We start from the raw sequence: 72,089 nt of genomic DNA, 5'->3' as shown, positions 1-72,089 counted from the left end.
GGGCCGAGTATAGCGAGATATGGTTTGAGGGGGCGAGCTAGAGAAACCGAGGGAGCTTGAGGTGCGCTTGGAGACACCCGCATACAATGCCGCACCCGCACATCCAAGTAGTGCACCCACACTTCAGCAGTTTCAGAGAAAAAAAAGATAGACCACATTGGTGTGCCCGCACCATTTGACGAGAAATCTCAAGTTTTTGGCAGACAGATTAGGTGCGCCCACACTTGATATTGGTGAGACCGCATCTCTGCTTGGTGCGCCCGCACCCTTCGTTTCCGGAATGAAATATCGCGGCTTCATTAAACGATAGATTTTGTTTTAGAAAAGACTTATGCTTTATTCTAGAGATTTTAGAGAGTATTATGAGGGTTTACACTACTAGAGAGATAAACACTTGAGTTTCATAGAGATTTATTAATCATACTTTGTGATTCCGATAACTTTGAAGGTACTTTAAACTGAATTTAATTTGAAGTTTCAGTTTTCTATTTCATTCTTTTTGTGTTTGTTCTTCTTCTTAGTTATTCTTAGATTTTCATTCTCATAGTCTCATAGTCTCATAATTGTTATTTCTATTAGTTTAATTATCTCTTAATCATGTTTAGCCTTAGATTAGTTTTTTTTTTAAAATTGATTTATGTTTAATTGCTTAGAATCCATGATTAGTGAGTAGTTTCATATCTAGGGTTAGGGTGAAAGTATGGATTAGGATTTTAAATGTTTCGTTGATGTGATTGTGATGTTTTAAAGAAGTTTATGCATTGATCTTGGTGTTTTGAGACATTAGGATAGATATTGATCACATTTATGCTTTGGTATTTTGGATCAAATGTTCTTAAATCGAATTTTGACCTCTTTTATCATTTTCAAGAATCAACTTAATTTCTAGGCCAAGATATTGGGTAGAAATTAAGGGGATCTTTCATTAGGGGTTTTCCAAAATTATCGACACTCTTAATCAATCAACTAAAGACCATTCGAGAGAGGATTTAGTTGATTGATTTATTGATTACTCTTGAGGACCATTCGAGAAAGGACTCGAGTATTTTAGAGGAAAACTAAACCTTGCATAATCGTCTCCTTGCTTCACAATCGCATTAACATTCATTGTCCATTCTTATTCATACTAGTAACCTTAACTCTAGTGTCTTCCTATTTGATATTTAAACTCGTGTTATTTGCTAGTTCTTGTTATTATCTAGTCATAGTTGTTACCAAATATTTTCAAACCCCAAATACCCTTCAATTAGGTAGTCTAGACTTGATAGACTTTAATTAGTCCCTTTTTCCATGTGGGTCGACCCTTGACTTGCCTTTGCTACATTATTAGTAATTGCTTGTTAGGATTTATAAATAGTGTTTGAAAAGTGATTTTTGGTGTCTTAACAACACACTAAAAATCTCTTATCAAAATGGCGCCGTTGCCGGGGAAATTGTGCTATTAATTGAAGTTTATTTTAGTTTAGCTTGCCTAGTTGATTTTTCTATTAGTTTCTTTTTGATTGTGGTTGTTATTTGCTAATCCTCTACTTAGCTTTGTTGTATTACATGAGAAGAAGAGCTCACGGTTCACCCACTTTGCCTTTCGATCCTGAAATTGACCGTATCAACATACCTGTATAGGGGACTAAAGCCATCACAAAGATGGAACTTATTGAAAAACAACAAAAAAAACTAGTAAAAAACAAAGAAAACCAAAGTAAGGACGGTGGTACACTCAGATCTGGAGCAAACAGTCTTGCCACTGATAACCCGCTGCAACAAGGAAGTAGAACCGACAAACCTTACCGTGGAAAAGGTGGTAGGTAGAGATGACCACTGGTGCAGGCTGGTCCGTGGGCCCTAATGGGCGGGTTGAGATTTCACGACCCAAGATCGGACCGTGAAATTCATGGTTTGGGTGGGCTGGTCCACGGGTTGAAAAATCTTAGTTCACACCGGTTTTGTTACCGGTTTTCGCAGTTCTGGCGGTTCGTGGGCCGCCGGGCTGGCATGACAATTTTTTTCCAAAGTTATATAATCATTTATTATTGTTACATAAAACCTTTAATATTAATTAAAATATATACAATTATTAATATTAATGAATAATTTCATTATTTTTGAATTTGATTGAATTATAATATATGCAATTTGATTAAAATATATACAATTTGATCAAAATATTCACAATTTGTTTGAATAATTACTGGGGCTGCGTTGGACCGCTTTTGTGGACTAGGCTGGGCGGTTTTAGTAGAGACTTTCGTGGGCTGGGCTCAAAAAATCTGGCCCACGATCTATCCACCAATTTCACGGTTCGAGTTGCTTTGGATCCGGCTTTTCGCGGGCTCAGCCAACATGACCAGCGCACTGTTGGCCATCTCTAGCGGGAAGGAAGCTCGCCTATAGCTGGGAGTTGCAGCGACAGTGAACTCCCCTAGAGGAGTAAAACCTTAGGCGAAAGGAAAGTAGAGAAAAGGTGACCTTTCACACTCAGAAGTGATCAAGTTCTTAGGAGGGAATATGGGGACGTAACATTCTTTTAAAATAAAAGAGAAACATATTGAAAGTTTCAATAGGTACACCACTTGATGTATGCCCAACTTCCATTAGTGATGGCACATTAGTAAGGTTTTCTAGTGGAATGTTTTGTAAATTCAGAGGCGTATGATATGAAGAGTTCAAAAGGATAGAATAAAATGTAAAATTTTAAAAAAATGTAAGGCCTTGTTTGGTTGTATATAGGAAGTTATACTTCCTAGGAAGTTATACTTCCTAGGAAGTTATTTTTTCCATGTATTTGAAATTCCTAGGAAGTGTAAAATTGTGTTTGGTTGATAATGGGAAGTAGAACTTCCTATGGAAGCTCTCTCTACTTACCTAGGGGGACCTAGGTAAGTAACTTCCTCCATTTTGGAGGAAGTAGAACTTCCTAGGAAGTGCATATTCCCATGGTTTTGCCAACCAAACAACTTCATATACTTCTACTTCCTAGGAATTTGCACTTCCCATGATTTGTTTTGTCAACCAAACAAGGCCTAAGAGTATTGCGTAGAAGGAACATAGTCCAAAATCTTAAATTCTGCTAAGTAGTGAATAGTTTAGTAGGAGTTTTACCTTTGTAATCTTGAGATCACAAATTTGATTTCAATCAGTAACAAAGTGTCTTAAAGTCGAGATTTGTAATCTTGAGATCACAAATTTGATTTCAATCGGTAACAAAGTGTCTTAAAGTCGAGAGTCTTCTTATTCTCCCCTTACTCTATATAATGCATATCAAAATTGGACTAAATTTATCTATTAGAGATTCTGATATAACAACATCTTTCTTCTTATTAGCCATATTATAAATATAAATTTGTTGATACGAGTCAATTAAATAACAAAAGGGAGAAAAACAAGATATTGTGTAAGAATTTGTTAATAAGAGTCAACTTAATATGATTATACAATTTTATGTTATCAAAAGATCCAAAATAATATAGTTGCAATTCAAATTGCAAATGGTTGACTTGCTATCCTTGAAATTAATGCATGGTCGAACACATAGTTTTATTGAGTAGAGAGAAATGTATGACTATTCGATGCTATTCCCCTCAAACACACTTTTCATCTTTAATATAATTTTGACTATAAAAGTTATTGTCAAATACATCTTTAGGATAATTGTAATTTCCATATATTAATATTTTACTTTAAAATTATAATACCAAACATAACTTAATTTAGTGGTTAAAATTTTAGTATATAAGTTTGAAGTCATGGAATCAAATATTTAAACATGCATTTTCTAATTTTTTTATCATATGTAGGATTATATTAACTTGGTTGTGTTTAGCATTAAAAAACAATGCATCTTTACACATCCTACGACAAAGGCTAACACTTTATCTGCTACAAAAAGAAAACAACACTTTCATTTTTAAAGTCAAATTATACAAAATTTGACCACAAATTTCCACCATTAAATAATTAATAACATGATCATGTGAGATATTGAAATAAATATCAACATATAGTATTTTATAATATAATTTTTTTTGATCGATTGTTTTTTATTAATACATAATTAAAGATCTTAATTGTCTAATTTATACTTCTTCCGTTCTATAATAAATGAAACACTTACTATTTTAGAACGTTTCAAAATAAGTAAAACATACCTTAAATGAAAAAAAAAAAGTAATAAAATGACAAGAGTACCATTCACAAACTTGTTTGGTCTGCTTTTCTCTCTCCTTCTTTTAATAATGTAAAGGGTATTTATGACTTTTTGGTTTTTGAAAGTGATATTTATCAAATCTTATACCCATTTCCTATATTTCACTTATTATTAAAAAACGGAGGAGGTATATACTTCTTCCGTTTCTTTTTACTCGTTACACTTCTCATTTTACGGACTCCTAGGCAATTTTTGGAGAAGAGAGAGGTAGAGAGTAAAAGAAAAGGGACCCATGCGGGAGGAGAGAGATAGAGAGAGTTTATTGCCCAAAAAAGAAGTGTAGCAAATAATGTGAAACTTCCTATAATGAAAAGTGTAGCGAGTAAAAAGAAACATAGAAATTGTAAAGCTCAAGTTTTCAATTTTTATGTAGTAAAAGTCCAAGTTCATATTACCCAGCCCACCCCACCCCACCCCAACCCAACCCAACCCCATAACCTTTCCAGTTTCCACCCTCTTGAATCTTCTTTTCTTTCAACCTCCAACTTTTTTTTTTCTCTCCTCCCAAACCAACAAAATACCCATGTCTACAAAACCCTTACCCACCAGCACCACCCCAAACTATGGCACAATCCCCACAACCACCACAACAACAACCACTTCCTCTATCGACACATTCATCACATGCGCTACCAATCAAACTCGAACCCTAATCTCATACCGCCGTCCATGGCGAGAATTCCTCTCTCTCTCCTCCTTCTCCCTCCCCACCTCCTACACAACCGCCATGTCTCGCACACGCCGCAACCTCAATTACTTCCGCTTCAACTACTCCTTAATCATCCTCATCATCCTTTTCCTCAGCCTTTTATGGCACCCCTTTTCCATGATCGTCTTCTTAGCTGTTTTCATTCTCTGGGTTTTCCTCTATCTATCGAGAGACGACCCAATTGTCGTATTTCATCGATCAATTGATGATCGATATGTTCTTCTTGCATTAAGCCTATTAACTGTTTTGGCGTTGGTTTTAACCAGCGTTGCGACTAATGTGCTGGTTTCGCTTGCGATTGGGGTTGGGGTTGTGGGTTTACACGCTGCGTTGCGGAGTGTTGATGATTTGTTTTTGGATGAAGATGAAGTTATTGCTGATGGTGGGGTTGTTTCTAGCTTTGAAGGTCAGCCTTTGAGACCCACGTTTGCTAGAGTTGTTTGATTTTTTTTACTAGATTTTTTTTTGTCAAGTGTAAATTTGATGGGTTTTTGTTAGTTTGTTTTTTTTATTTTGTTGTACACTGGGAAATTTTATCAGCAATTAGGAGAAAATAATTGGAGTTATTATTATGAATGAAGTCTGAATTTGATTTGTGGACATTTACAAAAATATGTCTGTTTATCTGCTAGTTTTGATTTTGAACAACTGGTTGAATTGAATGGTTTTGGGCATTTGTTGCTCATTGAAGTTGACAATGTTTGCTGTTAGATTGGGTTGATTTCTGTTGATAGTTTATAAATTCAGCTGATTGTGCACAGTGATGTTGGCAGAACATGAGCCCATTTTAATATACGTTTACCATATGGATGTTCTTTGGAAGCTTGTGTGATCTGTAATTATTATCCAAATGTAGCTTAAGCTTATCCTAATTCGTTTACTAGTGATGACATGACAATTAATATAATCCCAATTTGGGTTTTGTGATTTTATAAGCAAAGGCCATAATTCATAATTGAGTTTTGAGCTTGCAAAAAGTGTTGGCTTCCAATGATGGATGAAACTGAGTCAATTACTCCCAAAAAGAAAGAATTTGTGAGGTCTTTTAAGGTGGTTTACTGAGATAGTTTAAGATCATGATGAATTGATGATAGGTTAGTCGCGGTGATTACTAATCTAACCTTCCTTTGAGATTGTACTAAAAGTTATTGTATCAACTAAGGTTCTGTTCAACTTATTTTGTTTTGTCTTATAAGATCTTTTAAAATCTTATCTTATATTTTTCTGAAATGAGTGAAGATAAGTTAATCTGATCTTATAAGATCTTATAAGATCTTATATAAGTTAAAATAAGTTGAATAAAACGGATCATCGGATTATAATGGAATTGACACTTGCCAATTGATTTTAATCATTTTACCAACTCGGCCACATTGATGAAGAACTATGATTATGATTTGTGACAAGAAATGTACAGAATTGCCAGAATGGTAGAAACTTTGAGTAAATGATTAGTGGAAACACCAAGTAATAGAAGACAAAGAGGCAGAGAACAAGCAACTAGAGTTTAGTGTATCAGATGAAGCCACAAATGGAAATACAAACTACTGAGGGGGCGTTTGGTTCGTTGAGAGGAAAGAGAAAGGGTTTGAGAAAGGGTTACAAGAGGAATGATAGGATTTCCCTTTGATTAAAAATGTTGTTTGGTTAGGAACATCAAAGAAATTGGAAAATTATTATTATTATTAAAATAATAATAATAATAGATAATAATAAATAATAACAAATAATAATAATTATAAATAATAATCATAAATATGAAAATAAATAAATAATAATAATAAATAGTAATATTAATAATAATAAATAATAATAATTATTATTATTAAATAATAATAATAAATAATAAATAATAAATAATAATATTAATAATAATAAAAATAAAAATAAAAATAAAAATAAAAATAAAAATAAAATTAATAATAATAATAATAATAATAATAATAATAATAATTTCATGGTAGAGGGATATGGGGTAATCCCAAACCTTGGGGGGTGGTGGAGAATCAATCTAAGGGAAAGGAGGGTAATCCTAATAAGAAAAAGGGGTAAAGGGTTTGAAAAAACACACTAACCAAACACTCACAAAAGGAAACAAGGAACTCAATTCCCTTTCCCTTTCTTGAAACCCTCCAACCAAACGGCCCCTGATTAGTATAGGTCCTACACCCTACTTGTGAGTTATGATATGATAAAGAAGCTAAAAATTTCCTAGGCCAAAACTTTGGAAAAGATAAAAATGTTATATGTTGAGAGTGGGATTTGAACCCACGCCCTTTCGGACCAGAACCTTAATCTGGCGCCTTAGACCAACTCGGCCATCTCAACGTTGATGCTATAGTTGTAAACTTTATCTTTAAATAATTAGTCACTAAGTATTTTTTTATGAGTATCTTTGGCCACGTTGGTCACACAGTCACACTCATATGTCACAACACATTATTTATGACCAAGGCAAATCTTTAGTTTATTATTTTATTTTCTTAAACTTTGGAATAAGGAGGATATATTCATAGGAATACTAGTTTTTATAAAATCCATGAAACGGATACGAGTTAGGTTTGAGAAAGACTGTTAGAACCACAAGTCTACGATCGATAAAACTCATTCACTCATTATTCTAGTTCTATAACTCTTCATGCCTGCAATAAGTATAGATTCTTCTCGTGAGGAGGGTATCTCACAATTTTAGGTTGATGATTTTTCTTGAATGATTAGCGGTAAAGTACATCATATATACAAGTTACAACTCTAATGTAGGAAGTAAACTCAACTATTAATGTAAGCAAATAACCCAATATACTAACCAAGTTAAATTTGGCTTAGTGTTTGAATTATTTCTTTAATTTTAACATCACGGTTGGTGGTTTATTTCCCATTAGAGGTACTTTGAGGGCAGGGATTTTCCTTACCTTACCCCCTTACTCTCAAAGCGTACAGTCCGCTAATGCGGACTAGGTAGATTTGTGCGAGGTTGCGGTCCAGTAGGACACTTCCTCTTACAAATCCAAAAAAAAAAACCAATACACATGATATTACATTGAAAATATTATTTAAAATAAGTTAACCTTTGCACGGTCTTCTCATTTTAAGTTTACCTTTTGATTATTCTTGATTGAGTTAGGCTTGTATGTCAGTTTTTTTCTATTGAGTTTTAAGTTGTTTGTGACTTGTTTAGTAGGTTAATTATGATACATGTTACAATGTCCCACCCCCAACCACGCCTGATTTAGAAAAAGGAACATTGTAACACGTATCATAAGTAACCTACTAAACAAGTCACAAAGAGGTTAAAGCTCAATAGAAGAAAACAGACATACAAACCTAACTATATATCAGGGGTAATCAAAAGATAGACTGAAAATGGGAAGATCGCGCAAAGATTGATTTATTTAAAATAATTTTTCTATTACATTATATACAAAAATAGCCTTAATAGTATCTTGGAAAAGTATGTTTTTTTTTAAGATACAACACCAATATGGACGAGTAGCCTCCCACTTCATCTTATTCTATTTCCTCTACTTGGGCTTGCCCATCAATGTAGGAATTGGAAAGATTGCCTAGTATTGATGATGCTCTATAAGTTTGACACATTCCCAAAAGACATCCAATAGAACTGTGGCACGTGGTTAGTATTGAGCAACCAGTAATTTTTTTATGTGTTTGGATAAGAAAAAGAACTGGTGAGGTAGAGGAAAAATTGGAGAGCAAGAAGAGTTGGACAAACCAGCAATGTGGAGTATATATGAATTAGAGAGGTAGGTAACGATGTTAGTGGAAAGCGAGATGAAGGAAACAAAATGAGGTGGAAGAAGGTGAAAGGGAGAGAGGAAATATGAGCAAGCTTAGCATCCTTAGCAATGTGGATGGTGGGGGAGAAAAACCAGCAACTACATGCCAATTGCCAACCACGCTAATTGATAAGAATTTCCCCTAGTTCATAAATGTTGTGAACTATTTTTGTTCATTTTAACTTTTATCAGTTGGATCATGTATAGAATACAAAATCAATAACGAACATCTTAATATAGTTGATACTTCAATACAATATACCTCATCTGTTCTATTTTAAATGAAACGTTTACTTTTTCATTTTTTTTTTTATTTTTTTTTTGATTGGGAAATTAAGTCAGCCCAAGGGCTAACCTCTACCAAGACTACTAGCCTTGTAGGAACTATCAGCACATTGGCTGGTAAAACATGCAAAGCATGCTAAGGAAATACCCCAACATAATGTTGAGGGTAAGGATCGAACCCCTGACCTCAAAGATCAGAGGGGAGTGCTCTACCACATGAGCTAGCTTCTCATCCTTGAAACGTTTACTTTTTCATGTCACCCAATACGCTTCTTTAATCATTAATATCTTTAGTTTGGCACACGTAAAAAAATATAAAAAGATTATAATTTGATAATATGCATCGAGACGAATCTAATGAGACTACACTTGACAATATTTTTCTTTATATAATGGCGATAAATTGGAGTCAAAATTGATCAATTAATAGTGTCATTTTACCCAATATTCCATTTAAAACATAATAGAAGAACTATATTTATTGCTGAATATATAATCAAAGAAAGTTATCGTGAAACAAAAAAGTTCTTAACATCCATAAATTAGTAGGACATTCTCTTTCCCTTTACAATTTTTCTTTTTGTGACAAAAGCTTCGTAGAACAAGAAAGAAGGACATTAACTTATAGAGGAAGGGAAGTTCCTATATATATCAGCTAAGTCATGCGAATGCTGAACTTGAGACCTTGGAACTTTTATGATTAGACAACGTTGAAGAGTGGAGCAAAGTTGCTGAATATCAGATATAGTCTAAGTTATGCAAGTAGGGATTGCTATGGCACCATTTAACATTTGAACCAACATTGAGGAGTCAGTTTGAAGTTGTACTGTAGTGTAGTTCTTTCTAGTTATCCATTGGAGAGCTTTATAACACGCTAAAACCTCCGCGTTAAGAGCAGAAGAACTCAATAGGGTTCTAGTTATGCTGACCAGATTCTTTCGTTAAAATCTCCGAGTTCAGGCACCAAGTAATACCAGCATGGGAAGTACTCTTGTTCCAAGAACCATCACATTGCAAAGTATAGGAGATCGAACCCTATTGAGCTCTACCACTTTTTGATAGAGTATAGATATATTCTTGGGGTCTCAACCATCAGCTTAAGCTTACTTTTGGTTGAGTTGGTCCTTTAAGCTGATGGTTGAGACCCCAGATATATGTATACTCTATTAATTTCAGCTACAAGGAAACCTGGGGGATGCTAAAGGTTATGTTTAGGAGGATGAAGAAATCTAAGATCGTTAGGTTGAGAAGAAAATTTGTCATGTTGAGCCACAGAAACTGTAAGCAACACTTTGATTTGCATTCTTCAGTTGCTATCTCCTCTGAAGAGGTGATTATTTCTTGCTAGCCAAATACCTCAGAGACTAGCAAGGACATTAAGATTTTCCTTACAAGTATTTGATAGTTTGAAAATATACATTGAGGTAAGTCAAACATATTAAAACTAGTCCTATATGCACGACATGCGTGCGTCGACAATATTATGTACGAATAGATATATATTTTTTAATCTAAAATTATTTTGGTAGTGATTTAAATTATTGAGTTTTTTTGTAGATGTTATTATCTTTTTGAACTAAAGGTGACCGATTTTTAACTGTTAGAAAATTTTGGTCCAGATTTAATAATTCTTTGTCAGCGCCTTTAGTATAGTTCCTTAACGATTGTAAATGTTAATAAACCATATTGTTTGAACTTTGTAAATACGAAGTATTATGTTGTCAGAATATATCACTAACTTTTTTAATATTGAAGATTCTAATTAATTTCGTGAATTGATTGTGTCAATCTTTTTTTTTGAAGGGAAAAGCGTAGTGCATTAAGAACGGGACAAATTGTCCATCAGTACATAAGGAGCAACAACACTGGGACAATGATTCACCCAACATTGTTCAGAACCAAACGGCACTACCTTTGCAAGGTGGTGGGCAACAAAATTCCCCTCCCTTTTAACATGAGAAAAACTAGCAAAGTCTAGATCAGCAACAACAGAAAGAATATCATCAAGAATAGCATCTAAGTCGGAACAATAGATGGTTGCCCTCGAGAGGCGGGAGATGAGAACTTGAGCATCAGACTCGAACACCACCTTCGTGAGGCCTTGTCTTCTGGCCCAGCTAGCTGCGAAAAGAAGAGCCTTTGCTTCGGCAATATCCGGAGCCACCAGGCTTTGAGACGTTTCATTGCCGAAAAGAGGACTGACCCAGAACTATCACGAGCAATGGCGCTAATGCCAACCCAGCCTTCCTCGCTAAGCGATGCATCAGAGTTTATTTTCACTACTCCCGAGCTCGGCGCACACCAAGTTCTTGGACTAGGCTCTAAACTCGTCCGCGGGCCTACATAAATCTTGCCTGAATATGCACAAAAATCCTCCACTTGCCTATGAATTCGCTGAGCCACAATGCCGAGAGGGGTAACCACCTCATCAAAGACAAACTTGTTCCTTTCAAACCAAAGGTTCCACGCCAAGTAACATCCTTTTTGGACCATCTTCATATCCATATCACTCCAGCCAACTAACACTTCTAGAAGATCCTTACCTTCAAACCCAAAATCATATCTCCACACCCACTATCAAGCCAAAGCTGCCGTATTCTTGGACAGAAAAAGAGAGCATGATGGGCGGTTTCATCCACTCGGACACACCACGGACAAGAACCATCACTAGTAATGTGGCGATACCTTAAAGTCGCGCGCACCGGTAGAGAGTTGGTGCAAACTCGCCACAAGAAATGCCGGACTTTTGGAGCCACGTTCCATCCCCAGATGTTCACCCATACTCCATGAAAATCATCGAGATTGCCACCCTTTCCTAGCATATAGGCTGTTTTCACTGTGTACTTCCCATCTTTAGAATAAGCCCACATAAACTCATCCCTTCCACCACGAATGCTAAGAGGGATAGCCAGAATACATCTTTTATCTCTATCATTAAAGTGTCGTTCTACCACATCAATTCTCCACTCCATCCTCTCATGGTCGATCAAGTCCCCTACGACGTTTAATTCCTCCGTCACAACACTCTCTATAAACCGGCCCCTCTCATCACCAACCCATGGATCACTCCAAATGTCAATATTCCTCCCATGGCCCACACGATACATCACCCCTTCTTTCACCAAACTCTTAGGACTCCAGATGCTTCTCCATGAAAAACTATTTGAATGACCCAATGTAACAGCCCGCTGCTAATCATAACTATTAATCATCATATCAGCGGAAGCACATGAACTAAGTATAGCGGAGGCTGTTACCTGCTGGAATCCGAGCAAAATACATTACATAGTTTAAATACAATAATTTGTGGAAATCCATTACAACACCATAATATCACAAATCACAATTAGAAATCATTAACAAGTATTATGTTCGAAGCACCCGACTCTGCCATAGCGTAATCACATCACAAGGTCCTAAAGTTGCCTGATTACAAAGCTCGGAATCCCTGCACAAATCAAGAGTCTTCCCCCACCAGGACAGGTTCAAAGAACAAATTCAGCTTACGCCGGTATATAATTCATTCCTAGAAAAGAGTGTGGTGGCTGAAAATAAAGGAGGTCTACTCTGTATTTTACTCAAATATTACCAAGCAGTAATTGATAGAGACTCATAAAATAAGGTTGCGATATATTAAGAAGGCAAAGAAAGTCATTTTAACGGTTATCAACACATACATACTTTCGGAAACGAGTCCCTTCGATAATTAATTAGAAACATGTTTTTTTTCTGATCCGTGTAGAAATCTTAAAACTAACTTGCACAAGTTTATAAAACCACAAGTACTTTGAAACACATTTCTCAATCTCACTGATTCATTTTGTTGAATGGAGTTTGTTTATGGAAGAGAACACACAATGAGGCATACACTAGGTACTGACCTCCACACATTTCGGGGTTCGCACCCCTGATTTTCAGCGCTTGCAAGCTAGGACATGTCCCCCACACAGTTTACACATAGTCTCTTTCCCTTGAAAACAAATTCAAATACATATTTCTAAATCACAGCTCTTCTAAATCAAACTTTATGGAATCCAACCATTTCCAATACAAACACATTTCTAAATCACACACACTTGCTAATTCACATCTTTGAAATCTAGTTTATCTTAACAAATCGCTTGAGAACTAGAATAGTAGCTCAATGGCCTGAGGTTAGTGGTAATATGGTATGAGGTGCGAAGGACAATTTATTGAAATTCTTACACAAAAGATTTTTGTTAAAGTCGAAACCGTGAACCAAATGCAAGGTATGTGGCTTCATTTATCGAATATTCACATAATATGTTGAAGAAGTTCAAAATACATCTTAGTCGCTGCCAATTTAACATTTAAATTGAATAAAATGCCCTCAATGGCTAGAAGGTTTATAAAATCGAAGACGATGTTCAAAAACGTTGTATTTCAGCTTAATTGAATATTTTTCGAAAAGGACTAACATATTAATAATTCAAATCTCGTTAGCACACGCTATATTTATAGTTGAACTACTGTAAAATATCATTTTGTCTCAAATACAATTGGTCGTAAATTTATCTTGAAGATTAAAGTAAGTTGTATACCCAGTTCGTGGGTTTTAAACGGTTTTCGAAGAAAATACATTATAAATTCTTAAACACTCAATATCATTAAATTATTTTGATAAGTACCACATCCTTACGGTCATATTTCAAATCATGAATTCCTAGAATTTGAAATGCATAATTTAATTGTGATTTATAACATAATTTGAATAGAAAAACAAGGTGTCCTTAATCACATTTGTAATAAAACCACTTAATAATTTTAATACAAATCTTTGGTTAATAAAACCTCACATGCAACCTCATTAAAGAACCATACCTACTGCCTATTCAACCCAAATAAAGAAAATCACAAACTCACAACCACAAAACATAATCTCACAAAAGTTTCTTCACAAAATCGATTATTTTGACACCGAACTCATAAAAATGCTAAAAATCATATCTATAATCAATTTCTTAAACATGCATCAACTTAATTAGATTAAACATCAAAATACACAAGAAAACATAATCCCAACTAGCCAAATTCGTGCTCATCATTTATCTCCAAAAGTTCCATAATAATCGAAAATTCTTAATTCTAAAATGGAGTGAATTTGTGTACCTTAAACTCCAAAGCTTATAACTTGATTAAATCCTTCTCTTCAACCTGATTTCTTTGTATCCTTAGCATCCTCAAATATGCATTAACATTTACACAAAGTTTCATAAGAATCCCTCTAAGATAAGTGACTTAATTAACCCAAAAATTGACAAAACTTACTGTTTTCCTTAGTGAAGAAGATGACCCGGTTTCTCCTATTTCCTTTGCCCTTATGCACGAATTAATGCTTTCCCATTATGCTCTTGTATGTGTAGAACAATAATCAAGCCTTGCATGCAAAAAAATTTCAAGAAAAAATGGAAGAAATTCAAGAGGAGCAAAGCTCCCTCAATCTCGCTGATCCTAGCGAGTAGGAAAGGGGTGGAGAGGTTCTTCTGGGTAACAAAATTTTGAAAGGATTTGGAGTTAGATTTTTATTCAGGATCCTATTTGTATGTGAGGAAGGTTATGAGGTTTTTATTTCGTGGCTCCACTCTCCTAGTAAGGGTGTTTTGGTCCTTTTTATCCCAAGTGGTCAAACAACAATATTCTGAACTTCTCTTCTTGTTCTAATCATCCTTAAATATATAACCATTCTTCTTAATAGTGATTTTGGGACCCAACTTGATCCACCACTTCCTCTACATGAGATTAGATCCCCTTAGATACTCAAACTTAAGCACAAGTATCTTGTAAATTAGGTTCTTCCAGTATTAAACTTCTATCATAAGTACATGAGCACTTTTGCCTTAACTTTTTTCCACTCGTATATCTAGTAATTTCCATATAAATATTAATCACGAGTAACACATAACTAATGAATGAAGGTTCTCAAAACTCCATTACACAAATTTTGGTAACTAATAAATCACACACTTATAATTATATACAACTACGCAAATGTAACACAATAGAATACTAGTTTCTTAAAGAGCTTTTATATAAGAAACCTTTATCAAGTATATTTTTTTTAAAGTATCCTTAATCAACACACTAATCACATACATCAAACTTAATCTTTCAAATTTTTACTTCTTTTTTAATCTTTCCGAATTAAGTCGGGTTGTTACACCCAAACTAGCAGAGAGAACATCGCAATTAGGATAATATTTCGCTTTCATAACACGGCTAAGGAGGGAGTCATGGAAATGAATGAGACGCCAAACTTGTCGACCGAAAAGAGCATCATTAAACACCGCAAGATCTTTAAAACCCATACCTCCCATACACTTTGGTTTACACAGTTTCTCCCAACTCAACCAATGCATCCCTCTCGCTTCCCCCTTACCGCCCCACCAAAACCGAGCCATAGCTGAACTAATAGCCTGCGTGATAGCCACGGGAAACTTATACACCCCCATAAGATATGTCGGGATCGCCTGAATCACCACCTTTATTAACACTTTCTTCCCCGCTCTAGACAACAATTTCTCCTTGCATCCCCCCAATTTCTTCCACACTCTATCAAGAAGGCTACGGAACACCATTTTCTTAGAACGACCACTCACAGTAGGAATTCCCAAGTACTTTTGATGCTTGTCAACTAGCTTCATCTGGAGAAGATTTATCAATTCCTCTTTTCGCTCCCTGCTAACTCCTCTACTAAACGACACTTCCGACTTTTCATAGTTAATTTTCTTCCCGGATGCTTTTTCATACTGGTTGAGAAAATCAACTATTATCAAGCATTCCTGTCAGGTGACCCGAGTAAAGAGTAAACTGTCATCTGCAAAAAGAAGGTGAGAGATCTCAGGACCATTTCTTCTAGCCTTCGCACCATGCAGAACTCGGGAATCAACCTTCTGCTGAATCATCTGAGAAAAGGCATCAGCAACCAAAATGAACAGGAAGGGAGAGAGGGGGTATCCCTGCCGAAGTCCCCTAGCAGGAACCATTGAACCACATACCCTCCCATTAATGATGAAAGAGTATGAAACCGTAGAGACACATTGCATCACCAAGTTAACCCATCTGCCATCGAACCCCATGGTGAGAAGGAGCTTTCTCAAAAAACCTCATTCAACTCGATCGTAGGCCTTACTCATATCAAGCTTCATAGACATTATACCTGTTCTGCTATTGTTGCGTTGTTTCATAGAATGAAACAATTCCAGTGCAATCAGAGAGTTGCCCGTAATCAGACGATCAGGGACAAAAGCACTTTGATTCTCCGTTACAATGTCAGGTAAAATATTTTTTAAACGCATCACCAGGGCCTTAGAAGCTATCTTATACAAAATATTACACAGACTAATAGGCCTAAACTCAGATACAACAGTAGGAGACTTCACTTTGGGAATAAGAGCAATATTAGTACAATTAACATCATCAGGAAACAATTGATAATGTAAAATATTACTCACAGATGTATAAACCTCATCTCCAAAAATATGCCAGAATCTTTGGTAAAAAATAGCGTGCATACCGTCAGGCCCAGGGGCCTTGCAGGGGTGCATTTGGTTCAGGGCCGAAAAGATTTTCTCCTTGGTATAGGGGCGCAGAAGCTTGTCATTATAGGCTGCAGTGATAGAAGGCCTAACATATTTCATAACGTCGTCAAAATGAGCCGTGGTTGGATTAACCGAGATGAAAATATTCCAAAAATAATCACCCACTTCCGCTTCAATATCCTCCACTTCAGTTCTCCACTGCCCCTCTTCATTCAAAATACCTTTTATAAAATTTCGTTGCTTCCATTGAGAAGCCTTGTGATGGAAATATTTCGTATTACGATCACCATCCTTTACTTCAGAAACACGAGATCTTAGGTACCAGTAGGCTTCTTGCTTAGCATGCAAGTCATCAAGTTGCTGTTCCAATTTTGCACATTCCTCACAGGTAGCCGTAGAGGTAGGAAGACCTTGCGCCTCATGAAGCGCTTTTTCCGCCTTTTCAATCTGCTTAGGTAAATTTCCATATCTTCCCTTGCTCCAAATTAGCAGCTCCCTAGCCATCTGCTCCAATTTAACCTGGATCGGCTCCCCCTCCGCCTCCTCCCATGCTTTTTTCACAACCCCTTCACAACCCTCGTCTAGTAACCAACAGGTCTCGAACTTAAAGTTTATTCTCCTCCTCCCCAACATGACCCCTTTCGCTTTCGAGTCCCTAAGAAGTATCGCCGCGTGATCAGATTTATACCTAACGAGGTGTTTAATATGAGCTTCCGGAAAATGCAGTTTCCAATCATGAGTCACAAGAAAACGGTCTAGCCGCTCTCTAATACGTGTTTCCGGACTATTACCTCTCTCCCAAGTATACCACTGACCAACGCTTCTCAAATTTCCAAGCCCACACACAGCAAGTAAATCACGAAACCCAACCATTTCTCTCCGATTTCTATTCGAGCCACTCTCCTTCTCTCCATAATCGAGTATTTCATTGAAATCCCCACCAATTATAGTAGGTAATAAAGAGGTGTTATGACAAAGGTCTTGCAGTAGAGACCATGTTTTATGCTTGTTAGATTCCTCCGGCCAACCATAGATACCAATGAACCGCCAATGAAAATCACCTTTACTAACAACATCTCCGCATATATGATTTTGAGAGAAGGAAATCATATTAAAGGAAATGGTCTCCTGGTTCCACATTAAACACAGACCTCCAGATAAACCCACACTCGAGACACCCACGACATTGGTGTAGCCAACCCGATCCTTCAACTTCTCTACAACGACTTTTTTAATCTTCGTTTCCGACAAGAACATGATGTCGGGGGCGTAAGATGTATACCATCTCTTCAATTGACGAACTGTCCAAGGGTTGCCCAAACCCTGACAATTCCAGCACAAAACATTCATAATGCCGGGCGGAGTTGGTCAACACCAACCTCCGCCTCGACAGTTACCAAACCACCGCCAGGATAACAAACAGGATCATTTTTTAGTTTTTTCGGATTCTGCAATACTGTATCAGTCTCATCATTTACCAGCATCATGTCAAGTAGCTTCCTTTTTTCCCACAAAGAATAATCAATCACAGAAGAAGGAATTGGGCCTTCAGATTCATTAATTTCCATAGGGACCACACGTGACTTAACTTTATGCTTCCTTATTTTAGTATGCACTGGTTTTGAGGGAGCACTAAAAGCAAATAAAGGTGGGGTAGGATTCACCTCTAAAGTAGACATACTTGGTAATGCAGACTCCACAAAAGTGGGCACTCCATCAATCTTGGGAGACATAGATTCCAACTCAGCAGTATGAACATGGATAGGATCATCCTCGGCCCTAACAACCAGATCCTTAGCTTTGTTGCAAATAATGGCAGTCTCTTCCTGGGGTGTTTAATTTGGAGACCCGCGCCAGCAGACCCGATAAAAGGCGAAAGGGGTGCTTCCGGCACAGGCAGGGAACCGGACCCCGTCATCCGACCCATTGCAGAAAGAGAACTAGAGGACTTAGCTCCCTCTTTCCCACTCCTTGGACTGTCAAAATCAATAGCCTTAGCACCACGAAGGAATGCCCTAGCTTCTTCCTCCATTTTCAGGCGACCCTTTCGCGGCGAAGCTCGTAACCACGAACCCCACTGCTTTTCACACTCCTTCTCATCATCTTGGGGCAGCAAACAATCCCTTTCTATGTGACCAATAATCCCAACAAACGTAGCAGAACGTCGGCAAACGTTCGTATTTGATCTCCACCATTGTCGAGGTCCCGTTCTTTAAAGAGATACGTTGAACTCTTCGCAAAGGAAGAGTAACATCAATCAAAACCCGAACCCTAACCGACTTATCCCACCTAACTCCATCATGCTCCACCTCCAGAACCTCCTCCAAACTTTCCCCTATCACTCGCACATGGCGCTCCGACCGACTCCCCAAAGGTAGGTTATAGAGTGGAACCCAGAAAGGACAATACTTTGGAGTTATGTTTGAAGGTTGCTGATCCCCCTTAATTTCATTCAAAAGGACGAGATTTTGATCAAAGGTCCATGGCCGACCCGCCATGACTTTTGCTTTATCCCGCGAGTTCGCAAACTGCACTACAAAAAGGCCATTCTCGATCACCCGAAATAATGCGCCATTAGATATAGACCAAATCTGATTAAGGGTGCGCTTCAGGGCATCAAAGTTATATGAGCGAACAGTCAATACTTTCCCCACCAAAGATAGGGCAAGATCTCGGTTATTGTCATCATCCAAATCTCCATCGAGGACTAACAATTTATCCTCCGCTTCGGTAATTCGCATACTAGAAACCTTAAGTGAAATTTCTTCCGCCATAATGGCAAGTTTCAATCCCAAGAAGGGATTAAAACCTCGAACAATCGAGAAGAAACAATGGACGACCAAGACTGGAACACTCAAACCCTAGTTCGCCCTAGGGAGAGACTTTTTTTTTGTCAATCTAGTCAAGTTATGAATGGTGACTGCATATTCTATTTTTGAGTTATTCCATATGGCAAGTTGCATTGATTCTCATTTTTAAATATATTATATTTTAAGTTATTAGAGGGTATTCTAGTCATTTTAAATGGGGACACCACACCTCCTCCCTTGGCTTATATAATAGAGATTGTTTTAAAAAAGTCAACCTTTTGCACAGTCTTTCCATTTTAAGTCTACCTTTTGATCATCCCTGATTGAGTTAGATTTGTATGTTTGTTTTCTTCTATTGAGTTTTAACCTGTTTGTGACTTATTTAGTAGGTTACTTATGTTAAGTTTTATATTAAAACACATTTTAGTTAAACAAAATGAGAAGAAAACGCAAAGGTTGTCAGTATAATCTTTTATTGGTACCAATCTACCCTGACATTCGTATTAATGTACCAAACTACAATGATCATCTACAATAAAATATGTTAAACTTAAATAAATATTCAATCCTAGACTTGAGAGTTTATAGTCCGACCAAATAATAATTTTAGATAAACCTTAAATTTTAATATCACTTTAATAAAACTGCCAACACTTGTGAAAACCATGCTTGTTGAACTAAGTGCGGAATTCACAATAAGAGCTATGCTCAACATACAATTGAAAGAACCTCAATAACAAACATTGGTTAATGGACATCTACAATTACACACGAAATTTCAATAAGCTAAGCTTTTCTAATAAAAAAAAAAACTTGACGCTAAACTAGCACCACAATTTTTAGGGATTAGAATTGAACCCTCCAAAAACAGATATACATCATCTTGCACAACAAAGAATATATGGTGTTCAGAGTATTCAAGATCTTTGTTTCTTTCATTCTATGAAGTATTAGAACACTCAACCAACAACAACAAAAACAACAACAAAAAAAAAGTCAAAAACCAAAAAATTACCAAAAAATACAACCGGAATTTTTCTTTCCTTTCGGGCTTGCCAAAAAATACAACCGAAATTACCAAAAAATACAAACAGAGTCTCCAAAATTACCCACTCATGGAAACCAGATTAAAGTAAAAAAATTCAACAACCGAAGAAATTGACAAATTCCATCCTAAACCTAGAAAATAAATCTACCACAATCTTGAAGCGTGAAAAAAAAAATCAAAATACCTGACGCCTTTGAGAGATACTGAAAATGCGGAATTTCGAAGTGCGAGTAGAGAGAGAAGCGTCGGGAAAAAGCGACGATTTTGAATTTTGAATTTGTCGACTAAAAATTGCGGGGATGGGAGAAAAATCTACAAGAAGCGGAAGGAAAAATATTGAGAAGAAACATCAACAAATTAGAAAAATTTACTGATCCATAATTACGAATTTCAAGAAATGGCCAAAAAAAATTAACTTATAGACAAGCAAGCCATTTGGTACAAAATAAAAATTAAAATTGCCTAAGCTTATTAGAAATTAACGAAGATTAGAAGATGGTGTGAGATTTTTTTCCTCAGATTTTCGAGAGCTTTCGGCCAATTTAGTTCGATTCCAAAACCCTAACCACGATTTTTGCGAGCCTTCAACAATTTTTTTTGATGTTCCAAAACCCTAAACACGATTTTAGCGAGCCTTCAACAATTTTTTTAATGTTCGAAAACCCTAAAAACCTTGAAATGGACTTTTGTTTTGAGAGAGAAGATGAAGGGGGAGAGAAAGAGTTAAGTGAAGTGAGAGAAAGTTAGAAGCGTAATGAGGAAGGAGAAAGGAGAGTTTTATTTTATTTCTAGTTGCTTCCAATCCCACATGCGCGTGTAAATGTGTAATGTTAAAATTTTCACTCCCTTGCGTTAGACTTGAAATGACCAATAAGCCCCTGTTTGAGTTCGTTAAAAGACTCAAATAGTTGGATGCCTAACCAAGCTCCATGATGTACAATATGTAATCGCAATTCCTTTATGGACAGAACTTTTGTCCTATTCTCCTATTCTGTAGGTGCTTTCTCAATTTCTTGTCCGACAACATAATTAGATCAGAAAAAATGGCAAAAAGGAAAAAGAAAGGCAGAATAAAATGATTTTCTTTGCTCTTAAAAACTAATGAATTCTCAATCTAAAAACGACCTTCCAACAACATGTAATTCACTTATGCGCTGCAAATCAAGAGCTAACCACCAACTGACAATACACCAAATTCTGTAGTTGGAATATCTATATAACAAACACTACTTGGTGAAGAACGGTCAACTCTACAAATTTCAGAAAACATATGCTCTGAATTCTGAAATCATGGGAAGTATGTAAAAGAAGGTCTCCATTGAGATTGCACCTTTAGAAAAATACGCCCTCAGATCAGGTCACTAATCTCTTATTCCTCCTCTAGATTGATGGAATCCCCAAACTTGCCATACAAAATTTTCTTCAATGCATCCATTTGTGAAACTATAGAAACTTTCTCTTCTTCGAGTTTCTCCAAATTTTTGGCAGTCGCTTCTTTCATCTCCTCTAGCCGAGTTTCTACTTCTTCTGTTGGCACGTGAGCAAATACCTCGCCTATTTGAAAGCGTACTACATCCTCATCACTTAATATCAGCTCGTTGCCTGCATCCTCCAAATTCTCACATTTATCCTGAGAAGACAGAAGTAATTAAGGTGAGGTATCTAGCATGTGAAATCATGGAGACTTTAACTTACTGTCAACATGGAAACGAAAGCAGAGATATCAAGTGCAATAAACTGCTCAAATGATCACAATGTCCAAGTTGAGGTTGCTGGTAGGTTTTCCCCTTTGAGCAACAATCATGTTTTGGTTCGCAACCTAGTGAGTCATCACAGATACTCACGTGTACAAAAGTTGACATAACAGAGATGTGAGTGCCACATAACTTCCATTAGGAAATAGAGGTCAAAACCTTCTACACCCGGCACCCTTTGTTTTGGAATGAAATTTGGAATCCCCCCATCCAAAGGCCAATATGATAATATAAAGTCATGAACTTGGAGTCTCACACAATATACACATGGTGAAATCCAAATTAGCACCTGGAACCTTATGCATCATCAAAAATAGCATTTCCATATCTTCCAAACAGAATTGTACCAAGTTGCATTAGGCAAGTATGATTAAATGCTACTTGAAAGTGAACATTCTTCGATATACCTAGAGCAGGTTTGGTTTGAGATTCTCAAAATGTTCCAAAACGAAATCACGAAACTAATTCCGCTACATGTTTGTTACGAGAGGTGAATGATGGTTTTCACTTCCTTGAAATTAACTATATCCACCAAATTGTTACTAGCTCAAGCCTATAGTCTTATATTACCCTCCTCAACCCACACTTATAAGTGTTTCTTTTCTATAGTGGAACCAAACAACTAAAGAAGTAACCACTCCGTTCTATTTGATTTCATTCCCTTTCACAAGTTGAACCAAACATGCACCTACTGTCTTTGGATTATTAAAATGTCACATGCCTTGAAACTTCACCTAGCAGCAGGGGGGGGGGGGGTGGGGGGAGGGTATCTGTCCTTTTTGAAAATCTTTGGCTTTTCGACAATACTGTGTAAAGAAGCAGAAAATGGTTTTAACACCTCACCAGTCATCCCCACACCACCCACCCTCACACAGACCCCACACCTCAGGCCCTAGTCGACAGCAAAAAGAAGGAAACAGAACCAATAATAGATCTAAACAAGCGCAGTGGGAAACTGTGAACTGCAACTTGCATAAAACTTTTGAGTCTATATAACCACACAACATCGTAGTCATCATAAATAAGTCAATACCAAGTTAGCTTGAGAGCTTGGTAAGCACATCTGATGCAGTAATGTTGAGAATACTCAATTCATAGTACGACAGTTAGGAAGCAAAAGTGCAAATCTATAGGTAAGCCATCCTCTTAGATTGAGCAAAATACCCAAAATGTGGTATTCCATCACATTATATGCGCATTGCAGCCTTATAGATATAAATCAACCATCACATTGTCTAGGCAAAACAAGCTGTAATTTTTCATTGCTGGGTTTGTGTGGCCCAAATTCCTCTATGGCCCAAATTATTTTTTGCACATTCAAGGATCAATCTCAAATTTCTTTGCATGAAGGTCGGTTCTCTCACAGATTGGATTTGATCATCCTAAGAAATCTTCTAACTGCACAACTTAATCTAGAAATCTCCAGCAAAATCATGGATATGAAGAGGATAAATCTACATGGCGTTTCATGGGATCAATTCTTTTTGGTGTTAGTGAACCAACTAAAGCACCTATTAGAGTTGAGTTCTATTTTGGGAATCCACAAGGCGCTACACACCAACAAAATCATAGGTTATCCTCCAAGGCTCCGATCCTCAAGTATTTCTTAAAGAGATCGTCTACAGACTACAATATAAGTTATAAAGAGCAAAATTCTCAGTACACAGCATGACAAAGAAGAATCAAGAGAGAGATTAGGGAAAGAGAAATGGAGATAATTTGTGATTAATTGCTCAACCTCTTACAGACCATTCTTACTCTAGATATAGCTACAGCAGCACTAGAAGACAAATAAGAATAACAGCTACTCACTATCATGGTAGAGTACAATAATCAGAGAAAGGAATAAAGGACAAGTGACATCAGCACAGTACATACGGTGACTCACAGAAAAGGACAAACTACTCATTAGATAATCATTAGAGTAAAAGGTAGCTTAATATTTCCCTATATTTCTCTTTACTCCCCCTCAAGCTTGTGGGTGAAACATAGGTGCAACTCCAAGCTTGGATAACAAGTGTTGAAGTTGTTTGACTGGTAGGATCTTGGTCAGAACATCAGCAACTTGCTCCCCTGAATTAACATGCTCAGTGGTGATAGTTCCTGAGTGAATCTTGTCCCCGATGAAGTGCTTGTCAACCTCCACATGCTTAGTACGTTCATGTAGGACTGGATTGGCTGCAATGGATAATGTTGCCTGATTATCACATCTGATGATAGTAGGTGGAAGGTGAGAGAGGCCAAGGTTCTTTAGGAGAGTAGATAACCATGTGACTTCACAACATGTGAGAGTCATGGCTTGCCTCAGCTGTGGATCTAGCAACCACACTTTGTTTCTTAGCTTTCCAGGAAATAGGGGAAATGCCTAGTAGCACACAGAAGCCAGAGGTTGACCTTCTAGAGGTGGGACAGCTATGATTGTGAGCTGGGCTGCTAAAGGTGAGGCCTGAGATGTGGTACTAGCCAAGTACCTAAGTAGCCTCTTGGCTGCTTGCATATGAGATGTATATGGTTGGTGCATATATTGACTGAGTAGCTGAACACTGAAAGAGATATCTGGTCTTGTGATTGTTAAGTAAATAAGCTCGCCTATCAACCTTTGATAGATACTAGGATTAGGTAGCACATCACCCTGGTTGGCAGTAAGTTTCAAATGGCTATCCATAGGCAGCTGTAATGGCTTCACATTGGTTGACATACTTTTTTGGGAGATAAAGAACCCATCTGAGTTTCTATTAATCTCCTGCCCCATAAAATACCTAAGAATGCCCAAGTCTTTCATGTGAAAGCTAATACTGAGCATATCTTTCAAGAGTTGAATGATGTGTTCATTGTTGCCACAAATTAGCAGATCATCTACATAGATTGGGACCAAAGATATGCTGCTGTTATAATGTTTGGTAAACAGACTATAGTCAGCCTTAGATTGCACAAAGCCAAAAGAAATGAGGGTGCATGACAGCTTGGAGAACCACTGTCTAGGTGCTTGTTTCAGTCCATATGAGGAGTTTTTTAACTTGCACACTTTCTTAGCATCAGTTGAGGGTTGATGACCAATTACAATCCTACTTCCCAAGTGTATGTAACCTTGGGGAAGTTTCATATACACATGCTCAAACAAGTCACCATGCAAGAAGGCATTGGTTACATCCATTTGGTATGTAAGCCAATCCTTCATTGCTGCCCAGCCAATAAGGCTCTTACAGTTGTCATCTTTGCCACAAGGGCAAAGGTCTCAAAGTAATCCTCCCCATAATTCTGTTTGCAGCCTAGAATCACTAGCCTAGATTTCAACCTCTCAACAACTCCATTAGGGTGATATTTTGTTTTGTACAGCCATTTGTTGCCTATGGCTGTTTTACCAACAGGCAAATCTACCACTTCCCATGTATCATTCAACTCCAAAGCTTCTAGTTCAACATTCATTGAAGCTACCCAATCAGAATGCTGCACTGGATCCTTGAATGTTTGGGGTTCAGTGTGTGAAATACTGGTCATGAAGCACTAAAATTCATGTGTTACAGTAGCACGGGCTAGGTTGGATATAGGGTGGGTTTTTGTGGGGTCTAGGTTGGGTATTTGAGTGACATAATCTCTTAGTTGAGTTCTGGTAGACCTCCTAGGAGGTGGGGGAGCTTGTATAGGTAAGGTGTGAGCAGTAGGTGAAGCATGTGGGGAGGGTGAGACATAATGTCTTGGGGGGGATGAGGGTGAGACATAATGTCTTGGGGGGGATGAGGGTGAGACATAATGTCTTGGGGGATGAGGGTGGTTCAAAAGTTTCAGAAGTGTCAGGAGGGGGCATGTTGTTTACAACATCATCATTATCACCAAGATATTGAAGAACATATCATCAATGTATGATCTTGTAGTGAGTTGAGGGTTAGGAATTGGGAGAGGCTGCATATAAGAAGTGTTGGAGTTGGGTGTGAAAGGGAAGATATGTTCATGGAATGTCACATCTGGAGAAACAAATTGCAGCATGGTTAATAGGTTCAAAAGTTTGTAACCTTTCTGAGTGGGTGGGTACCCTAGAAACACACAAAGTACACCCCTGTACCCCTAGCTTGGAATTTGTCATGTGTGGTACTAGGACTCTTAGGTGATTGTAGTTGGGAGGTTTGTTGTGTAAACATTCATAGGGGGTTTTGTTTTTCAAAATAGGTGTAGGGAGCCTATTAATAACATGTGCAACACTCATCACACAATCTCCCCAGTACTAGAGAGGCAAGCTTGCCTAAAATCTCATAGCTCTAGCAATCTCCGGTATATGCCTATGCTTTCTTTCTACTCTGGCATTTTGTTGGGGCCTTTTGACACAAGAGGTCTGATGTATCATGCCATGAGTAGCAAAGAATTTTTTGCAAGGTTCATCATCAAATTCTAAGGCATTGTCAGACCTTAGGAACTTGATTTTTTTTTCTGAAAATGAGTTTCAACATATTGCTTAAAAACAACCAAAGTTTCTGGGGATTCGGATTTGTATTCTAGGAGATACACCCAAGTTGATCTACTGAAATCATCAACTATGGTCAGGAAGTACCCGTACTTTCCTCTTGTGCATTCTTTTCTTTATAGGGGCCCAAAATGTCAATGTGAATGAGATCAAAGGGGGAAGATGCATGTGAATCACTAGGTTCAAAGGGAAGTTTGGTAAATTTGGATAAAGAGCAGGTTATGCACAGGGGTGTGTTGGCTTTTATGTGAGGTTTAACACAGTCAAACAGTTGTAACCTAGGCAAGGAAGCATGACCTAGCATGTGATGCCGGTGAGGTTACAGTACCAGTTGAGTGGAAACAACTTGGTGAGGGATTTTTTAGGATACCAAGTTTCTCACAGTTCACTCTGGATAACAGATGGTGTTAACAAGGTAGTATAAGCCTTTTCTAGCATTGACAACTCCTTTGAGATGCTTAGATTCAGCATCAATGATCACACAGAATTTAGGAAAGAATTGCACTTCATAGTGACAATCTCTCAGAAGTTTTTCAACAGACAATAGGCTATGCTAGAAGTTAGGCACACAGAAAACCTTTTGCAATGTCAGGGCTTGTATGACTTGTACATCCCCCATATGTGTGATAACTGCAGTATCACTAGTTGGAAATTTGATGGGAGAAAGATTAGTCACTTGATGAACCTTGATCAGTTTGTCAAGATGTGGAGTCATATGATCTGAAGCTCCAGAATCTGTGATCCACTCTTGTTCATTACCCAGGGCATTGTGGCATATAATCATAGAAGTGGCTATCTAGTTCATCATCAGTCTCAGGCCTTGCTTGATTGATTTGACAAGCCTGGTATCATTTTCATCAACTGCTCCAGTTGCTGTGGGGAGAACACAGCAGCATTAGAGGAGCTGTGAGCTTCATGTGGATCTAGGTCTGCCACCCGGTTTACTTTTGTTCCACTTTGACCAAGGTTGGTTCCCACTAGGTTTGATGTTTGTTTTCCCAAAATTAGGATGGCCTTTAGGAAATCCCACCACATACCAGCACTTGTCACTGTAGTGACCTTTTCCTCCACACTCCTTGCACACCACAGCTTTGTCATAACCTGAGTATCCTTTGCTAAACATGGCAGACACCTCTAACTCATGTTTATGTGTACTCAACAATTGCCTTTGAGATTCTTCTTGTTGGATGATTGAACTTGCAGTTTCAACAGAAGGTAAGGGATACCTCATGAGAAGTTGGCTTCTCATGGGTCCATAGGCTTCATCCAATCCATTTAAAAATTGGAAAAGCTTGGATTCTCCCTTTTGTTTTTCAACAGGGGTTAAAAAAACTTTTACTTCATCTGTCATAGTGACTATGGTAGGCAACATGTTCATAGAGTCCAACTCTTCCCATATCACATTCAAGGCAGTGAAATAATCATATACTAAAGATGAGTTTTGTTTTAGGCTATATAAATCGTTGTTCAGTTTATATTTCCTAGATCCATTACTCAAGGCAAATCTAGTTTCTAGGTGTTTCCACACATCAGCAGTAGTAGTGAAAAACAAAACAGATTTCTTTATGCTAGTACTCAGATTTGCATGAAGCCAAGCAATTAACATATTGTTGCATGAGTCCGGTTGCATCTTCAGTTGATCTTGCAATTGTTCCAGTCACAAAGCCAAGTTTTTTCTTGGATGTGAGGATGATTTCCATCTGCCTACGCCAGGATCTGTAATCCTCTGGTCCTTGTAGTTTTTCTATCTGAATGGATGTGGTTCCATCAGATGGGAGAAGAAATAAAGGGTTTTGCATATCAGCAAACGTGAGTTTTGCCATAGTTAAGAAGATGACAGAAAAGAATAGAGAATGAAGAAGGAACAGAATAAAGAGAAAGGTTAGAACTTTTACTGTTCTTTTTTACAAGAAGGATGCTGATTATTTCAGCTTAAGCAACTTGGCTGAAAATTTAAGATTTTCTTCTTCAGTGATTCAGTGAATGCGTCCACCTCTGATACCATAAAGAGCAAAATTCTCAATACACAACATGAACAAAGAAGAATGAGAGAGATTAGGGAAAGAGAAATGGAGATAATTTGTGATTAATTGCTCAACCTCTTACAGACCATTCTTACTCTAGATATAGCTACAATAGCACTAGAAGACAAATAAGAATAACAGCTACTCACTGTCATGGCAGAGTACAATAATCAGAGAAAGGAATAAAGGACAAGTGACATCAGCACAGTACATATGGTGACTCACATAAAAGGACAAACTAATCATTAGATAATCATTAGAGTAAAAGGTAGCTTAATATTTCCCTATATTTCTCTTTAAGTTACCTCCACTTCGGAGATAATTGTTGGCATCTTTTAGGAGAATGTTGACTCTCTAAGAAATCGAGAGATTGGATCCTTTTGTACACACAACCAGTGTTCCATTCAATTACTTCTTTGTGAGTTTTTACTGAATAGTCAGAGTTGTAATTTCATTACCTAAATTATTTTAAGGTTCTTATATTCTCATGTTTTTAATATACTGGATTGTTGGGTGCTGTTATCCATCGATTTTTGCTTCTTGAGGATTTTCCCGCATTATATTTGTGTGTCCATTCATATTACTTTTCTTGCCGTAATTTTAACTCTTATCTTTTATTTCTCAATCTCTACATGTTTGCTTGCGCTCATGGTCATAACCATAACATTCACCTATCACATTATGTAGTCATATGTTTACCTCGAAGGCTTGGTCTCCGACAAATCGTCCATCGAGTAGATTTAAATCTATAAGTTTTCAAACTAAAACCAGTCTGAGTAAATCATTCTACTTCTATCAAGATTAATTGTTCCCAAAAAGATCTAGCCATCAATTAGAAACTTATGCACCTTTTAATCCATCAGATTCATCCTCGCCTGATCTTAAAGTTGAAATTTGATGACAAAATCAAATGTTCAATTTTCCACATTGTGTTATTACACTTTATAGTGTTAATTACATAACTAAAAGTGACTAATCTTTCAAACCCTAGATCAAAATCCAAGTTCCCTACTTTAATGAGCTCGGCATTGACAGGTGCACCCTCATCTTCTCACACCATCGAATTACATCAATTAACAAACCCACAAAACATCAAGATTATTCCATGAAAATCAAAAACAATCAATCATCATTCAACCAATTATAAACCAGAAAACATTAATCAAATTAAATACCCACCACCCAGTAATATTAATTCCAATTATCAAAAACCTATATACAAAATTAACCCAATAAACTAAAAAAAAAGGGAGAAATTAAAGACTAAGTAAGAGAGAAATACCTTGGCGAATTTAATCTCATCTTCAAGCTCATGAAATCGATTATTAAGTTTACTAAACTTGTTAATATTCTGCTGATCTTCCCAAGTGACTTGGGTCTCTGATCCTGAACCCTGTAAAATGCAAATTATAAGCAAAAATCAGACACGAATTAATCACCCAGAGATAAAGGTGAATAAAAATTAAGAATGAATTTGAAGATATTGAGCAGGTAGATTCACCTGTTGCATGTTTTGATGAAAAGTTGAAAACTTGGAAAACTTTGGAGTGCGCAAGAGTAGGTTGAGATGAAGATGCGTAAAAACTACCAAGAGGAGATTTCAACTTCAAGGCGTGAATTAGTCCGAACCCTGGGTTCGAAAGTTTTAGCCTGCCCATGAATCGTTACCTTTTATTTTTATTTTATTTTTCGATAGAACCTCATTTTGCTATAGTTGAAACACATTTTCATTCTCCTCTTTCTAGCAATTATTTTTTGGAATTTTTTTTAAAAATAAATTAACCTTTTGCGGACTTTTCATTTTAAGTTTACCTTTTGATTATGCTTGATTGAGTTAGTTTGCATGCTGTTTTTTTTTTCTATTGAGTTTTTACTTATTTGTGACTTGTTTAGTAGGTTATTTATGATACATGTTACGATGTGATTGGTTCTTTTTTTTGTGTTTTTTCATATCTTTAATTTTAATTATGATTTTTCCATAAATATTAAAAAGAGATTTTTTCTTCTTCACCTCCCCACAAGCCCTGTGCATCCCCAACACCCACCCCACCCCACCCCCTCCCCTGCCCCTCCATTCCCACCAGCGGCATCCCCCAGCCCACTCCCTCCACCCCTCCCCTCCCTCCCCTCCCTCCCCCTTCTTGTTGTATTTCCACCAGCAGCACCCCGCCCCTCCTCTGTCCCTGTTGTGTTCCTACCAACAGCACCCCAACCCCCCCCCTTCCCTCCCCCAACTACATTCCTACCCCCACCCCTGAAGCCCCTACCTCAACCCACACAAGCTTCCACCTGCCCACTCCCACCCTCACCCCCACCTTCGACCTTCCCCTCTCATCTCCCTTCTTCTTCAGCACAATTCCCCTCCAAATTCGATATAATCTCCGCTTGTCAAATTCTTCGATGATCTGCGTGAATTTCTTCGCGAATCTCCACCAATCGTCGGCCCATTCTGGCTTTTCCGGGCCAATATCTTACCTCGAAACTTCTCTCTAATGGCAATTATGGTGTCGCTGACACGATTTTTTGAATAATGATATCGGGCGATTTCGGGGGTTGTATGGGGGGTGATTTTGAATGTTTGGGTGAGGTTTGATAGTGGAAGGGTGCTTTTGGGTTGATGAAGCGTGGTGCTTAGGTGGTTTTGGTGGTGGCTAAGGGTTTTGGTGGTGATTTCTAGCTAGTGGGTGGCTGGATTATGTTCGGTTGGTTGTGGGCAAGAATAATAATGGGGAAGTAGTGAGAGGGGAGGAAAGGTGGGGTGGCTGGTGCCTGGTCTCGGCGACACTGTGACGGTGAAGGCAGCAAGGGGAATGACGGGCAGAGAAGCGTACATAAGTGTAGTGGTGGTGTGTATGGGGTCGCGAAGAGGAGAGGGAGTGGAGTGAGGGTGAGAGTTCGCGGGGTAGATGGGTTGGTTGTTGGGTGGTTTGGTGTGGTGGTGTCGGCAGCACTTGCCAGAGGGGTGCGGTGGTAGTTAAAAAGGGGGCGTGGTGGCGTGGTGGATGGTGGCGTGTTGGGTGAAGAAAATAAGAAGTAAAAGAATAAAAAGTAAATTAAAATGTAAAATAAAACAAAAAACCTGTTGTTTAGGTTGCAAGTATTTTGACTCATTCGAAAAAAATAGTCCTACAAGCTTAACTCATTCAGGAATAATCAAAAGGTAGACTTAGGGGAAGACCGTTCGAAGGTTGACTTATTTAAAATAATTTTCCCTTTTTTTTTGTGACGACCTATATTAATATTGGTCATTGTTGAGGAGATTTAATCTCTATTATGTAAGGAAAAGGAATAGGGAGTTGTGTCCATCTAAAAAGACCATAATGCTCTATCATTATTTTGTTTTAGAGCAAATTAATCACATTATTTTCAATTTATATTATATATTTCAATTAATGTTAATGTCAAAGTGAGTTGCAAAGAAAATTTGTCATGTGAAAAAAAGAAAATTTAGCACCATTTTGTATATTTAAATTTCAATTATAATTGAAAGAACATACATATGAAATATTCTGTCATTAATCAATGACACACATCTCTACATGTATCACATCAAACAACGACCAAATACTTTCAGCTTAAGTTACAATGTTAAGAATAAGAAAATAATAAAATATGTGTTATAATTCTTATTGTACAATTTTATGTGCTAAATTGGGTTGAATTTAATTACTTAATAAAATATTAGATTTTTTATAAAAAATAAATTTGAACAACGATATTTCAATTAATTACCTAATAATAACTTGACCCAAAAAAAAAGACAACTATTTTTGTATTATAATTTATAGCAAATAACTCATAAATCACATAGTTTCAAGTAAATTATCCATAATCTATAGCAACATATAAAATTATTTGTACAAACACATTTAATAAGAAAATTAAAATTGATGTCGATCTTAACACGAATCACACATTATGTGCACAAATGGCTAGTATATTATAGAAAAACATTGTAATGATAAGATTTAGAGAGAGCGTGAAAGTGAGAAGGAATGAAGCATATGATGGTATAAGACTATAAGTTAGGGTGCATTCTGTTGAAGTAATAATAACTTAATAATAGAGTGTATCCAAACGTTCGTATTAGATGTTTTTTTTTTTTTTGAATTGGTAAGATGAATTGCCTTATTGGATTGAAATCTCACACTGGTCAATCTGACCCATCTTTAGTCTATATGGAAAATAGAGGGGCCACGTAATCCCAATAAAAAAACAATATCTCAACTTAACTAAAAGAATTTATAAGAAAAAGACAAAATCACAAAATCTCAAAACCACAAACAAACTGACTAGTTTAGTGGAAACTACAAACATCAACTTTCAAAAACAACATTATCATCTATAATATATATATATATATGTATATATATATATATATATATATATATACACATATATATATATATATATATATATACATATATATATATACATATATATATATATATTATATATATATATATATATATATATACATATAATCCCTAATTTAATGGCACAACTCCATCTATGTGATTAAAATTTACATACAAGTTTATAATTTTTAATTGAAAAAGAAACATAGAAGACCCTAAAAAATTATCGATTCTTCGTCTTCTCCCTTCCAATAATTGTTACTTACTGTATTTTTATGCATAACTTTATATACTTTCACACGCCTCACATACTTATAAAACTACTATATATTATTAAAAAACAGTAGACAACCATTGTACGTTGTCATATGTCACCCCACCTCATACCCTCATGTGGGCGTTGTTTGCCTCCAACATGACCTTTCCTTACAAAATGATAAAAAAATTTGCGTAAGAGGTCTCCAACCCGTGACTTCTTACTTTGTAATACCATGATTACTTCTAAAGTGTGACTTGTACTTGTGACATGTCAACTACAAATTATACGTCTTTTCCATCTTATTAATTTACACTGTGCATCGCTTGGATCAAACAACAAGTTTCATTTTACGAGTTGCTAGTACGAGATAAGTTTGTTTAAAGTAGCTCTTGCTACTATATATTTTTTTTAATTTTTCCCAATTGACTTTGAGAAGAAACCAAAGAGTAAAGCAAGGTATATTTTATGTTTTCGTCAAAAAATCCAAATCGTCTAAAAAAGAAGTTTGACATGATATTTTTTCCTTGCTAGTGTGACATTTTCTCCTCTTACTTTAGTCTGTCCCTGGTGGACACACTTTTTGGTGGTGGTGTCTGCAAAGTAAGGGGGCCGGTGATATGAATTTTCTGGAGGAGGTGTGGTGCAAAGTAAGATGCATTTAGGAGTAAGGGTTATTGAAGGGAGAGAGAGAGGGAGGGGGGAGGTGTTGGAAATATAGTTTGAATGTCACATTCTAGCTCAGTCCAATTGGTCGTATAAGGCCTGTTAGTTGTGTTTATTAGCTGCAAATGTAGTGCTAATATAGTGAAGTGTACGTAAAAGATATTCTGATGTATTAATCCTAAGTAGCTTACTAGCTTTTTCCTTGTTTTGTCATCTAGTAGTTGTCATAGTACTAGGTATAGCCTAAAATACTCAGTTAGGTTGTAAGAGGCAATCAAATTTGAGATTGCAATATTCTCTAAAATTATAGGCTGAATGCTTTTACCTTTTCCACTCATTTTATTTTACTCTTCATGGTATTAGAGCTTGGACACTTGTAAAGGCATTTCAAGAGGTAATTAGTGAAGTTACAAATATAAAGATCTTATCTTCGATCTTACCTTAGTTCATTCAAAGTGTGATTAATTCTTGAAATTGTCACAATGTCAAAAGAAAAAATTAGCCATGTATAGCATGGGACAACAAGTGAAAATTTGTTCTGCATGTGGCAAGAAAAATCACAGCATGTGGCAAGAAAAATCATACTGATGATGTGTGTTGGAGTGTTGTGGGATATCCTAAATCTCATCGTAAACGCAAAAAGGAGATGAGACATTCTAAAAAGGAAGAAGAAACAAGGAAGAAGGAAGAAGGAAGAAGGAAGAGGTGCTACAAGAAGTACTGGAGGCAGGTGGAACAAGCTGAGGACATATAGTCCAAAACTTACTGCAAATGCTTAAACAGAAGGACAAGATCAGTCCCAAATGCACACCTCTCAACAGATAGCTCAGCTGTTGAAACTGCTACCCACCAGGGACTAACTTCACACTTGGATCAGAAAGTGAAGAAGAACTTGATTCAGGCTTCGGAGGTATGATAACTCGTTGTTCTGCTACTATTAACATGAAAAACAGGGTGACAGACATAGGAGCATATATCTCATGTTGGTGATATACACCTGAAAAATGGCGTGTGATGAAAAATTGTTAACTAGTGGTGTGAAAATGTGTAAAAAAAACCTGACATCAATCTACCAAATGGAAGTGTTGTGCATATATCTCATGTTGGTGATATACACCTGAAGAATGGCTTGATTTTGAAGGATGCATTGGGTGTGCCTGACTTTAAACACAATTTATTATTTATGAACAAACTTGTTTTGCATAACAGGTGTAGTGTGAAGTTTTTTCATGATCTTTGTATGATTCAAGACTCACACACACAAGGAACTAGAGGGGTTGGAAGAGCTAGAATGGATTGTATGATAGAAGTCCCAACTGGGAAGCTGCTAGTAGAAGCTGTGAAAAGAGATGAAGATAAGAAAGTAGAAAAAGAAGGCTTGATTGACAAAGTAGATTCACATGTAAAGAAAGTCAATCTTGTAACTAGCAGTAAGCAAGAAGACTATGCTCTATATCATAATAGACTAGGACATGCACCTCTAAAAAAACTAAGAGTAATTGGTTGTATTTCTGAAAATTTTGATAAATCAAACTATGTGTGTTTAACATGTCCTATGGCTACATTTACAAAGTTTTCTTATGTTACATCTGAATCTATGGCGGCTAGTGAAACATTTGAGTTAACACTTGGACATATAGGGTCCATATAAAGTGTGCACAAGAAATAGGCACATGTATTTCATGACCATAGTTGATGATCATACTAAAGCCACTTGGATGTACTTATTTAAAGTCAAGTCTAAAAGTATATAAACTATCAAACATTTTAGTAACTTCGATGAGAATCAGTTTGGGAATACCATTAAAGTCATCTGGTAGGATAATGCATTGGAGTTTGATGATGGACCTTGCATGGAGTTTTTTTTTTTTTTTTGCAAAAAAGGGTATAATTCATGAAACTAGCTGTGTTGATAAACCCCAACAGAATGGGAGAGTTGAAAGAAAGCACAGAAATGTGCTTGAGATGGCAAGAGCTTTAGACTTCAAGCAGGTCTTCCCTTGAGCTTTTGGGGTAACTGTGTGCTAATGACTGTGTATCTGATCAACAGACTTCCCAATATTGCCATTCAAAATCTGACTCCATGTGAGAAGCTGGTCAAAAGAAAACATTCATATATTCACCTTAAAACCTTTGGGTGCTAGCCTTTGCTAGCAATCCAAGTAGAGACAAAGATAAATTCTTACCTAGAGGTGTACTATGTTTGTTTCTATGATATCCTATTGAGAAGAAGGGATAGAAATTGTTAAATTTGACAAACAATCATGTGTTCATATATAGGGATGTGAAATTTGTGGAAAGTGCATTTCCTTACAACAAACACAACACCACTTCTTATATGAACCATGTGCTTACACCTACATATACTGACTGTGATCTCCCAACTGACACAAATCTTGAAAATGAACCTAAAACACCACAAAACCATCCACACCCTCTAGAACCACATCAAAACCTTCCTACTCCACCTGAGCCTGAACTCGCACATGCTACTCAACATAAAACTTAGCATGTCCTTGCTACAAGAAAGTCCAGTAGAGTGAGCAAACCACCAAGTTGGCTGAAGGATTATCATGTGACCAATGTTAGAAAAGAATCCATGACATCTGAACCATCACACCTCAACTCTATGGGTGAATATGAGGTGTCTAATGCATTCACAACAATTGTGAATCGGGTGATAACAGTCACATACCCAACAAGTTTCAAAGTAGTAGTACAATAAGATAAATGGGTAATAAACACAATGAATGAGGAGCTTAAAGTTCTAGAAAGCAACAATACCTGGACTCTCACTACCTTACCACATGGCAAGAAGGCCATAGGTTGTAAATGGATCTTCAAGACAACATTCAATCCAGATGGGTCTATAGATAGAGAGAAAGCAAGATTGGTTGTTCTAGGCAAAAAATGGAGAAAATGAATTGACTATGAGCAAACATTTTCTCCTGGTATCCAAGCTCACCACTGTGAGAAATCTCCTTGTTGTTACAGCCTTGAAGAAATGGAAGGTGTGTCAAATGGATGTAAAAAATGTCTTTTTACATGGAAATCTTGAAGAAGATGTGTATATGCAAACCTCATCTGGCTATTCTGGCCATGGTATTTTAATCACAAAAGGATATATAGGGGGTGTACTCCACATCAATAGCCGTGCAAGCTTCAAAAATCACTACGTGAATTGAAGCAATAACCTAGGTAGTGGTTTGCAAAGCTCTCCACTGCTTTAAAAGACTATGGATTCATTCAATCTAAAGCAGATTATTCATTGTTCACAAGCACAGACTGGGGACACATTTGTGAGTGTTCTTGATTATGTAGATATCCTACTCTTAGAAGGGATCAATAAAGGTGTTATTAATGATGTGAAACACTTTCTCTCGTACACACTTTCATATGAACCCTGGGGAATATTAGATACTTCTTGGGCGTAGAAGTAGATAGAAATGCAGCAGGGATCTTCATTTCAAAAAAGAAGTATGTGATTGATCTTATGCAATAATTTCAGATGGTGAATGCAAAAAGCCTCAAGCTTCCCATAGACCCTCAGGTGAAGCTCCTAACTGACCTAGGTGAACCCTTGCCTAAACAATGCACACCCTAAGCCAGTTCAAGCACAACCTACCACTATCCATATGCAAGCTGCAAAACGTGTGTTGAGATACTTAAAAAGCTCTCCAGGTCAGGGTGTGATTCTAGATTTAAACTATGCAACTACAGTGATTGGGCTGGATGTCCATTTAGAAGGAAATCCACCACTGGGTTTTGTGTTCTCCTAGACAAGTCACATGTCTCATGAAAAACAAAAAAGCAAAATGTTGTAGCTCGTTCCACTGCTAAAGCTGTATATAGAGCCATGGCTTTAACAACTACTGAAAAAGCTTGAAATCAAGTTCTCTAACCCTATCAGCCACAAATGTGACAATCAAGTAGCACTATCTATTGCTGTCAACCCAATACACCATGAAAAGCCCACACATGTGGAGGTGGACTTTCACTTTGTTAAAGAGAAGGTGAACCAACAAGTCATCAAACCTGAATATGTTTTCCCTCATGAACAACTTGCGGACATCCTAACTGAGAGTCTACCAGTTGCCAAGCATCAACAACTACTATCCCAGATAAGATCTCAGCCTCACACTCAACTCTCATCATGAGGGATACTGTTGAAAATATAGTTTGAACGTCACATTCTAGCCTAGTCCAATTGGTCTTATGAGGCCTATTAGTTATGTTTATTTGATGCCAGTGTAGTGCTAATGTAGTAAGGTGTAAAGGACTATTATGATGTACTTCCTCTGTTTCGTTTTAAATGCAACAAAAAGGTATTATTTGTGAGATATAAAATATTCATTTATTGCATTTAAAATGAAACGGAGGAAGTATATTCCTAGATAGCTTCCTAGCTTTTTCCTTGTTTTGTCATATAGTAATTTTCACAGGTACTAGGTTTAGCTTATATATATTCTCAGCTAGGCTATAAGGGACAATCAACTTTGCGATTGCAATATTCTCTAAAATACTGGGTTGAATTCTTTTACCCTTTTCTTCTCATTTTACTCTTCAGAGGGAATAAGAGTCAATAAAGGATGGAGAGGGGGGGGGGGGGGGGGTTGGAGGGGTATATTGGAAAATCCAATGTAAAGTTAAAGGCGGTGCCTAGTAATTTTGGCGGGGGGATTGAAGGAAACTATACATTCCCCAATAATAATAATTATTATTAGGGAACAAAGATAACAAAGCCTCCATAATGCTCCTAGGTGTATAATTTATATTTGCACATTTTATATTTTGCTCACGTATGACAAATGTGCAAAAGAATATGCTTGGGAACACACATTTCCAGTTATTCTCAACCTTGAGAAGCACCTAAAAATTTGTACAAAGAAGTAAGTGATAGTCTAAATAGCTGGATGTATAGAATTATATAGATGTAAGCACAGAAATAGTTGTTATTCTCAACCTTTATGAATTGGTATCTGGGCAGAAAATTAATTATGAAAAGTCGGAAGTCTCATTTAGTAAAGGAGTAAACTTAGAGCAAAAGAAAGTTATTGTGGGGATTCTTAAGATGCGCTAGGTTGTGAACCACGAGAAATACTTTGGTATCCCGTCTATTGGAGGAAGATAAAAAACAACTATTTTTGATTCTCTTATTAATAGGATTTGGAAGAAACTCATCCAAGAATGGAAGGAAAAAACATTATCTAGAGCGGGGAAAGAAGTACTTTTGAAGGCGGTCATTCAAGCCATTCCCACTTATGTGATGGGAGTTTATAAATGTCCTAACATCATTATTCAGAAAATTCATGTAGCTATGGCACGATTTAGGTGGGAGAGTTTAGATGCAAAGCGGCAAATTCATTGGAGGAGTTTGGATTCATTGTTGTACATTGAAATGCTTTGGAGGGATGGGTTTTAAAGATCTAACAGTCTTTAATGATGCATTACTTAGGACCCAAGCTTGGTGTTTGCTTCGATATCCGAGCTCTCTTTTGGGACATGTATTGAAGCCTAAATATTTCACTAACTCGGATTTTCTTGAGTCCTCACTTGGGTATGCTTGCAGCTTCTCATGGAAGAGCATATGGAGTTCGAAAGCTTTAGTGAAGGAAGGCTTATTATGGCGTGTTAGAAACACGGAAAAAAATCAACATATAGGATGATCCTTGGATTACGGATGATGATAGTAAATTCATTAGCTCGCAACGGCATGATGATAATACCATGGTAAGTCATCTCATTGACAAAACTTGTATGAAGTGGAAAGTTGACTTGATTGAAGGAATGTTTGATGAAAGAGATGTTAAACGAATTCTTACCATCCTTTTAAATAATCCTGTACCAAATGATGAACTTACATGGGCTTTCACTAAAAATGGCCACTATTCGGTTAAAACAACTTACATGTTGGGGAAGGGTTGCAATCTCGACCTTTTTCACCAAACGTGGGTCGACATTTGGGGCTTGTAGGTCAGCCCAGTTCAACATTTTATTTGGCGCTTCAGCACCAATACGCCGTCAGTTCGACCCCTCTTACAACACTGTCACCTTGTGGACGATGTTGGGTGTCCTTGGGGGTGTGGAGAAACTGAAACTGATGTGCACGCCATCTTTGAGTGTGTGTGTTTTGATGAGCTGTGGAGGGAGTGTGGGTGTGGTATGCTGCGTGCAAGGGATGCAAACATGTCCATGTGTGAGAACATTGCAAGATGGAAGCAGGTAGATGCTAAAGTGAAAATTAAAGGAGCCTTCCTCATGTAGTGCATCTGGAAGAGAGAAACAATAAAGTTTTCAATGGCAAAACTACTCCAAACCATATTTTACTGCAACGAGTCATACGACTTGTGGAAGAGTTCAGGAAGTAGGCCAAGAACATTAATACTAGACCGCTAAACCGTGAAAATAGAAGCCCAAAGAAGTAGCATCTACCGCCAGCAAGAGTAATCAAAGTGAATGTCGATGCATTGTTGTGTGTCGAGGGATGGATAGGTCTTGGAGCAGTGGCTAGGGACTCAAATGGGGATATTCTATTTGCAGGTCTAGGTATGTAAGAGCTTGTTGAGGCCAAAATTGCTGAAGCTAAAGCAATGAAGATTGGTGTCAGGTTGAGTAGGAAGTATGGGTTGCAAAGTATAATCCTTGAGTCTGATTGTTAATCTGTTGTGAGTCGCCTTACAAAGGGTGCTATTTACCTCTCTGATCTAGATACAGGCCCGACCCTAAGCCCGAGCCCAATTTTTTCGAAAAATTCAGCCTTTAAAAAAAAGAAAAAAGAAAGTTAAAGAAACACGCACAAACTCAAAAGGATAGAAGAGATGCAAAACTGGAAACTTCCTCGATTCATCTCGCAAGTCCGCATTCCACGCACGCACTCTTTCTCTCCATAATTAATAATTTCCACTCCAGAAAAACTCCAAGATTTGTAAATTCAAATTTTCTGTCCACTCTTACTCCAAAATTTGTGTTTCTACCCATAACCACTCCCAAAAATCCAGTTTCAAAAATGACAGATTCAACTTCCAATTTTTCTCCCTAAAATCTCTTGCAGATCTCCCAATTCAGATTTCAAGAATATATGAGGTTTGTAATTCCATTCTTGAATTCTTCTTCTTGTATTTGTGTTAATTATGCTAATAGCTAATTTTAATTTTGTATTTATGAATTTTTGCTCTTAATTAGTATTTTCATTGGGTTTTTGAATGGAATTTTGAATGCAAGTTGAAATAATTAAACTACATACTAGCTCTGTAACATGCAAATTTTGAGCAGTCTTGATAGCAAACATACTAGCAGACGCTCCTGATTTTTCTTTGAAATTGTCAAAAGGTAATACTAAGTACTAACTATTTGATTTTTTTTGGGTGTATATACTAACTATTTGATCCTTCTTATTAAATTGTTTGGGGGTGTGGTTCTCTGTGTTTATAATTTGGTATTGAATTTGTATGGTTAAATGTTATTTTTGAGATTAATTTTCGATTGTAATAATACTCTTTTGATTAATTTAATAATAAAACTTTATCAGCATTTTTATATTGTATGTATCGTTTAATTTCTCGTGCTTTAGGGGCCTAAATTTTCAACTTCGCTCCAGGCCGAATAAGATTAAGAAACGGCCTTGTCTAGATAACATCTTGTCGAACATTTTATCTTTTTGTGCTTCTTTTTCTTCTAGTAATTGGTCTCATGTAAAAAGAGATGGAAATTATGTGGCCCATCATTTAGCTAAGATAGTTCCATTTGGAGTAAAGCATATTTGGAAAAACCACTATCGTTCAAAAGTGGCTCTTTACCTTATGATGGGCAAGTTGTCCCTTGATTAATACTAGCTTGATTATTTCCCCTAAAAAATATATATAAATAAAGATGTAAGCAATATAAAAATCTTGATTACCAACACTTCATGAAGTTATTTGGATCACAACCCTCTAAGACGACACATAATGAAGAGCTTAAAATCCAACACTTTGAAGAGTGCTCTGATCAAGCAATCATATATTGTTGCTGCTGCAAATCTTGTCAACATTTTTTTTGTGAATGTATCTTTTTCAACATAAAAGACTAAATCATATGGAAATTTGACAAATCTTTAGTTTGGGAGATTTAAAGTACAAGACGGGGCAATCAAGCCGGATCACGTTAGTAGTAGGGAAGAATTAATAAGTTCAATATAGCACAATAAGCTTCTTTCCTGATCGGGAGTTCCCATTTACTACATACAACTACACTTACGCTTTAGAGCGAATATAAAGAGTAAGAAGGGTAAATGTGTTAATTATATTATATTACTTATAGTGTTGATATTATTGATATATTTACTGGGCTTTGTTTCTTGCAAATCATTCCATGAACTTGTTCTTGTTAGAATTAATTCAAATAAGTTCTAATAAATTCAACCACCTTATATCATAAGTTTCAATTACTTTAGATAAGTTCTTACTAAGTTCAAATAAGTTTTATTATATTCCAATAAGTTCAAATAAGTTTAATTCATACAAGTTCAAGAAAAATAAGATTAAAAAATACTACTATCTATGTCAAACTCACATGGAGCATACAATATGGAACAAATCAAGTATCTAATATCTTGTAGAGTAATAATATCACATCCTAATAGGGTGAATATATCATGTACATTTTCTTGAGGGGAACAACCCCATATCATGTACATTGTTACAACCAAAAGCATTTTTTTCGGTGAGCAAAGCGGACCAAAGTCCAGTACACAAAAAAGAAAATAAAACTACCAAAAAAAAAAAAAACAGAAGAATATAAAACGAAGAGAAAACAAACTCAACAAGAAACTAAAACCACGAAACCTAGGACTCAAAGAAACACCTACAACTCAATAGAACTAAGGAACATAGTAGCTTATGTAGGACGATTTGCAGGGATCATCCGAGACACATCCACCCCACCCAAGTCCTCCAATAAAATGATTTGAAGATCCACAGGGACCACCTCAACCATCTTAAACTTCTCTTCCATCTTCACTCCATCATTAGCTAAGCAATTTGCAACTTTATTGGCCTAAACATTTCAAAAATCTCACCTCAGTGTCCTCTAATTACTCCACCTGCTCCAGCTTTGCCCAGATTTCCTTTGGTTGCCCCTTCCGTGTTTAATTGAACGCACCAAAGGCCCGGGTATTGTCAGCGAATGAAATCTTCCACCTTCTTCCCTCGAGTTAGGCCATTTATAAGTGAATCACGATTCAACGCTTCCTTAATCTGATGGACTCTTGCACTAATGAAGCTAACTTGATCTATGGGGATGTTGGGAGTACTGTGAAAGGTCCTCTCATTTCGCCACCTCCATAACCAACAACACATAACTCCAAATAGTTGTGCCCATTCTTCCCCCAAGTTACCCAATGTTGTGGCAATGTTAGCTAAAATCCAGTCGGCTAATGGCAAATTCCATCCGAAATCTTGTGTGTTAACTCCCAGCTTGCGCTACACAAGACTCGCAGTAGGACAATTGCATAAAATATGGAGGGTATTCTCCTCAAATTCACTACATAACTGACATCTTTTTTCATTAGTCATAAGTCGATCTTGAACAATTGGAAAAATCGAATCCTTTGAGGAACTTGAAGGCACCCAATATGCTTCCAACCTCTCACATTTTCTGCATCTTCTTCCACCTCCTTGCGGATATTTTTAAGGGCCGACGCCATAGTGAATCCCCCCAAATGGAGACCCGTTCCAATAGAGTTCGTCAATAGCTTCGTCGTCCTTAATGAGCTCATGAGAAGTTATTCTACTAAGCACCTCACTATGGGGAAAATTCGCAAAAATATCCATCTTCCATCCAGTTTGGGCGTCCCACATTTCCTTAACAGTCATGTCTTGGATATGAAGGGGCGGGTCCTGAGTAGCCACATCAAGTTAAGGTTTATCCGTCGCTCATATCGAGTGCCAAAATAAAGTTCACGTACCATTACCAACAACCATATTAATACCTGTACGAACAATATTCACACTACTCAAAATACCCTTCCAAGTATTCGAAGCATTCGACTTATCTCGAAACATGTTAAGGTCATAACGTTTGTCACAATACTTGGCGCGTATTACACGAGCCCAAAGCGTATTCAGCTCAATCAGTAACCGCCAACCAAGCTTAGCAAGAAAAGTCGTGTTTGCTTAACTTATTGACTGCACCCCCAAGCCACCTTCTTTTTTCACCTTCGAAGCTTTGTCCCAAGAGACAAGATGAACCTTACGCTGGCCTTCAATGGTTCCCCACAGAAAACTTCTCGATTTCCTATCTAGTTCATCACAAGTCAAACGAGGTAGTTTCATGGATTACATGACATGGTAGGGAATATAATTCAAAGCAGATTGAATTAAAGTCGTCCTCCATATAATAGAAAGGTTTCGAGATTTCCAACCCGTTAAGCTTCCATTCACTTTTTCAACTAAATATTGATACTCCTTTTTCGAATACATCCCATTGATAGTTGGTACTCCCAAATACTTTCCAAAATCTTTCGTTTCTTCCATCCCCAAGCAGCTACAAACCGCATCTCTCACCTTAATGTTCGTATTTTTTAATTAGAAGTGGATTCGAGACTTACCAATGCTTACTTTACTTCCCGATGTTTCACAGAACATTTTGGAGGCATTACAACATGATTTTGGCCTGCTCAACCGAAGCTTCACAAAATAGTATTAAATCTTCCGCAAAAGCAAGGTTTGAGATCATCAGGCCATTTCTACTGGCTCTAACCGGCTTCGATTCCCCTAACCTAACTTCTCGATCAATTAAATGAGCTAGCCTCTCCATGCAAATGACATATAAATAAGGGGATAGTGGATCCCCTTGTCGTATTCCTCTAGTGGGACTAAAAGCTTTCATCAGTTCACCATTCCAAAAAATCTTCAATTTTACCGAAGTTATACAATTCATCACCACCTCTAGCAAATTTGAGGTAACTTTAGTTCCATAAGAGATTTACGAATAAACTTCCAATTCAAGCGATAGTAGGCCTTCTGAAAATCAATCTTAACAACCATATAACCAACACAACCTTGTTTGTTCCTCATAAAATGAATCATTTCTTGAACTATGATCACATTATCAATTATTTGTCTTTTAGGCACAAAACTGCATTGAGTAGGAGAGATGAGAGAAGGTAAGATGGGTTTAAGCCGATTGACAATTACCTTAGTCACAAGCTTATAAACAATGTTACATAGAACAATGGGGCAAAATTGGTTGGGCTTGCTTGGCACCTCAACCTTCGGAATAGGAACGAGAAAGGCATCGTTCAATCCATCCGGAAACTCCCTTCATTCGAGAACATCAAGAACCAATCTTGTGACATTTGGTTGAGCCACTCCCCAAAACCTATGATAATATATGGGTTGAAACCCATCTAGGCCTGGGGCCTTGTAAGGTTTCATGTCTTTCAATGCATTCAAAATCTCACAAGTACTGAAGGGATGAGTAAAAAGCTCTCGGGCATCACTGCTAATTTTCGAGAAGTAATCCCGATGTAGACTAGTAGTCGTTACACTCGAATCGTGATCGTCCTGGAACAAAAGCTTCTAGTAATTCAAAACCATAGCCTTGACAACTGATTGGTCGGACATTCAATTGCCTTCGTTATCCTACATTACATCTACCCTATCCCCCTTTCTACAAATAGTTGTAGACAAATGGAAGTAGCACGTGTCATGATCTCCATCACCAATCGCGTCTGCACAAGATTTTTGGAACCAGAGCATTTCTTCATCGTGTAAAACCTCCTTCATTTCACGTCTGAGCTTGGCTTCCAACTTAATCAGATGTTGCTATTACCTGTAGACAAGATCTTTTGAATGCCTTAGAGTCTAGCCCAAAGCTTAGCTTTTTTCTTAAAGACATTATAGAACCTCTCCTTATTCCACTTCTGAAGTTTAGATGCAAACTCACGCAGGAATGGAACAATAGGCGCTGCGCTCACCCAGTTTCACACCACAAAATCATAGAATATCTGATGATTGAGCCACGCAGCTTGGAATCTAAATGGCCTAAGTGATGAAGGCAAAGGCGCGAAACCCGCAAACTGATAACAATCGGGAAGTGGTCCAATTGAGCCTTGGGTAGATTTTTGACAGCCCCCTCTTCGAATGTAAGCCTCCAAGCTTGATTTACTAACCCTCGATCTAGACGAGCTGACTTAAAAGCATATGGAGAACTGCTTCTAAACCATGTATGTTTCGGCCCTGAATAACCCAAATCAATCAACCCATTATTCTCTATCTATTTTGAGAAATCATGACATCTTCGTTCCATTTCAGAGCCAGCCACGCCATTTCTTTCACTCATAATCACTGTCTCATTAAAGTCTCCAGCAACCAACCAAGGACCAGAAAAAGAATCTTTGATTCTCTCAAACTCCATCCATAGGTCTTTTTGAATAGTGCTATCCGAGATAGCATACACTACCGAAAAAAGCCATGGTTCTTCGCCTAACTTTTTGATTTCAATGGTGATGCGTATGAGTACCATATGTGGTCATCGACACTTCTTTCGCCCTCCAAAACAACCAAATTCCTCCAAAAACTCCCTGAGCCTCCACTCTTAATTGGCCCAAAAATCCCATTTTGTCACAATTTTTTGAGCATTCTCTCCATTAAGCGAGTTTCAATTAATGCCATCACAGTTGGTTTATTAATGCGAATCAATTCACCAATAATATCCAACTTATTTCCCACACCTTGCACATTCCAAATTAAAGTCTTTATTGACATGTTAAACAATGAAAAGAAAGGGTAATGATCATACTCATATAGAGGAATCCTTGTCATCATCGACATGAATGCTTCCCTCAAGGCTCTCATGGCCCGTTCATTATGAATGGTATTCCAAAGGCCATCATGAGATGAGGATTGTCGTTCTCTGGGGGCAGATATGAGTTTATCTTCACTCTCACCCGATTAGCAGTGTGGTGAACTACAAACATCGAGGGCCCCTCCATCTGCTCTTCCACAAACACCTCCGGAGATGGTAAAATTTTGGAGACTAAGGTGATCGGAGTTTGCAATGGAATTGTCATTAGTCTTCTCTACTATGCCAATAGGGACACTTCTCTTACTAACTCCAAAAGAACAAACAGGCTCTCCGCTAGGGTTGTTTTCTTTTCCAGCAGGAGTTTTTAGGGTTTTTTTGAGAAACCTTTTCTGATTTTATTCCCTCGGACATTAGGGAACTTATTATTGGGCGCCAGCGGAAATCGAACCTCGCTTAGAACATTACTCGTAAAATAAGATACGTTTTGAGGCTTATTAAGGATAGGATTTGCCCTAAAGTTATTCTCTATATTCACCTGGATATCTTTTCCTAGACTTATGGTCGTTTCCACCTCATCAGTTACCATATCTTCCTTTAGAAGCTCTGGATCACAAGGGATCTTTTCCTTATTAACTACTGGAGTCTCGCTACCTAATGCAACTACATCTTGTTGCTCCACCTCAGCAACCGAGTCAGGTGCTGTTTGTTCCAGTTTGAGTCGAGTCTCCTCCATGTTGATGTATGTCATTTTTGTCAACTTCCATATCATGTTCCTGGTGATCCGATACTTAGAACCTTGATCCTGATTGCTTCGAAGAGTCATTTCCTCCATGATGCTTAGATTGGTCTGAGGTAGCATCACTCCTCGATGTTTCTTGATTTTTACTCGACACAGGGACTGGTTTTTTTTAGGATTATCTCCTTTAGTTCTAGGGATATACTTCCTAGTTCGCTTTTGAACCAACTGACATCCATGCCCCATAATTGTCACTAATCTCTGGATGAGCCGAACTTTTTTCCTGCACTTTCAGCTATTTGGTCACCTTCTCCCTCCGCAACACTAGTATTAGGGGATTGGAACAAAGGATATCTCTCATCTTTATGGCCTAAACGACCACATTTAAAGCACACCATCCACAAGCCTTCATATCAAATTTTCCATATACGACCATTCAATTTGAACTTAGAAAAAAGTGGCTTAGTAAGATCAACTTCAATATAGAATCAAACATATTGGCCACGATCCAAGGATTCTGTATTACGATCAATCTTAATAACCTAACCAATTTTGGATCCAATACGATGAAGAATATTTCTATTGAAATACTAGACTAAGAGATTGGGGATACGAACCCATGCCGTTAGACTTTGAATGGGTGCTTCATTTGCAAATGAAGTTTGGTATTCATTTCCTTTAGTGAGTTTACTATCTTTGATCATCCATGACCCTTGCGTTAGAACGAACTCATAGTTATCTTCATTGGAGAGAGTTTTTGAGCGTTCTCCCTCCATTCAGAAAGCCTCCTTGTTCGGTTGTTCCTTCACAAATGTACAAAGATGAGCGTATTGTATTAGGAATTAGGAGATAAAGCACACAACCAAAAGCATTAAATATGTAAATTGTAACCTAAGAAAAAGGGAACAAAAAGATAAGAAAAAGTCAAAGATCCTCTTAGCTATGTTCGGAAAGTATTTTACGTTTGTTTGAAGCACTCAAAATTCCAAACATTTAATACAGCTTTTGGATGAACAAGATTTACCACCTAAAATAGCAAGCGTAAACAGCAAAACGAAAAAAAAGAAAGAAAGAAGACCTTACCAACCCTTGGTCATTACTCATTAGTCATTACTAGTGTCGGCCATGTATATATAAATATAATGCTTAAACGTCTTATCTATAACAAACGGAAAAAAAAGAAAAAAGTCAAACAAGAATTGTTTGTAATTTATCATCTTCTATACCATCTAAGAAGAACTGTGATGTCCAACCTCATTTACATTGATAGGTTGCATATTGCAATGCGCAAACAACCAATCTGTAGTTCTATAATAATAAATAAAATTGTGAACTCTTACAATAACTTCATCTCAGAGAAAATTGTTCCAGCAGACTAATAATGATCCTAACACTGTATTAAACTAAGAGAAGATGATAAAAGGGGAAAAGTCAAGGCCTTTATTACTGCAGCATCACGAAATTGGGGCTGCAACTTTTCGCGAATATGAGAGGACCATCACAAACTCCTTGGCAGAGTCACCTACAGAAGTCTGTACCTTCTCTTGGGTCGATGAAGTGCGAAGCCATGCATCCAAAAGGCTGCTTAGTTTCAGGTGAGGCAACACTGGCTGTCCTTGGCACATTATTTGGACCTACAACGAGTATTATCATATATAAGCATCCATGATTTAAAAGATTAAGATGATGGATTTCTCATCTGCAAAAGGAGTCTGGAACAAGAAATGACATATATTCTAGAATTCGCAGAAAATTAATGGATAGGGAACTTGCTTCCGTTAGGAATATTCTTGAAACAATTGATTTTGGCATCTTGCAATATGTTTTCCTCACAAAGGTAAAGGTAACAGTGACCTATGTAACATGGAAACAATTGTGTTCCGTTTCTGAAATAGGAAAACTCAGGTCCCAGCCATCTCCAGCTGCATAAGCACGGAAACAGTTGAGGTTCGGGGAACAGAAACGAGGAAACCTCAGGTCTCAAACGCTTTCGTGCTTATTTGAAGACTTTGAAATACATCATGACATGATACATAAAATGGAAAAATTGGAGGACAGACAAAAAGACACAGAAGTACACTTCGAAAAACCTTTAACTGGCTATATGCCTAAAACTAGACATCCGTGAACTCTAATAAGTCCAGAAACTTCAAAACTATTTTCAAACCACATAAGCTAAAAAAACCGCTCTTCAAACTAAAGGAAAGTCCTTCACTGTATCTGCCACACTCTCCAAGGGTATAATTGGAACAGGCAAGGGAAAACAAGGCAGATAAGTACAGATTTAAGACATCTAGTCATCTATGGCAAGTACCAGCATACATATATCTCTTAGTACCCGTGTTATGTATGCGTTGACTTTCCAGGTGCTTCATAAATGCAACTATATATATTTTGCAAGAATAACATGATATTGTCACAGCTCAATCACCTCTCAAGTTACCTCTTTTAGGTCAGCGTTCTCACCATTTAAAAAAAAAAAAAGTAATGGTGGTAGACATTAAAGAAACATCATAGCATCACATGTGAATGGGTGTTTCACCGATGATGAACAATAAAGTGATTTGTTTCGAACTCACCTCTGCCTCACTCGAGAGATCAAGTTTCTTAACAACGTATTTCTGAATAGAGGATACAGGCATGCTTCCATCCCTGCAGACAGTAAAAAAAAAATAGAAGAAACAAGTAACACCAGTAGTCAGTTATCAGGTGAGCACAACGTAGAACAGAAAGATCCGCTTATCAATAACCATCAGGGACATATCTCACTGGTAGCTCACACCCAGAAAATTTAATATCCTAAATTTCATATTTGCTAGCATGTCTCAGATTCTTAAAAATGTTTCATACTTCGATATAGTATCCCATTGGTTTAATGTCATGCCTTTCTTTTAACATTATATAATTAGCAAACAGAAGATTGAAATTTCTTATATTATGAACTTCAAATAAGTCGCAAATGGGACAATAGTTAACAAGTAAAGTCAATACTTGATTCATTGGCTCATTCACTGAAGCAAGGATATTTCATCATCATGACCATCACTAACCTCCACAACCCCACCCCCTCACCCGGTCCACAGCAAAGAAAAACAAGCGAAATGAATTTAGGAGACAAGGAAAACGGAGATGGAGAGTTGTAACTATTAGATGTGAAGATTTCATACTCACTTTACTCTCAAGAAAGCTGCAGATATTTGTGGCAGGGGTTCACCTCCTTCCCTGCAGAATTTTAAAATAGAAATCAATAGAAGGAAGGCAAAGGAAGGAACAACACGACGTATATTTGAGAATATGCATACTCAAGGCTAAAGCTATATGTTCACTTACGGATCCTCAGAAGCAACCAATGAAAACCAAATTGGACCGTCTTTCCAATTTCTACGTGCCTCATTTACCATGTCCTGCGGACTGCATGATTCTGCAGTTGCTGTCGACCGGTTCCTGTTTGGCGGACGTAGCCTCTTACGTTTTGCTGGCCCCGCGACAGTTGGCATGCCACTTTTGCTATCCTGGACATCAGCTCTCTGTCCATTCTCTTCCGTTATGGTCTTATTCGTACTTATATCGGCATCTCCAGAACAAGATGGGTCTGCTTTAACATGAGAAGGCCCTTGCAAATTCGCCTTAGAAAACTTGCTTCTATTTGCAGCCTCAACAAGAGTGTTTAAGGGCTTCCATAAATCAACTTTTCCTTCTCGCCCTTCATTGCTATTCTCCAAGTGTTCACCACGATTTTGATCATTTGAAAATTTGACAGAAGAACTCTGCAGATAGCAGGAGAACCAATCTATTAACCAAATTGTAGCTCAGAAACTTTCCTGTAAAGTGTTTGCTATATTATGTGAACTATAATTTTCATCTCAAGGCAGTTCTAAGTACCCATATGGATACTCAACACCCTGACATGGATAGCGACACGTTAAACTTCATTATAAGGGACATCATTCAGAATATTTGAAAAATAGTAGTTCAACACCCATCCAAGTGTAAGTTTTGCCATTCTGCCAAGTGCAAGCACCACAAGGCATTGTCATGATGTCCTAGATTATTTGAAGCTTCAGATTTTCTGACTCACAACATTGTGGGGGCAGAGCGAGTATGATTCTTCTGGGCATAAGGGAACAAGTTTCTATAATATTCACCTGCTTCTTATTTTGTATGATTTTATTCAGTGTCTCGGGTGAGCTTGATCCATCAAGGCGTTCTTCCATGGAATCATCCTCCTTTTTAGGAGTTTCTTCAGTGGCGGGACTTGCACCCCTTGGAGCCGAACTTTTCCTTACACCAGCTCTTGTTCTTCTACCAGTGACACCAGCCTGCATGGATACTCTAGGTGTGCTCACCACTAAAGATGACAGTGATCTCTCCTTTCTCTTAGCAGGTGGGGAAACTGAAGGGGCAACTTCAGGTGCCTCAACCTTTCTTCCTCTAAGAGGAAAAATCTTGGCCCTAATATCTTGAAGATTGTGATCCGGCCTGTATTATGCCAAAGGGGAACATGAGTACGCCTAAGAGAAAAACACGAAGATGTGTGCTATTTAATGACACTCCAAAAGCAAAATATTCAATACTTACAGCTCGTTTTATATTAATAAGTAGCAACATCAGATGGGAACAGAGAGTTACTAGTAAGCTAGAAGAGAAGTCAAGATTACATAACAAAATATTCAGTGACAACACTATTTTCAATAGGGTGATTATCATATAGCACCCAGCCAAGTATATCTTTGGCTTCTCATCATGCAAACAAATAACTGAGTGCTCGGTCAGAGGCATCATCATCTAAAATACTAAAAAGGGATTCATCTGCTATGAGATTCCACTTTATAGGCTTCAGATACCAAAGAATGAGAGAGAGAAATGCAGAAAACCTGAGTTTTTCCTCTGGAATACAGCCCAGGTGAATGTTACACACCGGACAGCTATCAACATCCTCATCTGAAATCTTTCTGTAAATGCACTTCCTGCAAACTGAGGAAATTTCACATTTGTAATGCATCAGCATTTAGCAGATGAGTCAATATCATCTCATTTGTCCAAACTCATAAAAGATTTGTTACTCTCTAAATGATGGTGCAAATTCAGCAACTTACACATGGAAGCTCATAACCGAAGTCATAGATCCAATTCATCAAATTCATGTTGGCAGTAAAAATAAAATTATGAATTTGATAGGTAAATAAAAGATCAGGATACAAATTACAATGGCAGTAAATATATTTAATAAGCAAACAACAAAAAAAACACAGGCAGAATAAATCATTGGGGTTATACCAGGCCTCCTTAAGAAGGAAACATGAGATGGTTGGCATAATTCAGTGTTCGCCAAAAGGAATTTTTACCACAAACAATGATATCACACAAGAGATTAATTAGCCAAACTGTCAAAAAGGTTTATATAAAGAAATAGACGACAATAATGTAGAACACTCTCTAATAGATCAGATAATGAATTGTACAACCCGAAAAAGCTAATGATACCCTTAGCATTATAGATGCAATAAATCTACTTGATAAGCCGTTGAAGCATATCTAAAACTGCACAAATCTCGACTACACTAGATAAGAGATCGATATCCTATCCTTCTATAATTCAGGACGTTTCACACCCATACAACGGATAGTCCAGTTACGTAAACTAACTACGGAGAAAATTATACACACTTATCCAGTTCACAGCACGAAGACACTGTCAGCAACAATTTGAAGACACTGTCAGCAACAATTTGAAGACACGATTGCAAGATCAGTGAATGCATAATATCAATCCATCACATTGATTCATGAACTGCAATCGAGCAGACAACACAAACAACCATTGGTACATGATGCCGAAAACTTTCATGTTAAAACTGCTAATCAATTCAAAAACCAGTAATAAACTCCCAAAAAAATCAAAAGCACACGAGCATGGCACATATAATCAACACTCAGCAACTCAATCAAGCTAACATTGCAGACTTTAAACACACGACACAAATTCGATTCGACACAAATTCGATTTCAAACTACAGCGTAGACCAAAGAGAGAACTGTATTGACTTTATTGACAAAGTAACAATTCGTAAGAAACACATCAATCAGACATCCATCACCTACGTGTCATAAAAAAAAAAAGAACAAATTACAAATCACGCGAAAACTTTGCATGATGAATAACAGATTCAACTTCACGTAAAGAATCAATCAACAAACACAAAACAATTCATACTACCAGAAACTATTTTACGTCCAATAATCAACTCCACCCAAATCAACAACTCTCAAATTAAAGCAAAAAAAAACACAACCCCAGATCAAATTATTCACATATAATCATAATTAAAACCCAGAAATCATAGAAATACAATGCAACCCAATTCGTAAAATAAAAACAAATTGGATTCGAAAAATTAGAAAATAAAAAGAACCCAATTGAAAATAAGTAAGAAATAAACAAACCCATAAATTATAATAAAGAAAAGTATAAGAAATCGAAGACATTATTGAAGTAAAGATAATAAAAACTTACACGTATGAAGACAAAGAGAGATGGTGGTGGCTTCTTTGAGAAGCTTATTGCAGAGAGGGCATGTCATGCATGCGGCAATTTTCTCTCTCCTCACTTTCACAACTTGACACGACATCGTTTTACTTTCTCTCTCTACTGTATATATTTTCTTCTTCTTTGTGGTTGTTGTTGTTATTGTTGTGAGCAGGAGAAGTTGGGGAAGGTTTTAAGTGTTAATTTGAGACGTATAAAGAAGGAAAGAAAGCGAAATGGATCTGAGGAATTAATTTGGGGGGAATCATTTGGATGGAATTTGAGGGTAGATTTTTGATTTTTTGCGTGTTTTTGTTTTTTGGTTGATTTGTTTTTGTTTTTGGTAGAAAATAAGGATGAAATTATATTGATTATTGCGTTAGTTATTTGGTTTTATATTTTGGACAGAGAGAGAAAGAAGACTGAGTTTCGGATTTGCTAGTGAGAGAGAGAGAGAGAAGTACATGATTATGAATCGTGAATTTGATGCGGGTTTACTGTGCTGTTTAGTGAAAAGCTGGATTTGGTTTTTTTGTGTGTGTTAAATGTAAGTATTAAAGATTTTAACTAGAAAACAAAGTTTACCCGTAAAAAAAAAAAAAAGATTAGGGAAAAAAAAAACCTTTTTCTTATAATCTTGAAATGTCTGTTAGGGAGATGTGGCATGGCACTAATATAGTAATATATGGAAATGAAGCAATTTTCCATTTTGCTTTGTTAATTTTTTACTAGCATGTTCATTGGTGAAAGTGTGGAGTGTGGACAATGGACTTTTTACTTACACTATTAAAATTTGTTCACTTTTTAATTTTTAGTTGGATGAAGTTTATTAAAACTTTCTCAAGCGCTCTGGTGTAGGATAAGGTAAAACGCTATCGTGCACCAAGCTGCCCCCATGGGGAGAAAGAAGAAGGCAACTGTGCCGGAAAATGGTTCGCCGGCATCGGTTCAGCCTCTAGAACATCAGGAACAAACCCAGGAAGCTATTGTAGTTGAGGTTCATGAGAAATGAATGAAACAGTAACTTTGAGCCCGTCAAATGTTACGTTGCCGGAATCGGTTAAGGCCAATGCTGCTGCAGGAGTTGTTTTTGGGGAAGAAGCAAGACAAAACTGGAAGTCCTTTACAGCTCAGAGCAAAATCTCCGATAGAGGTATGGGTTTAAAATTTGTTGCACCTACTGTAGTTGATGGAGTATCTATTGCAAAACTAGAGAAAGCAGAGGTTGATACAATGAATGAAATATGGATGAATGCGGTGATAGTGTATGTAGTTGGTCAAAACCCAACACTTACAGCACTCAAATCATTTATTATGGCGAACTGGAATCTGGGGAATGAACCTCAGATGTTTAAACATGAAGAGGGGTATTTTGTGGTAAAAATGGGAAGTAGAGAAGGTGGGATGATGTAATTTTTGCAGGCCCTCATTTATTCTATGGCAAGCCTATGATTGTCAAACCATGGACAGCAAGCTTTAACTTCCATAATGAAGTTCTGAAGGTGATACCTATATGGATAAAGTTACCAAATTTACCTTTGAACTGTTGGAGTGAGGATTCTCTAAGCAGGATTGGTAGTTTGATTGGGGTACCCTTATATGCTGATGAATGTACTTCAAAAGCTTTAAGAGTTTCTTTTGCAAGGATATTGGTGGAGATGGATGTGACTAGGGAAGTGAAGAAAATGGTGAAAATAGCTGACCCTAATGGTCAGACTATTGTTCAACCAGTGTTGTATGATTGGCTTCCAGCTTATTGTAAGAAATGTAATGCATGGGACATAATTGTGAGGCTAAGGTGAATAGAATGCAGAAAGTTCCACAAAAACAGTGGGTTCCGAAGAAAGACAAAGTGGTCCAGATACAGGAAGTGGATGAGGCAATTCAAAAGGGTGATTGTGAAGCAGAGGGTCCCTCATTAGCAGTAGATCCTAACTTAGGTGGGGGTCCTGTTATTGAGGTAGATCCTAGCTCTCTAATTACCCCTACTCAAACACCTGCAGCTACAAAAGAGGATGAGCAAGCGAAGGAAATGGAAGCAGAAGGTGGGTGGAAAGTGGTTACTAGAAAGACAAAGGATAAAGGGAAGCTACCAATGTATGCTTCTAGAATGATTGAATACAGTAATCATCAGGATCCAGGGAGAACTGGAGGTGCTAAGGGACCAAACCCTTATTTGTCTTAATGATAGTGGGATCTTGGAATGTTAGGGGTTTAAATGACCCTAGTAAAATAAAGGAAATCAAGCATTTCCTAGCTGAGAAGAAAATGACAGTATGTGCTCTTCTGGAGACAAGAGTTAGAAGCTCAAATATGTTAAAAGTGCAGAGAAAATTGGGAGGATTCTGGAGTTGGTGTTGTAACTACTCTTCTTCCCCTAGAGGTATGTGGGTGGGTTGGCAAGCTGCTGAGGTTTGTTTGAGAGTGGTGAAGCAATCTGAGCAGGTTATGGTATCTGAGGTAACTAGCTTAGATGCAACTGTGGAGTTCATCTTTGTTAGTGTATATGGGCTCCATACTATCAATGATAGGAAGAGCTTATGGATTGAATTATTAGAGGTGATTGCCAATTGTGACAAGCCTTGCATTATCATTGGTGATTTTAATGCTATTTATCAGGTGGATGACAGAGTCAATGGGGCTATGGTTAGTGAGGCTGAGACTCAAGATATGGAAGATTTATTCAGAGAGGGAATGTAATTGAAGCTCCCAGTATGGGTTTTTATTATTCATGGAGTAATAAAGGTCTTGGGACTTCTAGAATTGCTAGTAGAATAGATAGAGCTTTTGTCAATGCTCAATGGATGACTCAATTTCCTGATGTGAAAGTTAATTACCTGCCAAATGGAGTCTCAGATCACTCCCCTTTGATTTTTGACTTAGTAAATTCAAGAGAGGATGGCAGCAGACCTTTTAGATTCAATAACATTCTCTGTGAACACAAGGATTTTGAAGAGACAGTGACTACTGCTTGGAGAGAAGGGCAAGAGAGATATAAAATGAAACTTGTCTGGAACAAGTTAAAGAAGGTGAAGGTGGCTCTCAAAGCTCTTCATACTAGACATTACTCTCAAGCTCATTTGAAAGTGGAGGAGCTTAGAAGAAGGCTTGCTGCTATTCAGGCTCTTCCTCAAATACAACATGATGAGAGGGTGCAGATAGATGAAAAAGAATGTTGTGAGCAATTGAGATATTGGTCTCGAATTGATGATAGTATTATTAGACAAAAATCTCGAATCAACTGGCTGCAGGAAGGTGATTCTAATACCAAGCTCTTCTTCACTGCAATGAAGATTAGAAGAGCTAGAAACAAAATGGCACTTCTGTATACAGAAAGTGGTGTGCTATTGAACAACAAAGCTGATATAACTCAGGAACTGGTGGGTTTCTATGAGAATTTATTGGGCACTTGTGCTAGAGAGCTCCCTAGCATAGACCTCCCAACAGTTAGAGATGGTGCTAAGCTGAGTCTTGGTGCACAAGAGTTATTAAGCAAACCTGTGAGTCCAGAGGAGATTGAGAGAGCTTTGTGGGATATTGAGGATTCCAAAGCCCCTGGAATGGACGGATTTAATGCTTTCTTTTTTAAAAAAAGCTGGAGCTTCATCAAACATGATGTTATTGCAGCTGTCCTTGAATTTTTCCAAAATGGTCATCTTCATGGTCCTGTCAACATAACTGCTGTTACTTTGGTGCCCAAGAAAGCTGATGCAAGACATGCAAAGGACTACAGACCTATAGCTTGTTGTACTACATTGTATAAAATCATCTCCAAGGTTATCACTCATAGACTTCATCAGGTGATTGGGGAGGTGATAAATCAAGCTCAGTCTGGTTTTATCCCTGGAAGACACATAGCTGACAATATCATATTAGCTACTGAGCTAATCAGAGGATATGGGAGAACCCACATCTCACCTAGATGTGTTATAAAGGTGGATATTAGGAAGGCCTATGATTCTGTTGAATGGCCATTCCTAGAAGGCATGTTATGGGAATTAGGCTTTCCTTCAAAGTGCATTACTTGGATAATGGCTTGTGTGAGAAGTGCATCTTACTCTCTGCTTATTGATGGAATCCCAACTAAGCCTTTTCAAGCAAAAAAAGGCATAAGACAAGGAGATCCTCTCTCTCCTTTCTTGTTTGCCATTTGTATGGAGTATTTGAGTAGGTGTCTGGGTAGACTCAAACTGAATCCTGATTTCAATTTTCACCCTAAGTGTGAAAAATTGCACCTCACCCACCTAAGTTTGCAGATGATCTGCTTCTTTTTGCAAGAGCAGATATGAGCTCTATTGTCAAAATCATGGCTGCTTTTCAAAACTTTTCTCAAGCATCAGGTCTAGCAGCAAGTGTGGATAAAAGTTGTCTATATGTGGCTGGAGTAGCTCAGATAGAAGCAGTACAATTGGCTGATGCTATCCATCTTCCAGTTGGGGACCTCCCTTTTAAATACTTGGGGATTCCTCTAACTTCTAGGAAGCTGTCCTTTGTACAATGCAAACCTTTGATTGCCAAAATCACTGAAAGAGCACAAAGTTGGATGGCTCATCTTCTCTCATATGCAGGAAGGATGCAACTTATAAGAGCCATTCTAAGTAGTATGCAAAACTACTGGGCACATATCTTCCCTCTCTCAAAAAAAGTGATTAAAGCTGTTGAGAGAATTTGCTGTAGGTTCCTTTGGACAGGTGAGACTAATCCTTCTCACAAAGCTCCTATTGCTTGGTCTCAATTTTATAAACCAAAAAGAGCAGGTGGTTGGAATTTGATTGATATGAAAATTTGGAACAAGGCTGCTATTTTGAAACTGTTGTGGGCCTTGGCTTTTAAAACTGATAAACTCTGGGTGAGATGGGTGAATGCTTACTACATTAAACGAGGAAACATTCACAGTGTTACTATTACTAGTAACACTTCTTGGTTGCTTAGGAAAATTATTGACAGTAGGGAATTATTGGTGCAATTAGGAGGCTGGGATAATGTATTACAGCAAGGAAAATACAGTATCAGAGCTGTATATAGAATGCTTGTGGAGACTGAAGATATAGTGGAGTGGAGAAGGCTGATTAGTAACAACAAGGCAACTCCAAAAAGCAAATTTATCCTCTGGATGGCTGTTCAGAACAGACTGTATACCACTGATAGACTTCAACAGTGGAATATACAAGTAACAGGAGATGTTATCTTTGTGAGAAAGATTTAGAGTCTACAAATCATCTGTTTTTTCAATGTGAATATGCTGATCAGGTGTGGAGGACTTTGCTTCAACTCCTGGGATAAGCAGAGGTGGTAAAGGGTTTCAAGAAGAGAAAGTTATTGCTGTAACTAAAGCTCATAACAGAAGTTGTAAGGCTAAACTATATGTACAACTGTTTACAGAGGCAGTGTACATGATTTGGAGTCAGAGGAATCAAAGGTTGTATAGTGGGAAAAACTTAACTGTTAACCAAGCCATTAGAGAAATTGTTTTTAGAGTTGCTGGGAGATGTGATGTAAGAGATAGAAATCTTCTTCTCCTTTGATCATGTAGTTGATGTGCTCTTTCCTTAGATGATGGGAAAGTTGCTTAGTTTGTATTAATTTTTTTGGTAGCCAATAATAATTTTGAATTGCCAAAAAAAAAAAAAAAAAGTTTATGAAAAGAGAAAAAAAAATTTATTAAATGGACTCGATTCACAGTAATTTATTGTGCACTGGGTGTCGTATGATATAATCGATTTTTAATTGATATAGTTAGTTTCTATTTCATATAATCAGTGTTTGTATGATATAATAACATTTTGTATAGTTTTTATTGTCAATTCTGATATAGTGACTTTTTTTTATGATATAGCCTCTTTTTTTTTCTAATATTGTCAGTTTTGCGTGATATAATCAGATTGAGTTCACAACAACCTTGTTTGGCAATGACCCTGTTTCGGAAAGAGAGGCTTGGGAAAAAATTAGAGGTTTAAGATCATATTAGAAGATGTGACTAGTCAATTTTCTGATTTAGGTGTGTGGTAAAGAGATTTGAAATAGATTTTTGGGATCAAAAGCTCTTTTTGTAAAAGTTGGGGAGAGGAGCTTTTTTATATTAGTGGTTTGAAAATGAAGGGGAAAATTACATTTATTTCCTAAAGCTCTCTAATATTACTACCCTTACCTAGGTATCCTTTAATACTTCCTCCGTTTCTAAATAAGTGCAACATTTGCATAGTGTTTACTATTCACAGTTTAAACTTTAATTAGCTTTGGTGATTTACATTTTAGGAAAAACATAATCATGTGGGATCTTGTTAGATTCGTCTGAATGTGAATTTTTTTAATATCAACTTTTTATAATTTTTACTTATTAATAATTGAAGTTATTAATGGTTAAAATAATGCATTGGCAAACGTGAAAACAAGAAATGTTGCACTTATTTAGAAACGGAGGAAGTATAACATATTTCACAAATTAAAACACGTATATATATATGCACAATGATTTAAAATAATATATTTGCAAATTATCAACTCATAAAATTTATATAAATCTATTAAAAGGCATCCCCTAAACAAGGAACAGTGCCATGTGGCGCTCTTCCTGAGGGCGTTGTACTCCAAGTAATCCATGTACATTAAAAAAATAATTAGAAATCGCATATTTAGGATTAGATCCCGTGACTTCAAGTTCATATACTAAAGTCTTAACTACTAGACCATGTGCTATTTAGTGTTGTCATTTTAAAGTACAATATTAATAAATGAAATTTTTCCTTACACGGGACATAGCCCATGCCTAATAACTAGTTTGAATATATAGATCATATAGTGTATATATTCTCTATAATGCTGGGGTGAGGAAACTTTCTTTCATTTTTCATGTGCTAAAAGCAAAAAGAAACTTCAATTACATGAAGTCGAGAAATCTACAACATACAAGAAAGAAAACGAATAGGACTCATAGGAAAGAAATTAAACTACCCCCATATTTAAAATAATGATTAATATTGAAATGTATAAATCACTAGTGGAAAAATAAGGAAGAGTTGCGGTCAAAACAGCCCTAAGAGCTGCGTTTTTGGCCAACAGCCCTTTCCGTAGCAGCCCTTCAATAGAAAAGTAGGGTTGCGGTTTTTAACCGCAACCCTTCACTTGAAAAAGGGATGCGGTTCAGGCCAAAAAACGCAGCCCTTTGAGCTAAAAAGGGCTGCATTTTAGGCTTAAAACCGCAGCCCTTCGTATTTCTATGTTTTTTTTAAAAAAAAATTTGCCCTGCATGAATGCCCACCCCTGCACTCCCCTTAGCCTTGTCCCTGCCAGCCCCCTACCCTGCCCCCCACCCCAGCCCATGCTACACTCCCCCCAGCCATCCCACCCCTTGCCCACCCCCCACACCCACCCCTGCACTCCCCCGCCAGCCCTGACCACCCCCCCACACCCAACCCACCCCAGCCCACCCCTGCCCACTCCTACACTCCCCCCTAGCTGCCACCAACCCCCACCCCTTACACTCCCCCACCCCCCAGCCCACCCCTACCCTTCCCCTGCACTCCCCTCCCACCCCAAGCCCACCTGCCCCCACCCCTGCTCCCCACCCACCCCATTCACCCCCTACACCCCCACCCCAGCCCACCCTCTGCCATCCCCTCCACCCATTGCTGCCAGCCACCCCAGCACCCAACCATCCCCATAGCCCAGCCCAGAAGCCCACCATGGCAACCCCCCCCCACCCCACCCCCCCCCCCCCCCACCCCACCCAAAACCTCCTTCGACACAAAAACAACCGATCAAATTGCAATAATATATGATAAGTTTTTGAACGTAATAATTAACTTTAAATATCTATATTTAATAATATAAAAAGTGTACATAGAATTGATACAAGCTAGTAGATGTAGCTAATTATATCACGAATTCCACCAAAATGTATCATAAGCAATCATCACAAATGTGGGACACCAACTTATCCCGAACTTCATGTAATTCGTCTATGGTGAAGGCCCTAAAACTTGGTGTGTTATTCATCTAAACCTTGCCAAACAACCAAGGAATAAACACATAATATAAGAATTCAATCATTTACCATAGTTAGTAGTTCTAAAAATGACATATACCTTCCCGAAATTCAATCAAAAAAAAATGCAAGCCTAAAACTCTACACACTAGTTATATTATATATGATATTATCATATTAAAAAAGAAAATGGAGTTAAATGACTCGAGAAACAGGAATTGGACGCGAAAAGACAAAAATAGGCCTAAAATCACATTTATGTTCCCGATATACAACCAACAACAAATGCAAGCCTAAGAATCTACACAATAGCTACATTATACCTCATATTATCATTTTAAAAATGAAATTGGGATTAAATGACGCGATAAGTACGAATTGGACGCGAAAAGGCAAAAATAGGCCTAAAATGCCCTTTTCGTTCCCAAAATTCAACCTACAACAATTCCAAGCCTAAAAATCTACACAATAGTTACATTATGCCTCATGTTATCATGTTCAAAATGAATTTGGGGTTAAATGACTCGATAAATACGATTTGGAAGCGTAAAAGGCAAAAATAGGCCTAAAAATTATATATTCGTTCTCAAAAATATGCATGTGCTACTTTGGTTTCTAAACCAATTAATACCTATTACCAATCAATCTAATATGAACTAACATATACTAATAAGTTACATACCTTTTGAAGATCATCGACGTTAGTGCAACGGTTGACGATATCGAACATGTACCTATGCACGTAATAGCCACATGCAAGTCCATCATCTTGTTGCGGACACTAAATGTTCACCAAAGGATGCATCCAATGACATTCATGTTAGATGTGTAGTATGTGGCTAAAAGTGTTTCTATATAAGGACAAATAAATTAGTCATGTTACCTCGACTGATATCCAAACAGGAGCTTTTGATGCTCGAAGTCCTGTTGCACTAATATACTTCACACTACATCAATACATTATTATAAGATTAGATGTACTAACTGTTTATATATATAAAGATGATGAATAATGTGTAATATTAATAAGTGCGCATATATTGAGTTTTGATTAGGCTATCTATTTAGCAATGATTTGAGTAGTAAGGACCGTGGTGGTTGTCGACGCAAAGAATCAAAGTGGTAGACTTCGTTACGTGACAAACATATTGCAAGCAGTGTCCAATGAGCCCTACAACAAGAAATTATAGTTATTATTAATCGTAGAACAATTAATTGGTCAATTTAATTATCGAATAATAAAAGTAAAGCGAGTTTAACAAGCATACTTTTCAATATAAGGAACAAGAATGATCTTATGATATCCAAAAGGAGATGATGCTTTGAAACTCATATCGAGATACTCTTTCACTTCGGCTTTGTTTTGTAAGCAATTGTCATCTCGTATTATTTTTGAACATAACCAACCAAACATTGACTCATAACTAGATGTTGCAATCAATTTATTGTATAATAACCTGAGAAATCATATTGATTAAAAGAAAAATTACTTATTATGGAAGTTGAATTGAAAACTAATTAAGGCATATGTATATATATTTAATTTATATACCTACGTATTACCTCATGAATGTTTGTATCATGGAAACATTCAACTCTACCCCACATAAGAATTCTTTAATATCAACATTAGAAATGAATGTCGATGAGTCCTCAAAGTAGTGGAATTGTTGCTCCCCCAAAGGAACCTCAATTGTACTATCATCAGGTAAATCGCTAGCGCACTCATGTAACCAATAGCATGGAGTACTAAGGCCTCGCACCACCTTTGGATCGATAATAAGTGGATTCTATGTCATGGAAACATTTCCCTTCACCACATTTCGTTCACCTTCATCACGTAAACTTGCTTTCTTATCAGGTGAACATGCCTTCTTTCCCTTCCTGTCATATGAGTCGGCCTTCCTCGAAACCTAGTAATTAGTTAAAAGTAAAGATATTACTGACAATCATAGGAACTATAAAAGAAAACACGCATATATATATATATATATATATATATATATATATATATATACATATATATATATGTATATACATAATATATATATATATATATATATATATATATATATATATATATATTGATCAGTGTACCTCATCTGAAAACCGCACCAATGCACGCGGCCATAGAACATAACTGCCAAGGACATCATTCAGTAACTGTAGACCAACTTCTGGCTTCGGCAGCGGAAGAGGTAATTCTTCGAAACCATACACAATTTCATTGAGGCTGACCACATAGTGATTATCATCCACTAACTGGTTATGCAATCGTACTCGGTCACTAGGGGGTTGTGCATGGCCATTAGCTACGAGAATGAAACTATCATAACCATCTCCTCGACCTAATAGTTCACATGGTGTCTCTTCCTTTAAAAAAACCTCTATTTATAGTTAGTCTATGAAACAACATATAGTAAGAATTTCATGCATTTAAGAAAAATAGTTGTTTAACAAAGCAAAAGGATTAAGTGATTACCTTCAACTCGGGTACTACAGGTGGATCAGGCTGGCTAGGTGTAATACCACCACCCTTCTTGAATGCATCAAAAGTCGGTAAACCCATTTGCTCCAAAATGGCGTTAAAATTATGTGTCATATCCTCTCTGAGCTCCTCCCGAATTGCAGCTTTCATGGCCTCCACATCTACTGACGCTGCCGAATTCACACTACTTGCACTCGATTTTGTCGTTGTAGTGTATTGATCACCATATACCTTTCTCAAACCGAGGCGGACACCTCCTACGGCCCTCACGCGTCCATTGTGGTCCTTTCCTAAAGTTTCGTGCAATGCATCAATGTGTCCTTTAGGAGTGAACTCACCAGTTGCCTCTTTTCCCTTCAAGCCAATCTACATAAGGATAAGAGAGAAATGCTCGTGAGTGCACAAGTTATATTATATATACCTTATATAACCATATAATCTGTACTTACAATGGTGTTGGCTATCTGTTGTGTTCCGGGATCAGGCAAGACTATTTTTCCCTTTGCATCAATCCCATGCATCGAACACCACCAATCGAGGACTCTATCTAGTTGTCGAGGCTGTGCAACTGTCGTCGTTGAGCTAGTCCCCGTTGCCGTTGTCGACCCTATTGTGGGGTAATGGCTAAACTACCACTTCTCTCTCGCGTCATTGTACGAATGAGCACCCAAATGATGATAATACTTCCTTGCTTTTGCACTTGCACTACATTTCTCACGAGTTGCCTAAAACAAACAATTATAAACAAAGGTTAGGTATGGTGTTATACAATAATACCGGATCTATATATAAATCTTAATAAAAATATTCTTACAATAGCTTGTGCGGTTGTTTTTTTGGCAACAAATGATTCCCACTCTTCAGGTTTGATAGTTTTCCATATCTGAAATGGTAATTTGGATGGTCCAGATGATGTTTCCGGTGAAGCCTCAAGACCAGCTTGTGTCTCCGCCGTAGATGTTCTTCTTCTTTGTACCTACTACTTTCCTCCGCTTAGTGATCCACCCAGACACTAACTTAGCCTTGAAATCTCTAAATCTCTGGGCAACTGTGGATAGAAATACATTCTTCTTGGCTTCATCATCTTCAATATTGAATTAATGTAGTTTAAATTATTATTTATTATTATGTTCTTATTCTTAATATATATTAACCACACATATTTATTTTATAAACAATAAAAAGTACAATAATGGATTCCCCATGTGCTTATTATAAGTTTGCAAAAGAACTCACAAATTTGAATATTTGAATATTTCAAAACAGTATTGAATTTTTTTAATATGGTTTAAATTATTTCTTATTAGTATGTCTTATTATATATTCACCAAACATATTTATTTACAAACAACAAAAAGTACAAGAGTGAAATATGCCAATGTCCTTACACAATCAATTAACAATCAGCTATCAGTTATCTACCAAACACCTTTATACAAACAACTAATACAATAAGCCAGTCAGATAAGCTAATATAATAAGCTATCAGCTATCATCTAATACAATTAGCTAACGGCTAACAACTATCCGTTAATTACTAAACAGGGCCATTGCAGATTAGGTGTTAGCTTATTGTATTAGTTAACTAGCTAATTGTATTAGTTGATTTGACTATCTAATTCTATTAGTTGTTTGTATAAAGGTGTGTGGGAAGTATGTAGCTGATAGTTGATTGCTACATAACAATTGTGTAAAATGACAAATAAGGACAGGTGTATAATTTATTGTTGTACCTTTTATTGTTTACTAGTTGTTGCTCCGCGCGCGGCGCCCTAAAATAGTGTAATTGTGATATTTGTAGTATGTTATCCTTAATTAGTAAAATGTTTGTTTAGCGCGTATTCCAAACAGACGGTAAGTACACACGTTGTACTAACTGCATTAGGCATATCAATGAAGAACGATGAGCAAACACATTTTATTTTCTCGTTAATTTCATTTGGAAAGAAAATAAATAAATAAGTTTATTTCAAGTGCAATTCTAATAACTTAGTTAACAACTTTGATTCAGAACTTGTTAACTTGAAGCTTTTTCGGGTGCCTTTGAAGTGCTTTTAAAATGGCGCTACAATCTCTTCTCGCAAGATAGAGAGTAGGCTCCATTGCAGCACCCTATTTATGGAAATTGATGCAGTTGGTGTGATTCGGATCAAGAACCTTGTTGTCATTAGGTCACGGAAGATATCGGTAAAGGCCTAACCAATGAATGTAATTTAGACAAGGAATTAGATCGATTTAGCATTTAAATCAACTATGAGTATGTATGCAAAGTAAGTAAAAGTGTAAAGTGCAAGAATGCTTACATCGTTTGATAGATTGTTAACATGGTCAGCTGGAATTTTAAGAAGCACTTCACATTGGTCAGTGTCGGCAGTAAGAAATATTGTGCCAGTAGTGTTGTACGCTCTCTGCGGCAGGCATATCCTTTAGTCAAGTGAAAACTGTTATTGTTGGTTTATTAAAGCAGACAAATGATTATATATGTAAGGATATGTATACCTTGGCACAACTAAGGTCTCTTTCAAACAATTTGAATAATTGTATGACACATTATTTGGCAACGCAATACGTTTTCCGCATGAAGCACATACAGTATGTAAGCAGATCCATCATATATTTGGTTCAAGCATACGAACTTGTAACCAGTGCATTTCTCCAGAGATTTTTGTCTGAACCTGCTAGAGTTTAAAACAGAATTTAGTGTTGGCATAATAGAGTCCGTATAGGCAAAGATATAGTGTAGCGGTTAGCGAACTAACGTGTACATAACAACTATAAGTAGAGATGGCAATGGATCTTGGACCCGTCCCAGATTTGTGGATCCAGATCCATTTTGAAGGATCTGGATCTTAGCATTTTGGACCATGCAGATCGGGTCGGATCCGGATCCCACACAAAAAATATGGATGTGGATCTTATGGAGAGGATCCAGATCCGACCCGTAGATTCATTTTTATAGTTTGAATATTTTAATTTTTAATTAGTAACTTAAGGCTACTTTTTATCTCATTCTCATACAAGATTGAATATTTTAAATGTTGGGATGTTGCTATATTGTAGTTTGGTGAATGTTATAATAACTATATCATTTAGTTATAAAATATTGGCAATTGTTTGTACAACTTTTTGGGGGATCAGTCAAATCCAGATCCAGATACGTAGAACCATGGATCTAGTGGATCCGGGTATTGCCTTTTGAGATCCTTAGGATCCGGTCTAAATCTGGGTTTAGGCTCAAAAAATGGAGTTGGATCTGGTACCACCAAGAACTGGTCCAGATCCGGCCGTTGCCATCCCTAACTATAAGTATCTCCGCTACTGAAACGCTTACATATTCTCTTTCATTGCTAATACAACTTACACTTTTTAGTTGTACTTGGGAAGCTTGCTAACAACAAAAGTCAATGTTGTTTAGAATTTTTTAATAGCTTGATGCAAAACTGTAAAATAAATTGTTAGTGTAGCTCATAAGTTCAAGATAACTTACCACGTAATGGAAGGTTGCTTTACGTAGTTAGATATAGAGAGCAAAAAGGAAAGAACAACCCCTTGTAAGGTGGAGAGAATGGGAGGTGAAGAGGGTAATGGTTACAAAGATGTGGAAGGGGTGTTTTTTTCTTCTTTTGATCAGTAAGTATAGTTATATTGCACCAAAACCATTTACAACCAAGAGGGAGAAGGAATGACACAAAATACCTCAACCTTCAACCACTCAATACAACATAGGATACACCTATTCAGACCCACCTATACATTAACTATTCTGCAGCCACATTTGCTGTTGAATAGTCATCCTCTTTGGCTTAAGTGCTAGTATTCTCATCTTTATGCATCTCTTTATTATTTGCTTTATAGTATATTATATATTCATGACCTTCTGCTCAAATATAGCAGTATATCTAGCTCCTCAGATATAGTATATTAAAGCTATTACACTTATGTTAAACAAACTTTTCTTGAAGCTATGTAAGCTTATACTGATTCTGCAGATGTTGTGTAGAGTTAGTGTATTATTCCCCATCTTTATCCAAGAATAGATCTGCTACCATCACCTCTGACTAAATGCACACTTGAAGAACAAGTGGTCATGATCTTCAATCTGGTCTCCACATAACTAACATTGTAAATCCAGCTGCTGCATATATCTCCCCAGTTTATCTTTTGTCTTGAGCTTTCTCTGCATAGTTAGCCAAGCTATAAACTGATGTTTCTTCACAGCCATGTTCTCCCAAACAAACTGGTCCCATGGACATCTGGGCCTATGAAAGGGGTGTTTTATACCATAACTAGGGAGTTACGATAAAGAATTCAGAGTGAGATGCAATTAATTGTAGGCTGACCACTATGTGTAGGTGGGGCAAGATGTTTTTGCAGAGTAATTGATCACATGTTAGCAATAGCACATTTGATGGTATTGTAAATAGACATATCACATGCTAACAATAGGTATATGTACATAGAAACAAGGATGTGACCATGATGTTTTAAAGACTTATATAGGCTAATGCATTTAATTGCCTGTTAGCATTAAGTCACGACTTGCATACTCAAACGAAGCTAAGTAAAGGGGAATTTCGGTTGAAGATAAGTACTTGATGAACTTGATAAGTTAAAGTAGGAAACTTAAGCTTATAGATTTAATGAGTTAATACGGTTGCTTGTAAAGAGTGTTTACACGTAAAAAAGGGCCCAAAAACAAAAGCTAACTCACTAACAAACTTAACACTTACGACTTGTCTTTTCAAACCTAAAATGAAAACTAAATGAAAAGTAGTAGGGGTGTCGTATAGGAACAAAGAACTTGGTTTAAACCTAACAACGAAAAAGGTTCATGTTCCTATTAGAAGCCCGCTTAATTTTAAAAGGAAAATTAGTTGCATGGGTTGCGATAATTCCAATGAATAACATTTGGAACCCAGGTCAGGATCTTGTTCCGTGCAAGTGTGGTTGCTGGCTTAATTTGCAAGACGAATGGTGTTGTGCTTAGGCGATGTGCAATGGGTTCGAAATTGAACATTTACTGCATCAGCACGTACAAACAACCTAGTTTAGATGTGCTATTGTTTGTTTCTATGAAAACAATTTGCTTAAATCTGTGGATGTTATTGTAATTAGGAACTTGAATTTAGGCACTATAGAGGGATGACATGTTATGTTATGATGTGGATATTACAATGATGTGGATATTGTAATATGACACAAAGCTACGTGAGTGTGTGTAAATCGTAGTTTGGTGCAAACTGGGGCCTAAATATATTATTATAAGTGTGTATACTCACAATAGTAATTTAAGCATATATCTTAGTCGATATAATCTTGAATAGGGCTTCACACTCTCGTGTAAAAGCTGTGAAGGTCATTCATCTAGTGTCATCAGTGGCGTCAAACTTGAAAGTGATCCTGTATGAGGACAAAAGGGGTAAATGTGTAAGCAAGAACATGAAAGTGTCATAGGTAAAATTGTAAGTTTATGCAAAAATTACCTAGGAGCGACTATGCATTTTTCCTTGTTGCAGAACTTGCACATGTAGGAGACGTCGTAATCATTTTCAGCTCACTTACCATAGTTGTTACAGCCAACATATGGGAAAATCTTAGATCGTACGGGCTCCGGAATGGTTACCTTGATCCAATGCTTTTCTTCTTGGAGAGTATTACCAACCTGTGATTATAGAAGAACTATGCAGATTAACCAACTGTCTTGTGAAAGTGGTTTCCACGCCACAACAAGCAAATCATAAACTTAACTATATTCATTGCAGAGGTTTTTCAATTATGTACAACATGACAACACTAATATATATTACTGGTTTCAGCTTGTTCTTTTCTATTGCTAGGACTTAATTTTGTTCAGCAGGATTTCTAGCCTCACAACTGCGCGTCGTACATTCAAGCACCATTGCACGCTTTTCTTCAGACTTGCAAACATGTTTGGGAATACATTAGATGTAAGCTAGTCAAAGTGGTGGGTGAGAGTTGGTGTGTATTAAAGGAATATACCATTTACGTAGCGCATATGCCTTCTCTCCAACTAGATTTCGATGAAACATGATTGCCATGCTGGTTGGCAGTGAAAATCCTAAAAGGAAGTTGCCAGTAGTTAAGGGACAAGCACAGTTGCATACTTGAATCAAGGATTTACAACTTGGTATTTCTAAGCCTTTTTAGGAAAAAAAGGATTAGTTACTATATAGGGCATAGGCTGCTAACAAGCATCGATGTTAGTCTTAGTGAAGCCCAGCATAATTAGCAAAATTTTAAAAGTCAAAACAAGCATGAATAATAACCATGAGTAAGCGACTATATATCCTTGCATTTACTTTTGTTGTAAGGTATCACCTTTGTGGGAAGATGGTTTAAGGGATGTGAAGCCAACAATGAGGGATGGTCCAACCCATGATTTAGGATATTAGCTTCCGTTCTTGTGAGATCGTCCCATACTGATATGGTCAAGGGTTGGTCAGTGCTGCAAAAGGAAAAAGGTTTCCCTTTAGTGTTCAAGTGGTTATAAAACAAAAAGTGCATCTGTGTAGAAGCAATGTAAAATTATGGTCAATTATTACTATTTCCCGAACTTCATGTGCAACACCAGATGAAGTTGTGATTGCTCGTGTATCCTCGACAAACAAGACTATGCCTAGCACATCTGAAATAATGTAAGATACACGGTTAGAATTTGTGCACATGACAAGTAAGTTAGAAAAGGGAGTAGGGCTAAGTACCAAATCAATCAATAGCATCAGTAGTGCGCGGAATAGCAGCTATTGGTAGCAGGTTCTCAGGTTCAACTGGCTTTGCTTCAGGATCTAAGGCCTGGATCATGGCTTGACAGCCAAAGATCATTTGGCAGTCGTCATCCTGAGTAGCATATCGACCTAACACCGGTTTTAGGGGTGCATTTGCATTCTCGTATTCATGATTGCTCTTGAAGACCAATTCATATTCCTCAACGTGGTTCTCAAAAGCGCCCCATGCATTGTGTTGTCCTACCATTCATATGAGAGGTATGTAAGCTAGTTATTATGATGCATAGGCAAATACATGTTAGCAGGCATACGTCAATTTACAAGTAAATTTGGATTGCTAGCGATGTAATGAAAGTAGCAGTTGACATTCCTAACATCTAAACACTGGGAAATGAAGTGTAGAATAAGGAAGTTGCCTTTTCATCCTCAGAGAGTAGTTGTTAGTACCGAGTCTTTTTTTAGGTGAAATCAACGTACATGATTTTTCCTTGAGCTTCACCTTGACCTTGTAGGCTTTTGTTGTGGGAGTCAACTTGTCGAGGTAAATTTTCTCAGGTTTCATGCTACAAACAGCGATTTCCGCATAAGCATAAATAAGGACTAATGTAGGAGTTAGTTGTGAAGTACGCAAAAAAAAAAAAAAACATCATTTGAAACGTCCAAGGCAAAGTGTGTTAGCAATAAAGGTAAACAACAAGTAGTTTTTTTTTGTAGCTTGCTAGACCTGTGGTTTTGCTTGGCAGTTGAAATCTTAAGCTTGCAAACAATCAAGAAACACAACATCTTAGCTCAGTTTTGGGGTACCTTGGCATGCTAAAAAATGTATTAGGAAAATGTCTACAAATTATAATAATTTTTATAACAAGGTTGCCCAAATTAGTTAGATTTGTTTTCCCCCTT

At 37.2% G+C, this 72,089-nt stretch overlaps 4 protein-coding genes and 1 non-coding gene across 5 annotated transcripts; 2 read left to right on the top strand and 3 right to left on the bottom strand.

The window, feature by feature from the left end:
• The first annotated feature begins 4,629 nt into the window (after positions 1–4,629).
• On the top strand, positions 4,630–5,611 carry LOC104890929 (PRA1 family protein E). The gene has a single exon (XM_010676547.3). It carries the CDS (start codon positions 4,728–4,730, stop codon positions 5,355–5,357), a length of 630 nt encoding a protein of 209 aa, XP_010674849.2. The 5' UTR covers positions 4,630–4,727; the 3' UTR covers positions 5,358–5,611.
• A 1,549-nt stretch (positions 5,612–7,160) lies between these two features.
• Positions 7,161–7,241, bottom strand: TRNAL-AAG (transfer RNA leucine (anticodon AAG)). The gene has a single exon. It is a non-coding gene; the product is annotated as a tRNA-Leu (tRNA).
• Positions 7,242–21,473: 14,232 nt separating this feature from the next.
• On the bottom strand, positions 21,474–30,294 carry LOC104890930 (prefoldin subunit 4). Its single transcript, XM_010676548.3, has 3 exons — positions 30,145–30,294; positions 29,926–30,036; positions 21,474–22,039 (listed from the first exon to the last, which is right to left on the bottom strand). Exons 1-3 carry the CDS (start codon positions 30,151–30,153, stop codon positions 21,779–21,781), a joined length of 381 nt encoding a protein of 126 aa, XP_010674850.1. The 5' UTR covers positions 30,154–30,294; the 3' UTR covers positions 21,474–21,778.
• An 18,350-nt stretch (positions 30,295–48,644) lies between these two features.
• On the bottom strand, positions 48,645–54,564 carry LOC104890931 (E3 ubiquitin protein ligase DRIP2). The gene is made up of 7 exons (XM_010676550.4): positions 53,960–54,564; positions 52,320–52,419; positions 51,591–51,924; positions 50,776–51,212; positions 50,617–50,667; positions 50,025–50,097; positions 48,645–49,079 (listed from the first exon to the last, which is right to left on the bottom strand). The coding sequence occupies exons 1-7, from the start codon at positions 54,072–54,074 to the stop codon at positions 48,900–48,902; spliced, it is 1,290 nt and encodes a 429-aa protein (XP_010674852.1). The 5' UTR covers positions 54,075–54,564; the 3' UTR covers positions 48,645–48,899.
• Positions 54,565–54,979: 415 nt separating this feature from the next.
• Positions 54,980–55,773, top strand: LOC130591164 (uncharacterized). Its single transcript, XM_057394099.1, has 2 exons — positions 54,980–55,370; positions 55,442–55,773. The coding sequence occupies exons 1-2, from the start codon at positions 54,980–54,982 to the stop codon at positions 55,771–55,773; spliced, it is 723 nt and encodes a 240-aa protein (XP_057250082.1).
• Positions 55,774–72,089: the final 16,316 nt, after the last annotated feature.

The sequence above is a fragment of the Beta vulgaris genome, chromosome 4 (genome assembly GCF_026745355.1).
Source record: "Beta vulgaris subsp. vulgaris cultivar EL10 chromosome 4, EL10.2, whole genome shotgun sequence".
Lineage (NCBI taxonomy): Eukaryota > Viridiplantae > Streptophyta > Magnoliopsida > Caryophyllales > Amaranthaceae > Beta > Beta vulgaris.
Note: the sequence above shows the minus strand (reverse complement) of the source record. Positions and strands in the feature narration are given on the sequence as shown.

Bases quoted from the DNA above. Each gene is read 5' to 3' on its own strand.
- LOC104890929 (XM_010676547.3), top strand. From the start codon at position 4,728: ATGTCTACAAAACCCTTACCCACCAGCACCACCCCAAACTATGGCACA.
- LOC104890930 (XM_010676548.3), bottom strand. The intron at 22,040-29,925 runs GTATTTCTCTCT...CTGTCTTCTCAG, and splicing joins ATGAGATTAAATTCGCCAAG to GATAAATGTGAGAATTTGGA.
- LOC104890931 (XM_010676550.4), bottom strand. From the start codon at position 54,074: ATGTCGTGTCAAGTTGTGAAAGTGAGGAGAGAGAAAATTGCCGCATGC. The intron at 51,925-52,319 runs GTTTTCTGCATT...GGCATAATACAG, and splicing joins ATTCCAGAGGAAAAACTCAG to GCCGGATCACAATCTTCAAG. The intron at 50,668-50,775 runs GTAAGTGAACAT...AAAATTCTGCAG, and splicing joins TTGGTTGCTTCTGAGGATCC to GGAAGGAGGTGAACCCCTGC.
- LOC130591164 (XM_057394099.1), top strand. From the start codon at position 54,980: ATGAATGAAACAGTAACTTTGAGCCCGTCAAATGTTACGTTGCCGGAA. The intron at 55,371-55,441 runs GTGGGATGATGT...AACCATGGACAG, and splicing joins AAAAATGGGAAGTAGAGAAG to CAAGCTTTAACTTCCATAAT.